Source organism: Salmo salar, chromosome ssa09 (genome assembly GCF_905237065.1).
Source record: "Salmo salar chromosome ssa09, Ssal_v3.1, whole genome shotgun sequence".
Classification (NCBI taxonomy): Eukaryota; Metazoa; Chordata; class Actinopteri; order Salmoniformes; family Salmonidae; genus Salmo; species Salmo salar.
Genome location: NC_059450.1, coordinates 77,460,656 through 77,532,744, shown reverse-complemented (window position 1 = coordinate 77,532,744; position 72,089 = coordinate 77,460,656). Strand labels below are relative to the sequence as shown.

The window sequence follows — 72,089 nt, the reverse complement described above, 5'->3', positions numbered from 1 at the left end:
ATTATTATTATTATTTTATTTTGAACTAGGCACGGGACAAAGCATCTGAAACTACGTTTATTGAGAACCCTTGGTGTGCTGAATTTCTAAATTATAACCCTGTATAACCAACGCCCAACGCATAAGACGTTGGTTGTGGTTATACATGCGGCTCAAGAAAAGTAAAGGGTTGTGGTCTGTGTATACCACAACAGGCAACACACTGGAGCCAACATAAACCTAAAAAAATTGTACGGCAAATAACACCGCCAGGGTGTCCTGTTCGATAGTGGAATACCGTGACTGACAGCTGTTGAATTTTCGAGAGAAGTAGCAAACTGGGTGATCTAGACCATCGTCTTCCTGTAATAGTACAGCACCTGTACCCACTGAACTGGCATCCACCTCCAACTTAAATGGTTTCTGGAAATCAGGGGCAGAAAGAACAGGAGAAGTACACAATAGTGCTTTTACAGAGTCAAAAGCAGATTGACACTCAGCGGTCCACTCAAAGGACACTAAAGGACTGAGTAACCTAGTCATTGTGGCTACAACAGTTGAGAAATTCCTACAAAATGTACGATAATAACCCGTCATGCCTAAGAATCTGTGTAATTCTCGTCGAGTGGCAGGGGCAGGAAAACGGGTGATAGCTTCCACCTTAGCTGTTACGGTACGCAACTGACCCCGACCCACCTCTTTAGCCAAATATGTAACAGTAGCCTTTCCAAACTCACATTTGGCTAAGTTAAGGGTCAAAGAAGCGTTGGCCAAGCGTGCAAATACAGCCCTCAATGTGCTCATGTGATCAAGCCAGGTTGTCAAATGAACAACCAGGTCATCCAGATATGCGGTACAATCAGGAACATCAGCCAATACAATATTTACCAAACGTTGAAACGTGGCCGGAGCATTCCAAAAGCCATCACTGTGTACTGGCAGAAACTGTCTGGAGTTACAAAAGCAGACACCTCAGAGGCACGAGGGGTTAAAGGCACCTGCCAATAACCTTTTAACAAGTCAAGCGTAGTAACATACGCAGCCGATCCAATGGTGTCTATACAGTCATCCATGCGAGGTAAAGGGAATGAGTCAGGTATAGTAACATTATTCACTTTCCTGTAGTCAGTGCAAAACCTTTGAGTCCCGTCAGGCTTTGGAATCAGCAGACAGGGGGAACTCCAAGGACTGCCACTGGGGATTGCCATCTTATTTTCTAGTAAATAAGTTACCTCTTTCTTCATCACTCCTCTCTTGATTGAATTCACACGATAAGGGTGCTGTTTGATTGGAGCAGCATCACCTACATTTATATCATGTTTCAACACAGTGGTACGACTGGGAACATCCTGAAAGAGACTTGGAAACTCAGTGATTAGTAACTCAATATCAGATCTCTGCTGATCATTCAAATGCAACAAATGGGTTGGGAGAGACGCCACCATCTCCGAATTACACAAACGAGCACACTGCTCAGGAGTATTCCGCATCACCAAACCGTCCTCATCATTTATGCTGACTCCTGGGGTCATAAGCAGCATTCCTCCTCCTCCAAACACGGCGAGTTGAGTTGATGCCAAAGAGCTCCATTTTGGTCTCATCTGACCACAACACTTTCACCCAGTTGTCCTCTGAATCATTCAGATGTTCATTGGCAAACTTCAGACGGGCATGTATATGTGCTTTCTTGAGCGGGGGGACCTTGCGGGCGCTACAGGATTTCAGTCCTTCACGGCGTAGTGTGTTACCAATGTGTTACCAGTTTGCTTCTGGTAGTGTGTTACCAGTTTGCTTCTGTGGACAGGTGTCTTTTATACAGGTAACAAACTGAGATTAGGAGCACTCCCTTTAAGAGTGTGCTCCTAATCTCAGCTCGTTACCTGTATAAAAGACACCTGGGAGCCAGAAATCTTTCTGATTGAGAGGGGGTCAAATACTTATTTCCCTCATTAAAATGCAAATCAATTTATAACATTTTTGACATGCGTTTTTCTGGATTTTTTTGTTGTTATTCTGTCTCTCACTGTTCAAATAAACCTACCATTAAAATTATAGACTGATCATTTCTTTGTCAGTGGGCAAACGTACAAAATCAACAGGGGATCAAATACTTTTTTCTCTCACTGTACACACACACATGCACGAGGACCAGGTGGTTTCTTACTCCTCATCCAACCCTACAGGGAAGAGAGATGACATTGCTATTCCTCAGCAGGTTATTTATCATGCTGTCACCTCCAACTGCGGCTGTTATAAATCAGGGAACATGGTCTTCGGAGGATCTCCATTGAGGTTCCTTTAATCTCACCCCCTCTTTTATCCAATTAAACTGTCCCGCACCATGGCAGTGAGGAGTCCCAGTCCCAGCGCTCGGCTACTGCTGCTTCAACTAACCACACCTGCTTTAACTTACTAGGAGTAACCTGGCAGGCCACCACAGCAGACCAGTCACCCGAGTGGTTCTCTTTAAGGAGCCAGATTTGGGAAACGAGCGCAGTGCCAAGTATCCTAGTTCAGAGTGTGACCATTACTTTTTATAGGGGGCCTTTTTCATTATATTGTGTCCAGATTGCGCCAATGTTTGTCTTGAGGTCCGGGTACGTCTTGTTGTTTTCTACAAATGAGCCTGTAAACTGAAGCACATAAAGCAGGTCGTCAGTGTCTGTTTTTTCTTCTGGTGCCAAGGCTGGATGTCTGACACCATTAAATATCAATGGAGCGCTCTGAATCAAAGTGGAGCAAAGACGTTGATGAAACAGGCACATGTGAGCTATACCATGTGTTTCTGTGTGTGTGAGATAGATGGCGAATAAGCAAAATTGTCTAAAAGGGGCATTAAACGTTTCAATATTGAGCACGCTTTTGACAGAAAAGGAAACCTATTTTGCATGTGGCTTATTACATTTAGATGAACTTCCCTTTAAAGGGGGGATTTGAGGAGATTTATTATATGTTTCAAAGCAATGTTAGCGAAAATGTGCCTTGAGTAAGACAAGAAAAAACATACATTTCAACTTTACAAAGCGCAGACTATTCATTTTCAGCATGAAACCAATGTAATTTCCTGGTTTCTCAAGCACAATCCAAACTAAATTATAGGTTGTAGTACAATAAATGATAGCCATTGGTAACAGGGGGATTATTACTTTTGGGAAGGAGTCAAATGTAATTTAATTAAGACTTGAGAAGAAATTATGCAATATTTCTATGTTGGGTTATTGAAAAACTACACAGGAGAAAGGCTTACAGCTTTAACAGTATGCAGGCATTTGTAAAATTGTTTACTTTTCCTCGCCCGCTCTATATTAATTAGGAAATGGCACACGGCTTGTAAAGAGAGAGGCGGAAGATGAAAAGCAGTGAGTGGGAGAAAGATACAGGATCACCAGGATAAGGCCAGTGATTAATACAGGATCAGCAGGATAAGGCCAGTGATTAATACAGGGTCACTTGGATAATGCCAGTTATTAATACAGGATCACCAGGATAAGGCCAGTTGTTAATACAGGATCGCCAGGATAAGGCCAGTTGTTAATACAGGATCACTTGGATAATGGCAGTTATTAATACAGGATCACCAGGATAAGGCCAGTTATTAATACTGGATCACCACGATAAGGCCAGCGATTCATACATGATCACTAGGATAATATCAGCGATTAATACATGATCACCAGGATAAGGCCAGTGATTAATACATGATCACCAGGATAATATCAGCGATTAATACAGGATCACCAGGATAAGGCCAGTGATTAGTCTTACTTTGTCTAACTTTTGGGAATTCCATCAAAAGTTTTTTAATTGCAAGCCACAATTTTCCCAACGCTTACCTCCCTCCTCTCTCCCGATGAGGAGGTCTTGCTGGAATCTGTCTGGCCTTATCATGTGTATTGGAATGGGTTAATAAGGAACTCTACCATTCAGGACGGAAAGAGTGCTCTCTAATGGGCGCAGGGGGTCGCAGAGTGGGCTACAGTCCCCAAATTCACCTCAGCATCCTCCTCGCAGATCAAATGGGATCAAAGAAAACAAAGGAGGAAACATGACCCTGGCAGATGGAGGTTTTTGATTTCAACTCACCTAAGAAGTTAAACTACTCCCAAATCCATCAGATTGAGAATGAGCCCCTTGCAGCACTTTTTCCCCAGTGGCGTCTTCTGGTGCTGGTTACAGATAAGGGTATTCTCCTGCCTTAATTGTTTGGGGATCCACACCAAAGGGAGGTCACAGGATAACATCTTGTCTTGGGATATTTGTTGAGTATTTCAATTATTTTTACATTTTAAATTGATTTAACTAGGCAAGTCAGTTAAGAACAAATTTTCAATGACGGCCTAGGAACAGTTGCTTAACTGCCTTGTTCAGGGGCAGAACGACAGATTTTTACCTTGTCAGCTCGGGGATTCAATCTTGCAACCCTTTCGGTTACTAGTCCAACGCTCTAATCATCTTTGTGGTCAAGTCAGATTGTGAATTGTGCTGACATCAATCTCACATCTATTACAACTTCAAATTTCCCTTTCACTAAATTACGTTCTACCGTACCATTCTATCACTTCAACTTTTCCAACGTCAACAAGGTGTATAGGCTAATAGGCTGACTACACCGCTTGCGTTGTGTGCGCTCGCGTTGCAAAATAAATGTAGAAATCTATATTATTAAATTATTGCACCCACACTGCTCACTCGCGCCAATGAGCGTCTGCGTTGCCAAGGGCTAAGTTCTATTTGTGATGCAGATCGCGCTGCAAGTCCTGCCTCTCCCATCTCCTTATTGGTTTATAGAAGCAGGTACCCACGTGCCATCTCCTCATTGGTTATACCCACGTGGGTGACTGAAAGACGAATGAGGTCAGTGGCGGTAATGCACCTAATTTATGAAAGTTGCCAATCGCAATATAAAGTCAAGAGAAGAAAATGCCTAGAAGGAGGAGAGATGACTAGAAACGATTCGGTTGACTGTTTTATGTGTGGATTAATTGTCAGAGTAGAGGACCTTGTGCATTTCAGGTTAAATAACTCAATGTTTATATCCCAGGACAAATTAGCTAGCAAAAGGAAGCTAGCTAAATAGGACAAATTAGCTAGCAAGTGCAAGCTAGCTAGCTAAATTGCCATAAATGTTTAATGATTTTCGACCTGCCCCCAAATTAATGTGATTGGTTCAGAGTTTGTTTTGATATTTTAACCTGCTTGTCGTGATCGCGTTTGGTGTGGGGGGACAAAATAATTTATGCACGATGGCGCATGATGGTGCACGCGCGCAGCCGGTTTGGCTTCCATGTAAACATCATGACTCCAGGCGCTTGCATAAACAGATTAGGTTGCAATGTATATAATGATGCAAGAGGTGTACCGGATGTTACACAAGGAGCAAACATTTGGTCTGTTCAGCATCAGTAATTAAAATCAGAAGAAGCATAAAAAGAAAACATCAATGATAGTTGAGATCCAACACTGACCACTAGGCGATATCATTTCCTGAATATTATTCCCTATTGTCACGTCCTGACCAGCAGAGGGCGTAATTGTGTTAGTCTTGGTCAGGATGTGGCAGGGGGTTTGTGTTTGTTAAATGTTGTGTGGGTGATTGGACTCCCAATTGAAGGCAGGTGTGTTGAGTTGCCTTTGATTGGGAGTCCTATATAGGAGTGTGTGTTTTTCTTTGGGGTTGTGGGTAGTTGTTTTTGCACTGCTTTTGTATAGCCTGTAAAACTGTTGCTGTCTTGCTTATTGTTTTTCCTGTGGATGCTTTACTCTTTTTTTGAATTAAAATATGAGTATCCACATTCCCACTGCGCCTTGGTCCATTTCTGAAGACAGTTGTGACACCTATGCGGAAATGGTCCATTAAGACAACGGTTAACTTTAACAGAAGAACCTGGAAGAAGTAGGGAGAAATGGAATGTGTAAAGCATGTCCTGAGAGGGCCTTGGAACACAGTCAGAGAGAGAATAACCCCATCATGAGAAATACAGAACTTTAGATTGTAAAAAATAAAGACAAAGAAATACTGCAGCAGCATAACTGGGAGATCCATGGCCCTGGTGATCCTAGTCTCCTAGTCTCCTAGCCTCCTAGTCCCCTAGCCTCCTAGCCTCCTAGCCTCCTAGTCTCCTAGTCTCCTAGCCTCCTAGTCTCCTAGCCAATGGCTGCCATGGGTGTGAGATCATAATCAGCCAGACACCTGGGGAGCCGTCCCAGAAGCATCTCCTCATGTGGGCCACATTAACGGGATCTAATTGTGGGCTCCCATGTGAGACGCTAGCCGAGGCTACACTGCTCCATCCTCTGGAGTACCGACCATACCTGAACCGGAAAACTGTTTTGGGGAGTTTATTTTTTAGAAATAGGATAGAATCTATTTGTTATGGCCATCGAAATGCTAGCTATTAAAATTAGATCAAATATGGCTGTATACAGAGCAGATACATAAGGATCTAGGGTTAGGGTTAGGGTTATACAATATACAGAGCAGATACATAGGGATCTAGGGTTAGCGTTAGGGTTATACAGTATACAGAGCAGATACATAAGGATCTAGGGTTAGGGTTATACAGTATACAGACCAGAGACATAAGGACCTAGGGTTAGGGTTATACAGTATACAGACATAGACATAAGGACCTAGGGTTAGGTTATACAGTATATAGAGCAGAACATAAGGACCTATTTAGACATAAGGACCTAGGATTAGGGTTATACACTATACAGAGCAGAGACATAAGGACCTTAGGGTTTATGTTGTTATTTGACCCTCTCCCTTATAGTGACCGGAGAGGTATCGATATGAGTCCATGGGGTTAAAGGGGTGAACCGTGTTTTATTCTGTTTTCCCGTCACCAGCCAGATAAAATAATTGAGTGCTGGTCTCGTGTTAAAAAACGATGGCCATCCTCATGACTGCTGAACCCCGGAGGAGGAAGAAAGTCGACCAGTGCAAACAGGAGACGGAGAGCCTGGGAGATTCCTCAGGAAGAGTTATGTTCCAGGATACTTTCTCAGAACTTTGTTACTGAGACATTAATGCGTCAATCATCAAGTCAGAAGTCATCATGAAATGTTTTCTCAGAACACCTCATAGCTCTTGTATGGTCTTCTTAACCTTCATTAGACGAGGCTGAGGGAGTGAGTAAAAACAACCACATCGTAGACTCTAGAGTTTACAGTTGAAAGTGAGAAAGGACATACTGTCTCAGGTAGTTTGCCACTTTTAGGAAAGCAGATAACATCTGGAGCCTGTCAAGGATGAGTTCATGGTCAGAGAGGAAAAGAGAGGGAGGGAGAAGGTGGAGGGAGGGAGTGGGGGGAGACCTTCTGGCAGAATTACTTTAATTCACATATAAGACTGAAATAACTAAAGACTAACAAGGGAAATATATGAACTAATAGTACCGGTAGATTGCAATAAAAACGATAATACAGAGATACAAAATAAATTAGAGGAAAAACAAAAAGAACTGGAGGAACTTATTCAAGAACGATCTAATATAATCTATTACAAAAATAAAGCAAACTGGATGGAATATCTTCCTGAATCTCCAACACAGGAACGCTACCAAAAATAATTTGCAGAAACTCGTTACTAAGGACGGAGTCATCTATGATTCTCCAAATTATATTTTTAAAGAGGAAGCTAAATATTTTAAGCAGATGTTCTCTCTTCCGTCTCATCCTCACCCTCTGAATGACGGTTACTGTAAGGAATTCTTTCCAAATATTGAAAATTAACAAATGTACAGAAAGATCAGTGTGAAGGCCAAATTACAGAGGATTAACTTTTGAAGCTATTAATTCCTTTCAGTATGGAAAAACCCCAGGGCTTCATGGCATACCGGTGTAGGTATATCAAGCCTTCTTTGATATACTCAAAGCTCCACTGTTATCTTGTTTAACTACTCATTTTACATTATATTTTAGTCATTTAGCAGACGCTCTTATCCAGAGCGATTTACAGTAGCAGATGCATACATTTCATACATTTTTTCTCCGTACTGGTCCCCCGTGGGAATCGAACCCACAACCCTGGCGTTGCATACACCATGCTCTACCAACTGAGCCACACGGGATCCTATAGAAATGGTAGTCTGTCAGGTACTCAGCAGGAAGGTCTGATTTCACTTTTATTAAAACAAGACCCAGATGACAAATATAAAGATCCAGTCTGTCTAGAAATCTGGAGGATTTACACGTCAATGTTGTGATGAAAAAATACTAATGAAATGCATAACACTGAGAATTAAAAAGGTTTTACCATCATCCTGACCAGACAAGTTTTAACATGGACGATACATTGGAGATAATATATGACAACTACTAGAAATAACAGAACATCATGAAACATCTAAGAAGCCAGGCCTGGTATTTATAGCGGATATTGAAAAGGCCTTTGATAAAGTAAGACTGGATTTTATTTCTAAATGCCTGGATTTTTTCAATTTCGGTGATTCTCTTATAAAATGGGTAAAGGTAATGTATAGCAACCCAAGTTGTGAAATAGTAAATAGCGGCTACTTCTCCGAGAGTTTTGAATTGTCAAGAGGAGTTATACAAGGGTGTCTGCTGTCACCATATCTATTCGTTATGGCCATCGAAATGCTAGCTATTAAAATCAGATCAAATAACAATATTAAGGGATTAGATTTCCAAGGCTTACAAACAAAATTGTCCATGTATGCCGATGACTCAAGTTTTATATTAAGTCAGCAAACTAGATCCTACAATGTCTCATTGAAGATCTAAATAACTTTTCTAGACTCTTTGGACAAACATCTAATTATGATAAGTGTACAATATTACATATTTGATTCTTAAAAACTACAACTTCAACATTACCCAGCAGTTTACCTATAAAATGGTCTGACAGTGAAGTAGAGATACTTGGTATTTATATCACAAAATATATAAATGAGCTCTCCACAATGAATTTCAATAGAAAACTTGTAAAAATAGACAAGATCCTGCAACTATGGAGAGATAAATACCTATCTATTATTGGAAAAAGTGCCCTGATTAACTCATATCTCAGTTTACTAACTTACTTATAGCACTGCCTACTCCTGATGATTCATTTTTCAAATCATATGAGCAAAAAATATTTCACATGATCTGGGATGCTAAACCAGACAAGATAAAGCGTGCCTATCTATATAATGAATATGAACTGGGTGGGTTGAGATGATTAAATATGAAAGCACTAAACTTCTCTCTAACAGCTTCACTTATCCAAAAGTTGTACTTGAACCCTAAATGTTTCTCAAGTAGATTACTAAGAAAAGCTCATCCATTGTTTAAAAATTGCCTTTTTGCCATGTCTCATTTCCGATTTATTGAAAATGAAACTTTTTTCAAAGTATCTCTCTTTTTTAAACAAGAATTACAATTTAAATTTCATCCCTGTGAAAAGATAGAACAAATATTACAACAAATATTATGGCTGAACTCAAATGTGCTGGTTGATAAAATGCCTGTATTTATGGAAAAGATGTTTGAAAAGGGTATTTTGTTTTTAAATTATATTGTAAATTGGAATGGTAGAGTTATGTATTTCATGGAGTTATCAGAATTGTTTTGGTATTGCCCTCAGTTAGCCTGTTTCTGGTCTCAGGTTCAGGAATGGTTGAAAATGCATAACATTGATCTAAAATTGACCCTAGAAATAGTATTGTTGGGAGATCAGGAGAGACCGGGTCAGTCAATAACTAATATACTAATACTCTTAGTAAAAGTATTTATCTTCAACTCGCAATCTGTGGATTCTATTCGTTTAGATAGATTCAAAATGTATGTTGAACATCACGGAATAGTTGAAAGAAATATGGTGTGTAGAAATACAAAGAGGGTGGCCAGCAGAGATAGGTGGGATGGGCTGAGGGAAGGTAAGGGTTGGGATGTAGAATTGGAGGCAAGTGGGAGTTGCTGGGCAGGGGATAGAATGACGGTCAAAGATAAAAGTTAAAAAATTAAGTAAAAAATAACAGCTATTGCCTGTTTGCCGTGCAGGTGTTTGTACACATGCATATACACACATTCTCATTCAAATGCACACACGTGCACATACACGAAACTCACACACATACACACATGTAGATAGTGCCATACAGTACATGCATTCAAACATATTCAGTTGACCTTGCTGTTATGATTTTTGTTGTCCTTGATGTCTTTCGTTTTTTGCATTGTTGTTTTCTGTTTTCCTTTGTCTTTCTCTTTTGTTCATTTTATTAGTTGTTGGTGCATTGGGGGACGGGGAGCTTCGGGGGGTGGAATTATTTTATCTTTCTCGGGGGGGTCTCGCATGGTTGAGGTGCAGCTCCTGGAGAACTGGATGTATTGGTACCGCTTGCCGGCGGAAGCAGAAAGGACAGTCTAACTTAGGGTGGTTGGAATCAATTTTCCGGGCCTTCCTTTCATTGTTGGACCTTATTCTTGACTGTGTGTATCTGTGTGGACTGTTTTAAATCCTTAGTGATTTGGACCCCGAGGAACTTGAAGCTCTCAACCTGCTCCACTGCAGACCCATCAATGTGGATGGGGATGTGTTTGCCCCCCCCCCCCGTTTCCTGTTGTCCACAATCAGCTCCTTGGTCTTACTGACATTGATGGAGAGGTTGTTGTCCCGGTACCACACTGCCCGTCAACTGTTGTCCCGACCTCACTGTGGGCTGTCTTATCATTGCCGGTGATCAGGACTACTACCACTGTCGTGCCGTCGTGCGTGGCCACGCAGTCGTGGGTGAAAGTTGTGCGTGGCCACGCAGTCGTGGGTGAAAAGAGACTATAGGAGGGGACTAAGCATGCACCCCACTGGGGCTCCAGTGTTGAGGGTTGGCATGGCGGAGTTGATGTTGCCTACCCTCACTACCTGGGGTCGGCCCGTAAGGAAATCCAGAATCCAGTTGCAGAGGGAGGTGTTCAGTCCCAGGATCCTAAGCTTGGTGACGAGCTTTAAGGGGTGGTGTTGAACAAGGGTGTTGAATGCTGAGCTGTAGTCAATGAATAGCATTCTCACATAGGTATTAATGTTATTTAGGTTGGTCAGGGCAGTGTGGAGTGCAATTGAGATTGGGTCGTCTATGGATCTGTTGAGGTGTTATGCGAATTGGAGTTGGTCTACTGTGTCTGGGATGATGGAGTTGATGTGTGCCATAACCAGCCTTTCAAAGCACTTCATGATTACAGATGTGAGTGCTACAGGGCAGTAGTCATTGTGACATGAAGCCTCAGAGTTCTGGGGATCAGAAATGATGGTAGTCATCTTAAAACGTGTGGGGATTACAGACGGGGAGATGGAGAGGTTGAAAATCACCATGAATATGCCTGCAGCTGATCTGCTCATTCTTTGAGAAGGCTCCCTGGAATCCGCCTGCGGCCTTGCGAGTGTTGACCTGAATAAAGACCTTACTCACGTCAGAGAGCGAGATCAGCCAGTCCTCTGGTTCGGCGGGGGCCCTTACACACATCAAGGTGTTGTTATTGTCAAAGCGTGCAAAAAATGCAATGAGTTCATCTGGTAGCGAAGCATTGTTGGGCAGATCACGGCTGGGTCTTCCTTTGTAATCTGTAATGGACTGTAGCCACTTCCATTTCATTCCTATATTATATACTATATACAGTTGAAGTCGTAAGTTTACGTATACTTAGGTTGAAGTCATTAAAACTCGTTTTTCAACCACTCCACAAATTTCTTGTTAACAAACTATAGTTTTGGCAAGTCGGTTAGGACATCTACTTTGTGCATGACACAAGTAATTTTTCCAACAATTGTTTACAGACAGATTATTCCACTTATAATTCACTGTATCACAATTCCAGTGGGTCAGAAGTTTACATACACTAAGTTGACTGTGCCTTTAAACAGCTTGGAAAATTCCAGAAAATGATGTCATGTCTTTAGAAGGTTCTGTTAGGCTAATTGACATCGTTTGAGTCAATTGGAGGTGTACCTGTGGATGTATTTCAAGGCCTACCTTCAAACTCAGTGCCTGTTTGCTTGACATCATGAAAATCAAAAGAAATCAGCCAAGACCTCAGAAAAAAATTGGAAACCTCCACAAGTCTAGTTCACCCTTGGAAGCCATTTCCAAATGCCTGAAGGTACCACGTTCATCTGTACAAACAATAGTACACAAGTATAAACACCATGGGACCTGCAGCCGTCATAGCGCTCAGGAAGGAGATGCATTCTGTCTCCTAGAGATGAACGTACTTTGGTGTGAAAAGTGCAAATCAATCCCAGAACAACAGCAAAGGACCCTGTGAAGATGCTGGAGGAAACAGGTACAAAAGTATCTATATCCACAGTAAAATGAGTCCTATATCGACATAACCTGAAAGGCCGCTCAGCAGGGAGGAAGCCACTGCTCCAAAACCGCCATAAAAAAGCCAGACTACGATTTGCAACTGCACATGGGGACAAAGATTGTACTTTTTGGAGAAATGTCCTCTGGTCTGATGAAACAAATGTAGAACTGTTGGGCCATAATGATCATCGTTATGTTTGGAGGAAAAAGGGAGATGCTTGCAAGCCGAAGAACACCATCTCAACCGTGAAGCACGGGGGTGGCAGCATCATGTTGTAGGGGTACTTTGCTGCAGGAGGGACTGGTGCACTTCACAAAATAGATGGCATCATGAGGACGGGAAATTATGTGGATATATTGAAGCAACATCTCAAGAGATTAGTCAGGAATTTAAACTTTGGTCGCAAATGGGTCTTCCAAATGGACAATGACCCCAAGCATACTTTCAAAGTTGTGGCAAAATGACTTAAGGACAACAAAGTCAAGGTATTGAAGTGGCCATCACAAAGCCCTGACCTCAATCCTATAGAACATTTGTGGGCAGAACTGAAAAAGCATGTGCGAGCAAGGATGCCTACAAACCTGACTCAGTTACACCAGCTATGTCAGGAGGAACGGGGCAAAATTCACCCAACTTATTGTGGGAAGCTTATGGAAGGCTACCCGAAACGTTTTACCTAAGTTAAACAATTTAAAGGCAATGCTACCAAATACTAACTGAGTGTATGTAAACTTCTGACCCACTGGGAATGTGATGAAAGAAATAAAAGCTAAAATAAATCATTCTCTCTACTGTTATTCTGACATTTCACATTCTTGAAATAAAGTGGTGATCCTATCTGACCTAAGACAGGGAATTTTTACTAGGATTAATTGTCAGGAATTGTGAAAAACTGAGTTTAAATGTATTTGGCGAAGGTGTATGTAAACTTCCGTCTTCAACTGTACATTCCTTTTGTTCATTTGATGACTCTTCGGAGGTCATAGCGGGAGTTCTTGTACTTGTTTGTGTCCTCAGCCATAGCCTCAGGGTTGTCTGCGATAGCCCTGTGTGGCGTAGCCCTGTCCTTTAGTTAATCCAGGGATTTTGATTGATCAAGCAGCGAACTTCACTGTGGGGACAATGTCGCCGATGCATTTCCTTATGAAGCTGGTGAGGGAGGTGTTATCGGCGGAGTGTCGGAACATATTCCAATCAACACTAGCAAATGGTAGCATACTTTCTGATTCTGATGACCAACGGAGCTAGTCACGGGTACTTCCTGTTTGAGGTTCTGCTTGTAAACAGGAAGCAGGAGTACGGAGTCATGATCTAATTTGCCGAATGGCAGACGAAGGAAGGCCTTGTATGCTTGCTTGTGGGGTAGAGTCACCGTGGTCTAGGACTCTATCGCCCCAAGTGACGAAGGAGACGTGTTGATGGAAGTTGGCATCACGTGTCTTAATGGCATGGAATTAAAATCGCCGGGGCCAATGAAGGCTTGTTTATAGTCTTATAGCAGAGCAGACCTCCCAATAGTCTGTTTTCCCTATTATATGTTAGTCTTTGAAACAACTTCAGTCAGAAGTAAATCCTCAACTAGTGACTGCCTGCCTGCCAGTTGAGTTGAAATGTTCATGTCTGGGCTAAATTGACAAAGTGGACTATTTGCTGAGATTAACCTTTCGTAATGAGACTATTGTATTGTTTAAAGTGTCTCCATTGATACTACTCTCTGTGCCTGCCTCCCAAATGGCACCCTTTTCTCTTTATAGTTCACTAGTTTTGACCATGGGCTTTGGTCAAAACAAGTGCACTATAAATGGAATAGGGTGCCAGTTTGGACACAGCCTCTGTCCCTTCTATAATGGACTATGCGATGGAGCAGGTCAAAGGATCTCTGGATCCCGCTGAAGTTTGAGAAAATCAGGCTTTGTCTAAACAGAATGGAGCTGGCGCAGCACCCCGAGGGCATAAACTTAACCACCAACCACATAATGACACAGCATGATTCACACTAAAAGCCATCACTATAAATTCACTTAAAGAGTAGCTGACATGATTTTGTCATTTTTGGATCCCTCTACAAATGTCTTTGGATCAAAACTTTATTTGTAAACAGTGTTTATTTGTCTTAGTGTGCGACCCTCCTGATGATTTATTTGACCCTATCGCATCCTGCTTCTCCAGTTTCACAAGAAGCGTGCCAACGTAAACCATGTCACCATGTTGAATTCTTCAAGGCGTTACATGTTGCAGTCTGATACACAGTGGATCCCGTCAGGATGAATACACATGATAAGTTGGTGTACATCTGTGTAGAACGGCCCTAACAGCCCCTAACTGTTCCAAAGCCCCTGGATAAGACTGTAAACTCCTTCCATTTCCAGCCCATGAAACTGAGATTACATGACCCATTGCAACCAGAGCCACTGGCCAAACCAGCTCAAAGAATGGAAATAATGTATTTTCTTCCCATTGTTTCACCATGATGAGAGGAGATGCTGTGAGAGTAAGGGTGAGTTAAACTTCCAGATCAAGCACTGTAGGCCTGGCAAGAAGAGATTAAGCATGTTTAAAGAGTTTGAGAGAGAAGTGGATAGCATAGCGAATTTCAGCTCACGATTATTGACAGGAATATTCAATTGTTCATAAACGTTTATGCTGAACATGGCTATGTCATAACTTCATCAATGACCTCTTCTCTGATAGTTTATGGTGGATATAAAGACAAGTTCCTCCTGATGTTGTCATTAGTAAATCATACTGCCACCTTGTGGAGTTAAAGTGTTAGACTACCAGTAGACATCTCAGATACCCTGTCTTTTCAGATCATTGCCCATATTTAGTAGATATGTGGTTACTGTATGTAGTAAAAGTAGTGGTTATGGATTGCCTGTCTGCCTCTAGGGCACTGGAAATTCCTCTGGGGACAGGGAGGCCCTTGGATGTCACCTCTACCCCAGACACAGTCTGCCTGTAGGGCCCTGGAAATGCCTCAGGGGACAATGAGGGACCTGGGGCCTTATTTATGACCATTGTGTAAATTTCACGCTAAATATCTGCATGCAACATTTTTGAAAATACATTTGTCTTAAAATATTGAGATTTATAAACTTGGTGCATGCCATACATACGCATGTTTACCGTTATAAATCATTCCTGTCGTAAAAATGTGCTTGCATGAACGAGCATTAAAACTCTGCTCGGAAACGCACTCCGTTCACCTTTTATGGTGCCCTTGTATATGCTGTATAATTTGCCACTGTTGGAATTAGGCCACTGCAGTTTGTAAAATAAAATAGCAATAGAATATTTGATCACATTTCTGTAGAGGTGTGGGCAGAACGTTTTGATATTTTGCAGTGAGTTTTTCAAACTAAACTTGAATGTTGCTTATAGCGAGTGCCTGCCCTGCCCGCGCATTCTGCAAGACTGGTTGTATATTGGAAACAATTTAAAAGTAGGCTACACTTCTATGCAAAGGACGAATTGTTGATCAATATTTAGTTTATTAGTGTTTATTAGTGTCTCCTGCCTTGTTATAGGGTCTGAGATTAAACAGTCTAATCTCTACATGACCAAAATCACATCACTTCACTGGTGTGACATCATACAAACATTGTCTAGGCCAGTGGTTCCCAGCTTTAAACTCTTGAAAGTTGTAATAGCACATCAGTTTTCCTCTCGTCATGTCAGTCATTGCATACCTTAGGGCAGTGGCTCTCAATCCTGGTCCTTGGGACCCAAAGGGGTGCACATTTTGTTTTGCCACAGCCCTACACACCTGATTCAAATCATCAAAGCCTTTTGATGAGTTGATCATTTGAATCAGCTGTGTAGTGCTAGGGTAAGAACAAAAATGTGCACCCTTTGGGTCCCCAGGACCAGGATTGAGAATCAGTGCCTTAGGGTATCAGGTTCAAAGGTAAGTCCCAGGTGCAGACAGTGTCGAAGTAACAAACGTTTATTAAATCGAACACGGGCAGGCAAAGGTACAGGACGGCAGGCAGGCTCAGGGTCAGGTCAGGCAGAGGTCAGTAATCCAGAGTAGTGGGGCCAAGGTACCAGACGGCAGACCGGCTCAGGGTTAGGACAGGCAGAGGTCGGTAATCCAGAGTAGTGAAACAAAGGTACCGGACGGCAGACCGGCTCAGGGCAGGCAGAAAGGTCAAAACCGGGAAAACTAGAAAACAGGAACTATAGACAAGACAGATAGGAAAACAAATAGGAAATATATTCCTATGCCTAATTATTTTAGATGAAAAAAATAAAACACTCTTCTCACTAACGGTAAACGGCTGCATCTTGCTATTATGTTTTTATGAATGTGTGTCATCATATCACCCACTTCCACAAAATACTTATAGGCCTACTTGCCTGCTTGCAATAGGCTACAATACTTAAACCACTAGAAGATGTGTGTACACATGGTCTAAAGTTTACGTGGAAGAAAGTACATTCTCACTTCAAGTTCAGTTTTTATAAACAACAAACTGGCGAACTCACAATTATTTTATTTTTTTGTACTTAGGCACGGTTTATTAATGAGGCCAATGGATGTCACCTCTCTCCCCCAGACACAGTCTGCCTGTCGGGCACACCTGGAAATATGTGACCTAGTCAGCTATGTTAATAGCTGTAGGCTGCCATCATGATACTATCTGTTTTCCTGGCACCTTCCCAGCAGGACCCTCCAAGCAGGACCCTCCCAGCAGTACCCTCCCAGCAGGACCCTCCCAGCAGGACCCTCCCAGCAGTACCCTCCCAGCAGGACCCTCCCAGCAGTACCCTCCCAGCAGGACCCTCCCAGCAGTACCCTCCCAGCAGTACCCTCCCAGCAGGACCCTCCCAGCAGTACCCTCCCAGCAGGACCCTCCCAGCAGTACCCTCCCAGCAGGACCCTCCCAGCAGGACCCTCCCAGCAGGACACTCTCAGCAAGTTTATACTCCTCCAGCTAATCTGGAGCTGTGCTCATCAATCTATCTCAAGTCTAGTCTACACTGGAATGGAGTCTGTTTTTATTGAGGCTAAAGTTGTTTTGGAACACACCACATCTCAATGGAGAGACTGGTTTTGATGTAACTCAAGCCTTATATAAAGATATAACTTAATTTTGATTATGAGTCAGTCATCCTATATTGACCTCCGAACTTGGACATCATGTGGCAGTTTCCCGGTCACATATTAAGCCCAATGCTGGACTAAAAAACATTTTCAATGGAGATTCTCTAGCCTGCATGTGTTGGAGTCCATTTGGCTCCAGTCAGTGAAGTTGAATAGGAATGTCTGAAAGTATGTTAATAACACAATCTCATATGTCTAATGGTAATATGAGCTGATGACTTGTCTGATTAAAATACACCAATACCCACATAAGTGGATTGTGCCTAAAACATTTAATTAGTGTAAATGACCTGGAGTGTGGCTGTAATTTCCTCGTAAAGTGTTTAGGGACGTCACAGAGGCTAGTGTTTCACCCATCATGGTAGTGATCTCAGTCAAATACATTCAGAGGGGATTTCTAGGCCTGCTAAGCATCAAATGGTTTTTCTGGTCATACTGAGCTGGGTTTGGGGCACTATTGGGAATCTCTCCTGGAAGTCCAACCCAAGTGGGTTTAGGAGACAATATAACATGTTTGAAAATGTTAGCTACATAATATAAAATATTCCTGCCTCCACAGTATGCAATATATACTAAGACTACTGTTTCATTTCTCTGAGATTGCTGCTTGAGGGTAGAAATGAGTAATGACTTAGATGCCTGCGGGAAAAAAATATGATTGCAGTATTATTCTAAGGGATCTTTGAACAAGAACCAGTATAACTATTGGCGGGCGATCTTATGCAATTTAAACAAACTGTAAAAAAAATATAATAATAATAATATTACATGCTTGTCAAAATATTTGCAAAATGTTTGAAATACATCAAATCATTTCCCACTTCTTTGATTTACTGCAACGGGAGTTCTGGGTGACAAATTACCATTCACGCCTTGCAACTGATTAAAAAAAAACTGGTTTTGGCTTTGCCTCAATGGTGTATCAACGCCTGTATCTTTACATATTCCCAGCAAAGATTTAAGGTGTTTTTTAACTAGTTCCAGGTTGAGTGATGTTGGCTACAGATGCATGTTATTACAGATCATTTAATGAAACTCAAATGACTTTAAGGGCCTCGTTAACTTCAACACAAGCTGAATGCTTATCATGTGTTTCACAAATTCCTTTTAGAATCAAGGGATTTGAACAGTGATTGGAGGAAATGTGAAAGCATACATTTCCCCAAGCTTTGAGTTCAAGCCAGTCTTTTTATTTAGTAATCTTTGAACATGTCACCTGGGATGTGGAAGTAGAGTAGTGGACGTAGAGTGAAGAGAAAATGAAATGTACTGTACTTAATCATGAACATTTTGATATAAGGAACCATGCCACACACAGAACATAGTTAATCAAAACTAAAAGGAGAATGTTCATATAGTTCATATACCACCTAGTATCAAACACAGAAGACATGTATCTATTTTTTCTAGATACTGCGTTCAAACAAGGGAGGGGTTCACTCAATGTCATCATCCTAGCAACTGTCAAATAAAAATGCTCATATTTACACAAATTGGTCCTGCCTTTCCTTCTTGTTTTTGGACATCAGAACATTCTGGTCAAAATAAATTCTTCCTATGAACCTGAGTGGCTTTGGATCAGTAAGCGTTCTGTTTGTTTACATCTGAGTGTCTTTTTTTGGCTGGCCAAGGTGCACTGTGGGAGGGAGAGAAGGAGAGAGAGAAGGAGGGAGCGTTGCTAGGAGATGCCGGGTAAGTGTCTGGGAAACGTCTAAGAAAGGAGTGATTTTTGGTTATACATTGTATATGTTTGACAGCGAATGAAAGTGATAGACAGGGCACTGGATCACAAATACAGTTGTGTTGATGATATGCCATAAGAGCATTACTAGGGCACCAACTCATGTCTCACCGAAGAGTTAGATACATTTATAATGTTTCACAGGTGCAGCAAACGACAGACTGTTTCCAGACAGTGTACATACTTTGACTGGAATTTCTTTGATGTTAACCGATTCATGTCCATAACGGATTATACACTGCTCAAAAAAATAAAGGGAACACTAAAATAACACATCCTAGATCTGAATGAATGAAATAATCTTATTAAATACTTTTATCTTTACATAGTTGAATGTGCTGACAACAAAATCACACAAAAATAATCAATGGAAATCCAATTTATCAACCCATGGAGGTCTGGATTTGGAGTCACACTCAAAATTAAAGTGGAAAACCACACTACAGGCTGATCCAACTTTGATGTAATGTCCTTAAAACAAGTCAAATGAGGCTCAGTAGTGTGTGTGGCCTCCACGTGCCTGTGTGACCTCCCTACAACGCCTGGGCATGCTCCTGATGAGGTGGCGGATGGTCTCCTGAGGGATTTCCTCCCAGACCTGGACTAAAGCATCCGCCAACTCCTGGACAGTCTGTGGTGCAAAGTGGCGTTGGTGGATGGAGCGAGACATGATGTCCCAGATGTGCTCAATTGGATTCAGGTCTGGGGAACGGGCGGGCCAGTCCATAGCATCAATGCCTTCCTCTTGCAGGAACTGCTGACACACTCCAGCCACATGAGGTCTAGCATTGTCTTGCATTAGGAGGAACCCAGGGCCAACCGCACCAGCATATGGTCTCACAAGGGGTCTGAGGATCTCATCTCGGTACCTAATGTCAGTCAGGCTACCTCTGGCGAGCACATGGAGGGCTGTGCAGCCCCCCAAAGAAATGCCACCCCACACCATGACTGACCCACCGCCAAACCGGTCATGCTGGAGGATGTGGCAGGCAGCAGAACGTTCTCCACGGCGTCTCCAGACTGTCACGTCTGTCACATGTGCTCAGTGTTAACCTGCTTTCATCTGTGAAGAGCACAGGGTGCCAGTGGCGAATTTGCCAATCTTGGTGTTCTCTGGCAAATGCCAAACGTCCTGCACGGTGTTGGGCTGTAAGCACAACCCCCACCTGTGGACGTCGGGCCCTCATACCACCCTCATGGAGTCTGTTTCTGACCATTTGAGCAGACACATGCACATTTGTGGCCTGCTGGAGGTCATTTTGCAGGGCTCTGGCAGTGCTCCTCCTGCTCCTCCTTGCACAAAGGCGGAGGTAGCGGTCCTGCTGCTGGGTTGTTGCCCTCCTACGGCCTCCTCCACGTCTCCTGATGTACTGGCCTGTCTCCTGGTAGCGCCTCCATACTCTGGACACTACGCTGACAGACACAGCAAACCTTCTTGCCACAGCTAGCATTGATGTGCCATCCTGGATGAGCTGCACTACCTGAGCCACTTGTGTGGGTTGTAGACTCCGTCTCATGCTACCACTAGAGTGAAAGCACCGCCAGCATTCAAAAGTGACCAAAACATCAGCCAGGAAGCATAGGAACTGAGAAGTGGTCTGTGGTTACCACCTGCAGAACCACTCCTTTATTGGGGGTGTCTTGCTAATTGCCTATAATTTCCACCTGTTGTCTATTCCATTTGCACAACAGCATGTGAAATTTATTGTCAATCAGTGTTGCTTCCTAAGTGGACAGTTTGATTTCACAGAAGTGTGATTGACTTGGAGTTACATTGTGTTGTTTAAGTGTTCCCTTTATTTTTTTGAGCAGTATATATATATATATATATATATATATTTTTTATTTTTTATTTTTTTTTTTAATCGTCCAAAGCATTTGTTTTTTCTACAATGTGAGTTTTTGATATTGTACTACATTTTGTCTTTGGACGCACATATTATGAATCAAGTAATGTGTATACATGTTCAAATGATCAGAACGTAATAATTGTTGGTGTTTATGTGTGACGCACACAAATATGTATGGTAATATTTGTTATGTTTACTTTTGTTTGTTATTTTATGGAGCCAAACCTTGTGTATTGTTTTAGGCCTCCCAGGTATTTGCATTGAAAGTAATGTATATGATTACTGACGCTAGGGGGAGCTGTGACGTCAATGGGGAGCGTTAGTGGGATTGTGAGATCTTGGAGGTTTCTTCTTCAATCTTGGTGAATGCCTACTACTGAACACTACTAACGTTTCTCCATCTCATAATTTCACCCTGTTAATTCAGGTTTATTATCTGATGACCACATCTCAGTCTGAGGCGTGTAACAGATTCTGACTGAGAGAGTGCAGCACTACGTACCTGAAGTGTTTGGAAGTGTGTATCATATCCGACAATGAAAGAAAGGAACTGGTCTGCTCTATTAAGAAGAAGTTGCCTACACTGACATCTGATGAAGTTTTCCAGTTTGCTGAAAGTCTGAGTATTTTGACCAGTTATGAGGAGCTAGGCAGAAAACTCCTTCAGTGAAAAGTAACACCCGCCACACCAGACAAATCACCTCCTGCAAAGGAATGTAGCAGCTTGTCTAAAAACTTGAGCATTGACTTGAGCATTGACCATGCATTGACCATGCCTCACAGCTGATAGCATGGTCGCCATCAGAGACACTGGAGGCTTGCAGGCGCTGCAACACTTCCTTCAGCAGAGAGACTCTACCCTTGCTCCATCCAATGATTGCATCTTACAACTTACTGAACTGGTATTATCCCATAACTACTTTGTCTTTGAGTCAGACTTTTTCCTTAAAATTCAGGGTGTAGCCATGGGCTCCCCTTTTTCCCCCAACTATGCAAACCTGTATGTGGGACAATTTGAAGAAGCATTCCTTTATAAAACAGAGACACACCCCTTAAAATACTTCTATGGAAGAGATACATAGATGATGTCTTTGTGCTCTGGGAAGGAAGTCAGCAGGAACTAAATGAATTCTAAACTCTACTAAACGAGAGCTCTGAAAACCTCAAATTCACCATGCAGACTGATGAGAGAAAAATAAACTACCTGGACTTAATGATTATCAAAGAGAACGATGCATTACACACAGACTTATACACAAAGGCCACAGATCGCAATACCTTGCTATGTGCGGATAGTATGCATCCCCTTCCCCTCAAGAATGGTCTACCATACAGCCAGTTATGCAGGGTTAAACCAATCTGTGGCCACCAGTCAGATTATGACAGCAATGCTAAACAAATGACAGGTACATTCAAAATGAGAGGCTACAAGGACAAAACTCTTGATGCTGCAATGATGAAAATATCTCAAAAACCAAGAGAGGAATTACTAAAAACTCACCCAAAGAAGAAAAACAACGCAACAGTCTTTTGCACTAAGTACACCAAGGGTTCAGAGAAAATGAAAGCAATCCTGAAAAAGCACTGGCATATTCTGCAATCAGACACCTCTTCAAGGAACCCCCACTGGTGGTCTATAAGCGTGCTCGCAATCCTGGAGATAGTTTGGTGAGATCTGACCTGCCCCTCAGCCCACTCAGACACTCTTGACACCTATCCCAAATGGGAACTACAAAGGTGGTGCATGCGCACAGTGCAACCGCACTATAAAAACATCCTTCTTCAGACACCCACATACAGGTCGGAAGATCCCTGTTAGGGGTATCATCTCATGCAAGACCAGGAGCAGGTTTTTATCAAGGATCTCTCTGTACTTTGCTCCGTTCATCTTTCCCTCGATCTTGACAAGTCCCTGCCTCTGAAAAACATCCCCACAGCATGATGCTGCCTCCACCATTCTTCACCGTAGGGATGGTGCCACGTTTCCTCCAGATGTGACACTTGGCATTCAGGCCAAAGAGTTCAATCTTGGTTTCATCAGACCAGACAATCTTGTTTCTCATGGTTTGTGAGACCTTTAGGTGCCTTTTAGAAAACTTCAGAGTCTCGGTGGTTCCAAACATCTTCCATTTAAGAATGATGGAGGCCACTGTGTTCTTGGGGACCTTCGATGATGCAGACATTTTTTGGTACCCTTCCCCACAATCCTGTCTCGGAGCTCTACGGAAGATTCCTTCAACCTCATGGCTTGGTTCTTGCTCTGACGTGCTCTGTCAACTGTGGGACCTTATATAGACAGGTGTGTGCCTTTCCAAATCATGTTCAATCAATTGAATTTACCACAGGTGAACTACAATCAAGTTGTAGAAACATCTCAAGAATGATCAGTGGAAACAATTTCGAGTCTTATAGCTAAGTGTCTGAATACATATGTAAATAAGGTATTTCTGGTTTTTATTTCTTAATAAATTAGCAAAAACGTCTAAAAATCTGTTTTCACTTTGATGTATTTTGATGAGGAAAAAATCATTTAATCCATTTTAGAATAAGGCTGTAACGTAACAAAATGTGGAAAAAGTCAAGGGGTCTGAATACTTTTTGAAAGCACTCTACTGTGCGTTATAGGGAAATAATGCACACTTTAGAATGCCCTTCAATCCAATCAGAAATGAGTATTCAACACTGTCATGTTATATTTATATATTTATACCATGGCATATTTCTATAATATCTAAAGGAATCAGTAGGAACAAATGCAGTGCACGTCATACCACAGAAACTCACATGTGGGTGTGCATGGATGTCTCATGGTTGGATGGGGTATGCAAAATTGGTCATGAAAATGAGTAACGTCATGTAGTAGGTCACAAACGACAATGAGTTGAATCATATATTTGGCATAGTTGGGCGTAGAACAGGTCAAATATCAAAACTATATGCTTTTAAGCAATTTAATTCTGAAATGTATTTCAAAATACATACGCTGAAGTCATTTTAATGATTTTTTCAAATTTTCTCAAAATCCCAAATTTGATTGACACTGGAAGTATGATAGATAATGACAGTATAACATGTCAATATGGCCTGTCTAGACACTTGTACTAACTATGATGACACATGCATTTACACCAAACAGATTTTGTTCTGTGGAACATTTTGATATTGTACTAAATATAGTACAAGGACGAGAATGGTTTAAAGTGCAATGCCCATCTCTTCAGTTACACTGCCATAGTGACACCATAGAAATCAAATCATCCTGCCCTCCTCTCTCCCTCCTTCCGTAATGTAGGGAGCTCGTCATCCCGCGGCTCAACACTTTCATTATACAAGCCTTGACTTAGTAAACAAAAATCGTTTAAAATATCCACCCCTTTCTCATGATAAAGCTCTTAAAATGCAGTGGCACAACAACAACAACAACAACAATAGCAACAGGCTAAACAGCGGGGACTTAGTGACAGGGCAGATGAATGGCCCGGGAGAGAAGAATCAGCTGTGGGAGAGGATCAAAGGGGTGTAACATGGCAACAGCCCCAAACAGAGCCCTTCACTGGAGCCTTATCACAGGGCCGAGGGGCTCTCCCTGGTCCTTATCTACTCTCAGCTGTGAATATCCCCCATCAGCAGGTAATGTACAGTGAGATAGACTAGAGACATTCAGCCATAACCTTGTTTCACAGCAGCAGCATCGTCAGATCAGGTCAGCCAGGGGAGGATGTTTTCCCTGCCCGTCACTTAGCAACTATCATCTGAAGAGGAAAGGGCCTTTTGTCTGAGGTGTCCTGTTAAGAAACTGCCGTTTCTAGAGTACAGACCTATCAACTGTGGGGATCTGATCCGACCACAAACCAAGCAAGACCTGAGAGTATGTTATCCTGCCCTGGGATCTCTGCTGTGCTGGGCCCTGTGGAGCTCTAGCCAAGGGGAACCTCCCTTACATCCTGAGAGGGAAAGGAAATGAAGAAAGCCCTGTGTACCGTGGTGATGATAGGCAGCTGTCTGATTATCCAGCCTGATAGAGGACCTGGAAATCACACAGATCAGCACATGCAGGCCCCTCAATGAGGGGTAGGGTCTCCACTGTCTTCCCACAATGTGGAGACGGTCTCCACTGTCTTGGTGAGTTTAGTTGTGTATATTGTACATAAAGCAGAGATGCCTATGGTGAGTTTAGTTGTGTATATTGTACATAAAGCAGAGATGCCTATGGTGAGTTTAGTTGTGTATATTGTACATAAAGCAGAGATGTCTATGGTGAGTTTAGTTGTGTATATTGTACATAAAGCAGAGATGCCTAAGGTGAGTTGAGTTGTGTATATTGTACATAAAGCAGAAATGTCTAAGGTGAGTTTAGCATTTAAATGCAAATTAAGAAGCAATTGGTGCAAACTCAGAGTGGAAAAAGCTTAGGTTTAGTTGCCAGAGATTTATTAGTTTGGATTTCAGGTAAGAAAGTGGATGAGGTACTCCAGGACTCTTTGCCTAAATTGCCCCATAAAGAGGCTGAAACGTAAGGGAACCAATCTCACATTAAATAAATTCAGTTATCCATGCAAAATGAAAGTGCTCTAAATCAACTGATTAGGCAATATACAATCATAAACAACGTTGAAAGTAATAGGTTTTAACTCATGCTGGATATGGGCTACAGCGTCACTTTGGAATGAATGTGGAGTTGGGCGGTGCTTATAGCCAATAAATATTACATGCTTGACACCGTTGCCATAAAGTATAGGTTATGACAAATGATTTACAGGTAGGCAAACAGAATTCAACTCCTGACATTTTCATCAGTACGGGATACTATTATGATAATGCATGATGTATGACCTCAGAAAATACTGTATAAAAACACTTTATAGACCATTTTATTAAGATGATGTCCGTCAAGGAGAGATTATGAAAAGTTTAATTGTTATTCTATGTCTTTGAATATTGTATTTTACATCTGCTAACAACATGCACTTGCCTAAAAATACAAGTTGTTGTATTGTGGTATTGCCGTAAATCTTCAATGCAACATATACACTCATTTAGCATTCTCCGATAGTCCTACATAAAGGCATTTGTATAACACTGCAAGTGAAAAAAATCTAAGTTTACTCAATTTATGGGAATCCTGATGTGGTTGTGTTGTATATTTCTTTATAAACCAGGTGGTTTGAGCCCTGAATGCTGATTGTGTCACGGATGTCGTAGGGTAAAGACCAAGACGCAGCGGGAAAATATATACTCATCTTCTTTTTATTTGGTGAAGAAGGAAAACACAATAAACATATACAAACCACAAACCACAAACAAACTGGACAGTCTTGTCAGGCACACAGCTAAACAAGAACAATCTCCCACAAAAACCCATGAAAAACAAACTCCTAATTATAGGACCCTCAATCAGAGGCATCAGTAACCAGCTGCCTCCAATTGAAGGTCCAACCCCAATTAACTACACATAGAAATACAAAAGACTAGATATAACATAGAAAATATACTAACATAGAACATAGACTAACAAACCCCGAACCACATAAACCAAACACCCCTCTACCTAAATACATAGCCCAAACCACATGAAACAAACACCCCCTGCCACGTCCTGACCAAACTATAATAACAAATAACCCCTATTACTGGTCAGGACGTGACAGATTGGCTGAAAATCATGATATATCAGACCGTATACCACAGGTATGAAATTAAGTTGCTTTTTACTGCTCTAATTAAGTTGTTAACCAGTTTATATTTACAATAAGGCACCTCTGGGATTTGTGGTATATTGGCCATAAACCACACCCCCTCATCCCTTATTGCTTAATTATACACTGGTTGGTTCGAGCCCTGAATGCTGATTGGCTGACAGCCGTGGTATATCAGACTGTATACCACGGGTATGACAAAACATTTATTTATACTGCTCTAATTATGTTGGTAACCAGTTTATGATAGCAATAAGGCACCTCGGGGGTTTGTGATATATGGCCAATATACCATGGCTAAGGCCTGTATCCAGGCACTCCGCGTTGCGTCATTCATAAGAACAGCCCTTAGCCGTAGTATATTGGCCATATACCACACGCCCTCTGGCCTTATTGCTTAAATAGTCAATGCACTGCACATACTGTAGTCTTTCAAGACAAGACTAGCGGGAAAAAGGTTTGGGATATTTGGGGGGGACACTTTATGAGTGTGAGAAACAGACAATTTGGCCAAATGTTCTGGCAGGCCCTACATCACACTGTGCTGGTCAGAGGGCACGGAGAGGAGAACGTAAGAAGACGAACATGAGCTCATGACTACGATGCTAGTGTTACAATAACATTAAGTGGCTTTTCTGGTCTGAATTACCTCAGAGGTGAGGGAGAGACAGCTTTATTTAATGGTATTGTTATGAAAGGGTCAAGAGTGTGGCTGAAAAAAGACACACAAGCACTGATGGAACTTCTTGTGCACATAACTCTCCCAGTTATGATATGGCTAAGTTATAGTATTTGATCTACGTGTCACTAACAATGTCAAGCGAACCAAACTATTGCAGGACTGAAATGAGTTCACGACACTATCGACACTCACAGAGCCGGTCAATAATTATCACTGCTCTCTCTGCGGGAGACTTCAGATCTTTGGTCAGTTTGGGTCGTCATAAGAATGTGAAAGCTTTGAATTTGTAGTTATACTAATATAGAGCATAAAATATTTTGGGGGAAAGGTTCATGTTGATTTTAAACTCAAAGCAATTAGACAAGTGTACTTCAGTATCTCAAATGTTTTGCCCATAGGGCTCTGGTCAAAAGTAATGCACTATATAGGGAAAAGGGGGCCATAGAGGACGCAGCCATATTGTAGTCTTTCTCTTGATGTCAATAACATGGTCACAGAAACAGCTAAAGACAAGGCTCTAAAAGAGAGAGAGAGAGGGAGAGGGAGAGAGAGAGAGAGAGAGAGAGAGAGAGAGAGATGGAAGGGCATGGTGTTTCAACACTGACTGACTCATACACCCACACAGCTTTGATTATGGTGTGCATGACTCCTCATGTAGATACATATCTCATGTAGTCTTTCCTGGTTGGCCAAGGTCCCCCTACAGCTAAGTTGTGTACAATTGAATCAGTTTACTGCCAGACTCATTACATTTAGATAAAGGTTTATTTCCCAAGGCCATGCTAACTTTCTCCCCTTACCTTAACGAGGCCCTGTGGTCCAGAGTTGCAGGGCCTCAGAGCACACCTCGTACCTGGCCTGGTGGGCTTTGCTCCAGATGTGGACCAACCAGTCACAGTACAGCTCAGCACAGTCAGGACCCACACTGCACTACATTGGAGGAAGCATTGCCCCACAAGCTCAGCCTGTTAGAACAGAACAGTATACTTTCTGAACAAAGTTGTCAGAGTGACTGGGGTTAAACTTTAAAGCCGCAAAATATCTCAAATGTTCAGAACTTCTTGGCTCGCAACTCTGCAGCCGCTTTCGATTATTCGTGCCCAATAATCCTGTAAGAAATGAGTGAAAGTCAAACCACAGTTGAAATTACAAAATTCTTTCAGAAATGCCCAACCTCTGCCCCCCTACGTTGTGACTATTCTGAGGTAAGCCCCATCTAGTAAAAGTTACTTGGCCACATTTCCCTCTCCCCTTCCTTCCCAACAGACCAGATCCATTTCCTCAGCCAAATGAATATACTGCGTAGCAACAACAACATAATAGCTCATTTGAACTATTTATGATAGAGAAATAAATTCATGTAAGGGCTTGGCTGGAATACTTGTATTATTGAGTCATTTTCTTTTCTCTATCTTTTGCTTTCAGACAGTCTTTCATGGAGTCATAAAGAGCCATTCTGTTTTGTTTTGTTATTCTAATTTACTTATTTTAATTTTAATACAAAGACTTGTTAACACTCCTGTCAATGGAACACTGCATGACCAACTTCTATGTCCTTTCTGGTGTGGGATAAAAGTAAACGCTACTTTATATGTACCTTGGAATCTCTTTCATACACTTAGCTAAGACAGTAAATGTGTGACTTACATAACTACAAACCGTTGGCCGGAGGCACTAAATATTTTATATGAACTTGATTCCATTTCCCTGCAAACAGACCAGAATTGCATTTTATCTTGCCAAAGCAAAAGTTACCGCAATTCACCCATAATTGTTTCAAAACTACTAATTAGTTACTTATAAAAAAGAACTATGCTAATTCAAGATGAGATTTCCGGGAGGTCATTTAAACCAATCCTGAGTGGTACCGACCCAGTAAAAATGCTTCTAATAGCGTAACACGGAACCCAAACTGGCTGTGCGCATGCGCCATCATGCGCTATTGTGCATACATTTATTTTGTCCCCCCACACCAAACACGATCACGACACGCAGGTTAAAATATCAAAACAAACTCTGAACCAATGACATTAACATGTATGGCAATTTAGCTAGTTAGCTTGCACTTGCTAGCTAATTTGTCCTATTTAGCTAGCTTGCTGTTGCTAGCTAATTGGTCCTGGGATATAAACATTGAATTGTTATTTTACCTGAAATGCACAAGGTCCTCTACTCCGACAATTAATCCACACATAAAATGGCCTGTTTCTTAATCTGGGACAGTTTTATTCACATAGATCACACAAGTAGCCCTCCTCGCTATGAATACTCTGATTATCTTTCATTTCAAGCACTACTAGAAAAGCCGAAAGGTTCTGAGCCTCCCTTGCAGACAAGCACCCAATGTGGAACATACCTTTTGTTGGGGTGTGAGGCAGAATTCAAAACAATGCAGAGATATGCTGTGATATACGGATGCCCGTCAATCAGCACGGCCACCCTCCGGCTGTATGAGCTCTGAGTTAACTTGAAGGACATTTGCGTGTGTGAGCGTGTTTGAACATATGTAGGTGATGGACTGGGCCCTGGCTGGAACACATTAGACCTTCTGGTCCCTCTGGTGCTCAGCCATACTACTTCAACAGGATCCTCAGCCTTGCACAACTTGGCATGTTCTCACACTGACTGACTGGGGCCCCAACGTAATATTCCTCCACAACGAGAAGAATATGTTCCAGTCTATTACCTTTCACAGAATATGAAAATCAATGGAGCGTTGTTAACCATATTCCTATAATCCCTTATAAACTGCCACTAGTTTATGAAAGAAACAGCGTCTAAAGTCACTCCAGTTAAATCTATGAGCCACAAATCAAGACCGATGGCTCTGTTGCAAACCTCTACTGCCCCCTTCTGGAATATTATTGAATATGCACTGAAGGTGACCGGAAAATACTCTACGATTTGGTATTATACATTTTTTGGACAAGAATTTCACCTGATATGGACCAAAGACATGGATAAATGTATATTTCCATCTTGTTGCTTATTGTATTAAAAGCTAATGAGTATGAGTATATATAACTCATAGGAATTCATGTGTGGGCCTAATTGTATTGCAATGCATTAGGGTTTATTGGGGATCTTCGCTGAGCATTGTACAGTACTGAAGTAATACTATCCTATAGGAAGAATAAAGCAGTTCCATGTACTGTTATGTATGTCAGTATTCACGTACTACATTTTAACTTACATACCCCTAAGTCCTGACTTGCGAGGAGTACAGTTTGTCAAAAAGCGTGCTGTTTTTTGCATCTAACAGATGGATGGAGTTTAGTGGTAGGGAAGGGGGGTTGATACACGAAGTACACCGTTCCCCTGTCGCTCTCTCTTGACCACATGCTGAACTCCCCTGCAATGGAACAGAGTGATGCTCCATGACGAAACACTCAGAAATGGTTGGCCTATTTGTCTTAAAATGTTCCATGAATATGAGCCATGCATGGTCAGAGACAGACATCTGTTTTCACTCCTGCAAACATTAAAGAAATTATTAGGTAGAATTTTTTTTTGTTGATATGGATAAATTATAACCATGTGTTTATTTCAAAGACCTCCACTAGGACTATTACCGGATCTGGAATGTATTATTGTGATTATATACCATAGTATATTTGACTATTGTTCAATTTTTTATTCAAGATGAAAAACCCATGTCGATTTTGAAATAACTACAGTAAAATAATCCAGCCTCGTTTGGGATGGCTACAGCTGTGGTGTCAATGGCCTGAAAGAGTGGCTACAGCTGTGGTGTCGATGGCCTGAAGAGTGGCTACAGCTGTGGTGTCGATGGCCTGAAAGAGTGGCTACAGCTGTGGTGTCGATGGCCTGAAAGAGTGGCTACAGCTGTGGTGTCGATGGCCTGAAAGAGTGGCTACAGCTGTGGTGTCAATGGCCTGCAAGAGTGGCTACAGCTGTGTTGTCAATGGCCTGAAAGAGTGGCTACAGCTGTGGTGTCGATGGCCTGAAAGAGTGGCTACAGCTGTGGTGTCGATGGCCTGAAAGAGTGGCTACAGCTGTGGTGTCGATGGCCTGAAAGAGTGGCTACAGCTGTGGTGTCGATGGCCTGAAAGAGTGGCTACAGCTGTGGTGTCGATGGCCTGAAGAGTGGCTACAGCTGTGCTGTCGATGGCCTGAAAGAGTGGCTACAGCTGTGGTGTCGATGGCCTGAAAGAGTGGCTACAGCTGTGCTGTCAATGGCCTGCAAGAGTGGCTACAGCTGTGGTGTCGATGGCCTGAAGAGTGGCTACAGCTGTGGTGTCGATGGCCTGAAAGAGTGGCTACAGCTGTGGTGTCGATGGCCTGAAAGAGTGGCTACAGCTGTGGTGTCGATGGCCTGAAAGAGTGGCTACAGCTGTGGTGTCGATGGCCTGAAAGAGTGGCTACAGCTGTGGTGTCGATGGCCTGAAAGAGTGGCTACAGCTGTGGTGTCAATGGCCTGCAAGAGTGGCTACAGCTGTGTTGTCAATGGCCTGAAAGAGTGGCTACAGCTGTGGTGTCGATGGCCTGCAAGAGTGGCTACAGCTGTGTTGTCGATGGCCTGAAAGAGTGGCTCCAGCTGTGGTGTCGATGGCCTGAAAGAGTAGCTACAGCTGTGGTGTCGATGGCCTGAAAGAGTGGTTACAGCTGTGGTGTCGATGGCCTGAAAGAGTGGCTACAGCTGTGGTGTCGATGGCCTGAAAGAGTGGTTACAGCTGTGGTGTCAATGGCCTGCAAGAGTGGCTACAGCTGTGGTGTCAATGGCCTGAAAGAGTGGCTACAGCTGTGGTGTCAATGGCCTGAAAGAGTGGCTACAGCTGTGGTGTCGATGGCCTGCAAGAGTGGCTACAGCTGTGGTTTAGAGTGGCTACAGCTGTGGTTTAGAGTGGATACCGCTGTGGTGTCAATGGCCTAAATGAGTGACTACAGCTGTGGTTTAGAGTGGCTACAGCTGTGGTTTAGAGTGACTACAGCTGTGGTTTAGAGTGACTACAACTGTGGTTTAGAGTGGATACAGCTGTGGTTTAGAGTGGCTACAGCTGTGGTTTAGAGTGACTACAGCTGCAGTTTAGAGTGACTACAGCTGTAGTTTAGAGTGGCTACAGCTGTGGTTTAGAGTGGCTACAGCTGTGGTTTAGAGTGGCTACAGGTGTGGTTTAGAATGGATACAGCTGTGGTGTCAATGGCCTAAACGAGTGGCTACAGCTGTGGTTTAGAGTGACTACAGCTGCAGTTTAGAGTGACTACAGCTGCGGTTTAGAGTGACTACAGCTGCGGTTTAGAGTGGCTACTGCCGCAGTTTAGAGTGACTACAGCTGCGGTTTAGAGTGACTACTGCTGCAGTTTAGAGTGGCTACATCTGCGGTTTAGAGTGGATACAGTTGCGGTTTAGAGTGACTACAGCTGCGGTTTAGAGTGACTACTGCTGCGGTTTAGAGTGGCTACAGCTGTGGTTTAGAGTGGCTACTGCTGCGGTTTAGAGTGGCTACAGCTGTGGTTTAGAGTGGCTACTGCTGCGGTTTAGAGTGACTACAGCTGTGGTTTAGTGGCTACTGCTGCGGTTTAGAGTGACTACAGCTGCGGTTTAGAGTGACTACTGCTGCAGTTTAGAGTGCCTACTGCTGCGGTTTAGAGTGGCTACAGCTGCAGTTTAGAGTGACTACTGCTGCGGTTTAGAGTGACTACAGCTGCGGTTTAGAGTGGCTACAGCTGCGGTTTAGAGTCACTACAGCTGCGGTTTAGAGTGACTACAGCTGCGGTTTAGAGTGACTACAGCTGTGGTTTAGAGTGGCTACTGCTGCGGTTTAGAGTGGCTACAGCTGTGGTTTAGAGTGGCTACAGTCAGTTAGAGTGGTACAGTCAGAGAATACTTCAATCAGTTATAGAACCCATTGCTCTCTATGGTTGCGTGATGACGTCATATGCCCCGCGTACCTTCAAAATTATCACCAATAAGGCCTTTATGGTAGAGTGGCCAGACGGAAGCCACTCCTCAGTAAAAGGCACATGACAGCCCGCTTGGAGTTTGCCAAAAGGCACCTAAAGACACCTAAAGTTTGCCAAAAGTCACCTAAAGGTCTGATGTAACCATGATTGGTCCTGTGTGGCTCAGTTGGTAGAGCATGGTGTTTGCAACGCCAGGGTTGTGGGTTTGATTCCCACGGAGGACCAGTACGGAGAAAAAGATGTATGAAATGTATGCATTCACTACTGTAAGTCGCTCTGGATAAGAGTGTCTGCTAAATGACTAAAAATGTAAAATGATTAAACTCTTTGGCCTGAATGACAAGTGTCACGTCGGGAGGAAACCTGGCACCATCCCTAAGGTGAAGCATGGTGGTGGCAGCATCATGCTGTGGGGATGTTTTTCAGCGGCAGGGACTGGGAGACTAGTCAGGATTGAGGAAAAGATGAATGGAGCAAAGTACAGAGAGATCCTTAATGAAAACCTGCTCCAGAGCGCTCAGGACCTCAGACTGGGGCGAGGGTTCACCTTCCAATAGGTCAACGACCCTAAGCACACAGCCAAGACAACGCAGGAGTGGCTTCAGGACAAGTCTCTGAATGTCCTTCAGTGGCCCAGCCAGAGCCCAGACTTGAACCCAATCGAACTTCTCTGGAGAGACCTGAAATCGCTGTGCAGCGACGCTCCCCATCCAACCTGACAGAGTTTGAGAGGATCTGCAGAGAAGAATGGGACAAACTCCCCAAATACAGGTGTGCCAAGCTTGTAGCGTCATGTCAAAGAAGATTCAATGCTGTAATCGCTGCCAAAGGTGCTTCAAGAAAGTACTGAGTAAAGGGTCTGAATATTTGTGTAAATGTGATATTGATTTTTTGTTTAATATATATATATATATATATAAAATCAGCAACAATTTCTGAAAACCTGTTTTTGCTTTGTCATGATGGGGTATTGTGTGTTGATTGATGCGGGGAAAAAACTATTGAATACATTTTAGAATAAGGCTGTAACGTAACAAAATGTGGAAAAAGTAATTAATCTATCTAGGACAAGGTGACATTTTGGAATCTGAGAGTAAATAGAGCTGACTATATTGATAAAAGTCACCTTGTCCGAGAGAGATTTACAGTGCCTTGCGAAAGTATTCGGCCCCCTTGAACTTTTCGACCTTTTGCCACATTTCAGGCTTCAAATATAAAGATATAAAACTGTAATTTTTTGTGAAGAATTAACAACAAGTGGGACACAATCATGAAGTGGAACGAAATTTATTGGATATTTCAAACTTTTTTAACAAATAAAAAACTGAAAAATTGGGCGTGCAAAATTATTCAGCCCCCTTAAGTTAATACTTTGTAGCGCCACCTTTTGCTGCGATTACAGCTGTAAGTCGCTTGGGGTATGTCTCTATCAGTTTTGCACATCGAGAGACTGACATTTTTGCCCATTCCTCCTTGCAAAACAGCTCGAGCTCAGTGAGGTTGGATGGAGAGCGTTTGTGAACAGCAGTTTTCAGTTCTTTCCACAGATTCTCGATTGGATTCAGGTCTGGACTTCGACTTGGCCATTCTAACACCTGGATATGTTTATTTGTGAACCATTCCATTGTAGATTTTGCTTTATGTTTTGGATCATTGTCTTGTTGGAAGACAAATCTCCGTCCCAGTCTCAGGTCTTTTGCAGACTCCATCAGGTTTTCTTCCAGAATGGTCCTGTATTTGGCTCCATCCATCTTCCCATCAATTTTAACCATCTTCCCTGCCCCAGGCCCAAACCATGATGCTGCCACCACCATGTTTGACAGTGGGGATGGTGTGTTCAGGGTGATGAGCTGTGTTGCTTTTACGCCAAACATAACGTTTTGCATTGTTGCCAAAAAGTTCGATTTTGGTTTCATCTGACCAGAGCACCTTCTTCCACATGTTTGGTGTGTCTCCCAGGTGGCTAGTGGCAAACTTTAAACGACACTTTTTATGGATATCTTTAAGAAATGGCTTTCTTCTTGCCACTCTTCCATAAAGGCCAGATTTGTGCAGTATACGACTGATTGTTGTCCTATGGACAGAGTCTCCCACCTCAGCTGTAGATCTCTGCAGTTCATCCAGAGTGATCATGGGCCTCTTGGCTGCATCTCTGATCAGTCTTCTCCTTGTATGAGCTGAAAGTTTAGAGGGACGGCCGGGTCTTCATAGATTTGCAGTGGTCTGATACTCCTTCCATTTCAATATTATCGCTTGCACAGTGCTCCTTGGGATGTTTAAAGCTTGGGAAATCTTTTTGTATCTAAATCCGGCTTTAAACTTCTCCACAACAGTATCTCGGACCTGCCTGGTGTGTTCCTTGTTCTTCATGATGCTCTCTGCGCTTTAAACGGACCTCTGAGACTATCACAGAGCAGGTGCATTTATACGGAGACTTGATTACACACAGGTGGATTCTATTTATCATCATTAGTCATTTAGGTCAACATTGGATCATTCAGAGATCCTCACTGAACTTCTGGAGAGAGTTTGCTGCACTGAAAGTAAAGGGGCTGAATAATTTTGCACTGCCAATTTTTCAGTTTTTTATTTGTTAAAAAAGTTTGAAATATCCAATAAATTTCGTTCCACTTCATAATTGTGTCCCACTTGTTGTTGATTCTTCACAAAAAATTACAGTTTTATATCTTTATGTTTGAAGCCTGAAATGTGGCAAAAGGTCGAAAAATTCAAGGGGGCCGAATACTTTCGCAAGGCACTGTACATGGTTATCAAAATGTCCCGCCAGGGTAAGCCTACACGAAACACAGACCTTATTTTAAGTGTTTCTATAATCCCCTATTGGAAAAATGAATGGTGGAAAAACGATTGGAACCATTTTCCTGTTTGACCGCTAGGTTTTATGGGTTTTATGACACCTCCAATGTGGGGCTCTATTCAAATCAAATTACATTTTATTGGTCACATACACATGGTTAGCAGACGTGTTGAGTGTTGAGAAATGCTTTTGCTTCTAGTTCCGACAGTACAGTAATATCTAACAAGTAATCTAACAATTCCACAACAACTACCTAATACACACAAATCTAAAGGGATGGAATAAGAATATCTACATATAAATATTGTCACAGGCGTCAATGAAAGGTGACCAAAACACAGTGGGTATAGTGCTCATCTTCTTTTATTATTAATAAAGTGAACATTTAAATGAAAACAACAAACCGACAATCAACAGTTCTGCAAGGTACACAGACTATACAGAAAGCAACCTGTCACGACGGTTGGAAGGAGAGGACCAAGGTGCAGCGTGGTGAGCGTACATATTCTTTTTATTTGAAAAGAAGCCGAACAAAACAATAAACACTATCCAACAAACCGTGAAGCTAAAGGCTATGTGCCCTAAACAAAGTCAACTTCCCACAACACAAGGAGGGAAAAAGGTCGACCTAAGTATGGTTCCCAATCAGAGACAACGATAGACAGCTGTCCCTGATTGAGAAACATACCCGGCCAAAACATAGAAAATAAAGAACATAGAAAAAGGAACATAGAATGCCCACCCTAGTCACACCCTGGCCTAACCAAAATAGAGAATAAAAACCTCTCTATGGCCAGGGCGTGACAGTACCCCCCCCCAAAGGTGCGGACTCCGGCCGCAAAACCTGAACCTATAGGGGAGGGTCTGGGTGGGCTTTTCTCCGTGGTGGCGGCTCCGGTGAGGGACGCAGACCCCGCACCACCTCTGGCACAGCCCACTTAGGTGGCGCCTCTGGAGCGGGGACCCTCGCCACCGACCCCGGAATGGGCACCGACTCAAGCAGCTCCGGACTGGAGGGCGACTCTGGCAGCTCCGGACTGGAGGGCAACTCTGGCCGGGGAATGCGCACTGGAGGCCTGATGCGTGGGGCTGGCTTTGGAGGCGCCAGACTAATAACCCGCACCACAGGGCTAGTACAAGGAGCAGGAACAGGATGTACTGGACTGGGTAGGCACACTGGAGGCCTGATGCGTGGGACTGGCTTTGGAGGTGCCAGACTAGGAACACGCACCACAGGGCTAGTGCGAGGAGCAGGAACAGGACGTACTGGACTGGGCAGGCGCACTGGAGGCCTGATGCGTGGGACTGGCTTTGGAGGCGCCAGACTAGGAACACGCACCACAGGGCTAGAGCGAGGAGCAGGAACAGGACGTACTGGACTGGGCAGGCGCACTGGAGGCCTGATGCGTGGGACTGGCTTTGGAGGCGCCAGACTAGGAACACGCACCACAGGGCTAGTGCGAGGAGCAGGAACAGGACTCACCAGGCTGGGGAGACATGCAGGAGGCCTGGCTTGTGGAGGAGGCACAGGATAGACCGGGCTGTGGGGAGCACTGGAGATCTGGTGCGTAGGCTTGACACCACTCTTCCAGGCTCAATGCCCACTTTCGCCCAGCACGGGCGGAGCGCAGGCCTAGGACGAACTGAGCCCTCCCAGCGCCCCGGAGACACAGTACGTAGAGCCGGCGCAAGATACCCTGGGCCGAAACTTCGCACTGGAGACCAGGCGTGCTGAGCTGGCACAATCCACCCTGGCTGGATGCCCACTCTCGCATGGCACTTGTGGGGGGCTGGTATATAGCACTCCGGGCTATGAGCACGTACTGGAGACACCGTGCGCTTCACCCCATACACGGTGCCTGACCAGTACCACGCTGCTTCCGGTAAGCACAGGGAGTTTGGCTCAGGACTATCGCCTGACTCCGCCAATCTCCCCGTGTGCCTCTCAGCCTCCTCTTGTCGTGCCAGCCGATCCTCCCAGAAACGCCGTTCCGCCTTCGCTGCCTCTATCTCCTCCGGCGGGCGGCGGTACTCTCCTGGCATTGTCCACGGTCCTGCCCCATCCAGGATTTCCTCCCAGGTCCATGACTCCTTTTTACCGCGCTGCTTGGTCCGTTGGTGGTGGGAAGTTCTGTCACGCCGATTGGAAGGAGAGGACCAAGGTGCAGCGTGGTGAGCGTACATATTCTTTTTATTTGAAAAGACGCCGAATAAAACAATAAACACTATCCAACATACCGTGAAGCTAAAGCCTATGTGCCCTAAACAAAGTCAACTTCCCACAACACAAGGAGGGAAAAAGGGCTACCTAAGTATGGTTCCCAATCAGAGACAACGATAGACAGCTGTCCCTGATTGAGAACCATACCCGGCCAAAACATAGAAAATAAAGAACATAGAAAAAGGAACATAGAATGCCCACCCTAGTCACACCCTGGCCTAACCAAAATAGAGAATAAAACCCTCTCTATGGCCAGGGCGTGACACAACCACCCACAAAAACACAGCAAAAACAGGCTGCCTAAGTATGGCTTCCAATCAGAGACAACGAAAGACACCTGCCTCTGATTGGAAGCCATACTTGGCCACACATAGAAAAAGAAAACTAGAACATATCCCCTGGAAACAAACAAACCCCAAAACACACAGAAACAACACCCCCTGCCACGCCCTGACCATACTACAATGACAAATGACCCTTTTACTGGTCAGGATGTGACAAATATATGGATGAGCGATGACCGAGTGGCATAGACAAGCTGCAATCGATTGTATAAAATGCAGTATATACAGTTGAAGTCGGAAGTTTAAATGTATTTGGCTAAGGTGTATGTAAACTCAGTTTTTCACAATTCCTGACATTTAATCCAAGTAAAAAAATCCCTGTTTTAGGTCAGTTAGGATCAACACTTTATTTTAAGAATATGAAATGTCAGAATAATAGTAGAGAGAATGATTTATTTCAGCTTTTATTTCTTTCATCACATTCCCAGTGCCTCAGAAGTTTACATACACTCAATTAGTATTTGGTAGCATTGCCTTTAAATTGTTTAACTTGAGTCAAACGTTTCAGGTAGCCTTCCACAAGCTTCCCACAATAAGTTGGGTGAATTCTGGCCATTTCCTCCTGACATAGCTGGTGTAACTGAGTCAGGTTTGTAGGCCTCCTTGCTCGCACACACTTTTTCAGTTCTGCCCACAAATGTTCTATAGGTTTGAGGTCAGGACTTGGCTACTCGAGGTCAGGACTTGGCTACTGTGATGGCTACTCCAATACCTTGACTTTGTTGTCCTTAAGCTTTGCCACAACTTTGGATGCATGCTTGGGGTCATTGTCCATTTGGAAGACCCATTTGCAACCAAGCTTTAACTTTCTGACTGATGTCTTGAGATGTTGCTTCAATATATCCACATAATTTCCCGTCCTCATGATGCCATCTATTTTGTGAAGTGCACCAGTCCCTCCTGCAGCAAAGCACCCCCACGACATGATGCTGCCAGCCCGTGCTTCACGGTTGGGATGGTGTTCTTCGGCTTGCAAGCCTCCCCCTTTTTCCTCCAAACATAACGATGGTCATTATGGCCAAACAGTTCTATTTTTGTTTCATCAGACCAAAGGACATTTCTCCAAAAAGTACAATCTTTGTCCCCATGTGCAGTTGCTAACCGTAGTCTGGCTTTTTTATGCCGATTTTGGAGCAGTGGCTTCTTCCTTGCTGAGCGGCCTTTCAGGTTATGTCAATATAGGACTCGTTTTACTGTGGATATAGATACCTTTGTACCTGTTTCCTCCAGCATCTTCACAAGGTCCTTTGCTGTTGTTCTGGGATTGATTTGCACTTTTCGCACCAAAGTACGTTCAACTCTAGGAGACAGAATGCGTCTCCTTCCTGAGCGGTATGGCGGCTGCATGGTCCCATGGTGTTTATACTTAGGTACTTTTGTTTGTACAGGTGAACATAGTACCTTCAGGCGTTTGGAAATTGCTCCCAAGGATGAACCAGACTTGTGGAGGTCTACAATTTTTTTCTGAGGTCTTGGCTGATTTCTTTTGATTTTCCCATGATGTCAAACAAAGAGGCACTGAGTTTAAAGGTAGGCCTTGAAATACATCCACAGGTACCTACGATTGTCTCAAATTACATCAATTAGCCTATCAGAAGCTTCTAAAGCCATGACATAATTTTCTGGAATTTTCCAAGCTGTTTAAAGGCACAGTCAACTTAGTGTATGTAAACTTCTGACCCACTGGAATTGTGATACAGTGAAATAATCTGTCTGTAAACAATTGTTCGAAAAATTACTTGTGTCATGCACGAAGTAGATGTCCTAGTCAACTTGCCAAAACTACAGTTTGTTAACAACAAATTTGTGGAGTGGTTGAAAAACGAGTTTTAATGACTCCAACAAAAGTGTCTGTAAACTTCTGACTTCAACTGTACATATGAGATCAGTAATGTAAGATATGTAAACATTAGGAAAGTGGCATTATTTAAAGTGACTAGTGATCCATTTATTAAAGTGGCAAATTATTCAAGTCTGTATGTAGGCAGCAGCCTCTCTGTGTTAGTGATGGCTGTTGAACAGTCTGATGGCCTTGAGATAGAAGCTGTTTTTCAGTCTCTTGGCCCCAGCTGTGATCCATCTTTACTGACCTCACCTTCTGGATGGTAACAGGGTGAACAGGCAGTGGCTCGGGTGGTTGTTGTCCTTGATGATCTTTTTGGCCTTCCTGTGACATCGGGTGCTGTAGGTGTCCTGGAGGGCAGGTAGTTTGCCCCCCGGTGATGCCTCTGGAGAGCCTTGCGGTTGAGGGCGGCGCAGTTGCCGTACCAGGCGGTGATACAGCCTGACAGGATGCTCTCAATTGTGTGCATCTGTAAAAGTTTGAGAGGGCTTTAGGTGACAAGCCAAATTTCTTCAGCCTCCTGAGATTGAAGAGGCGCTGTTGCGCCTTCTTCACCACATTGTCTTTCTCCACTGGTTTCTCCAATGCTGTTAAATTGCGACTCCACATTGTCCCTATTCATTTCGCTTGCTTGATTGCCTTGCGGAGGGAATAACTACACTGTTTATATTCGGCCATATTCCCAGTCATCTTTCCATGGTTAAATGCGGTGGTTCGTGCTTTCAGTTTAACGCAAATGCCGCCGCCTATCCATGGTTTCTGGTTAGGATAGGTTTAAATAGTCACACTGGGTACAACATCTCCAATACACGTCCTTATAAACTCACTCACCGAATCAGTTTATAAATCGATGTTATTCTCTGAGGCTGCCCGTAAAATCTCCCAGTCCGCGTGATCAAAACAATCTTGAAGTGTGGATTCCGATTGGTCAGACCAGCGTTGAATGGTTCTTGTCACGGGTACATCCTGTTTGAGTTTCTGCCCATAGGACGGTAGAAGCAAAATGGAGTTGTGGTCGGATTTGCCGAAGGGAGGGCGGGGAGGGCCTTGTATGCATCACGGAAGTTAGAGTAGCAGCGATTCAGTGTATTGCCTGCACAAGTGCTACAATCAATGTGCTGATAGAATTTAGGTAGCCTTGTTCTCAAATGTGCTTTCTTAAAATCCCCAGCTACAATAAATGCAGCCTCGGGATAAATCGTTTCCTCTTTACATGGAGTCTGGTGAACTTCCTTGAGGGCCATCGTGGTATCTGCTTGAGGGGGGATGTACACGGCTGTGACCATAACCGATGAGAATTCTCTTGGGAGATAATATGGTCGGCATTTTATTGTACGGAATTCTAGGTCAGGTGAACAATAGTACTTGAGTTCCTGTATGTTGTTATGATTAAACCATGAGTCGTTAATCAGGAACACCCCCGCCCTTCTTCCCAGAGAGATGTTTATTTCTGTTGGTGCGACGCATGAAGACACCCGGTGGATGTATCGACACCGACAACATATCCCGAGAGAGCCATGTTTCCGTGAAACAGAGAATGCTACAATCTCTGTTGTCTCTGTGGAAGGCAACCTTTGCCTTAATTTCGTCTACCTTGTTGTCTAGAGACTGGACATTGGAGAGTTATATACTCGGAAGCGGTGGGTGGTGTGCACGCCTTCGAAGTCTGACCAGGAGGCCGCTCCTTTCTACCCTCTTCTGCTGCGATGTTGTTTTGGGTCGGCCTCTGGGATTAGATCCAATGTTCTGGGTGGTGGTCCAAACAAAGAATCCGCTTCGGGAAAGTCGTATTCCTGGTTGTAATGTTGGTAAGTTGAAGTTGCTCTTATATCCAATAGTTCTTACCGCCTATATGTAATAACACTTAAGATTTTCTGAGCTGACAATGTAAGAAATAATACATTAAAAAAAATATACTGCATCGTTTCCTAAGGACTTGAAGCGAGGCGACCATCTCTGTCGGTGCCATCTTATTGTCTTCATCACTCTAAACAGGAAGTGGCGAACCTGAGTTGGGTAATTCTAAGCATATCATTTGATAATATAATTAGTATTAGAATACATTAGGAATTAGAAGAAATTTGAATATAAATGTAATAAGATCTTTATGATTGTAAGAACATTAGTAAATGCTTGTGTCACATCCTGACCAGCAGAGGGAGTAATTGTATTAGTTTTGGTCAGGACGTGGCAGAGGGTTTGTGTTTTGTATGTATTTCTACGTTCTGTCTAGTTTAGGTTTTCTATGTTTAGGTTGGGTGTTGGACTCTCAATTGGAGGCAGGTGTTTCTAGTTGCCTCTGATTGAGAGTCCTATATATAGGTGTGTGTTTGGTTTGGGTTTTTGTGGGTAGTTGTATTTGCACTGCTGTTTGTCTAGCCTGCAAATCTGTTAGCTGTCGTTCTGTTTCTTGTTTATTCCCGTTACTCACTTTAAATAATAAATTAAAGTATGCGTATTCCGGTACCCGCTGCTCCTTGGTCTCATCTCTTCGACATTTGTGACAGAACTACCCACCATACCAGGACCAAGCAGCAGAGGATATCTGGCGAGGACCGGGGAACACGGCTGGTAAAGGAGCCCGAGAGGCAGCCCCAAGACATTTTTTGGGGGGGGCACAAGGGCAGTTTGGCGGGGCGAGGATGGAGCCCCAGGCCAGCTCCCCGTACCCTTTTTAGGCAGAGACGAACTGGACAGGTCCCGTGCTTTGGGGTGATGGGTACGGTGGCGAGGCTGAGCATTTTCAGGCCAGTACGCGCAGTACCAGCGCCCCGCATGTGCCAGGGGAAAGTGGGCATTCAGCCAGTAGGGGTGATGCCAGTCCTGCGCTCAAGACCGCCAGTGCGCCTCTATGGTCCAGTGTTTCCTGCTACATGCACAAGCCTTGAGGTGCATCAGCCCAGTCTGACTCGGCCTGTTCCCGCTCCCCGCACTAGCCCTAAGGTGCGTGTGCCCAGACTGGCACATCCTGTACCAGCCCCACGCATCAGGCATCTAGTGCGTCAGCCCAGCCTCGCCAGTCTGGTGCCGCCAGAGCCGCCCGCCAGTCAGGAGCCATCAGAGCCGCCCGCCAGTCAGGAGCCGCCAGAGCCGCCCGCCAGTCAGGAGCTGCCAGAGCCGCCCGCCAGTCAGGAGCTGCCAGAGCCGCCCGCCAGTCAGGAGCCGTCAGAGCCGCCGGCCAGTCAGGAGTCGCCAGAGCCGCCCGCCAGTCAGGAGCCGCCAGAGCCGCCCGCCAGTCAGGAGCTGCCAGAGCTGCCCGCTAGTCAGGAGCAGCCAGAGCCGCCCGCTAGTCAGGAGCTGCCAGAGCCGCCCGCCTTTCAGGAGCTGCCAGAGCGGCCCGTCTGTCCGGAGCTGCCAGAGCGGCCCGTCTGCCCGGAGCTGCCAGAGTGGCCCGTCTGCCCAGAGCTGCCAGAGTGGCCCGTCTGCCCGGATCTGCCAGAGTGGCCCGCCGTGCCGGATCTGCCAGAGTGGCCCGCCGTGCCGGATCTGCCAGAGTGGCAAGAAGAGATCTGCCAGATCCGTGCCGGATCTGCCAGTGTGGCCCGCCGTGCCGGATCTGCCAGAGTGGCCCGCCAGCCGGGCGCGGCCATCGCCGTCCGCCAGCCGGGCGCAGCAAGGGTCGCTCGCCAGCCGGGCGCAGCCAGAGACACCCGCCAGCCGGTCGCGGCAAGAACCACCCGCCAGTCGGGCGAGGTCAGGGGCGCCACTTAAGTGGACTACGTCAGGGATGGAGCGGAGTCCACGTCCCGCACCTGAGCCGCCTCCCATATAGGTGGGTTGGGGAGAGGGGTGTAGCACTGTGCTGTCGTTGACGGCAGCCACCCTCCCTTCCCTCCCTTTAGTTTAGGGGGATATTTTTTGTTGTTTGGGGGTTTTTGTCTTTTCTTTTAGGTGCATTCGGGGTCTGCACCTTTAGGGGGGTACAGTCATGTCCTGGCCAGCAGAGGGAGTAATTGTATTCGTTTTGGTCAGGACGGGGCAGAGGGTTTGTGTTTTATATGTATTTCTACGTTCTGTCTAGTTTTGGTTTTCTATGTTTAGGTTTGGGTGTTGGACTCTCAATTGGAAGTAGGTGTTTCTAGTTGCCTCTGATTGAGAGTCCTATATATAGGTGTGTGTTTGGTTTGGGTTTTTGTGGGTAGTTGTATTTGCACTGCTGTTTGTCTAGCCTGCAAATCTGTTAGCTGTCGTTGTGTTTCTTGTTTTTTCCCGTTACTCACTTTAAATAATAAATTAAAGTATGAGTATTCCGGTACCCGCTGCGCCTTGGTCTCATCTCTTTGACATTTGTGACAGTTTGTGCTATCCGGGATCTTTGGGACATCCTTACAATAAACCCTAACCCTAACCTTAACCCCTACCCTAACCCTTAACCAACCCTAACCTTAACCCATACCTTAACCATTTTACATTTAAACTAATTTCTACTTTTCAGGGGAAATCAGTTTCTTCCGGATGCTTTTGGTTTTCTTCCACCCCACTCAATCGTTACAGAGGATTATACCACAGAGTTTATCAACCCAGAGGCACAGCACTTCCGTGAACGCTTGCAAAACAGACCAAGCAGACCGGGCCGGGGTTTGAGAAGTCAATGAGAGAAGTGAACAATTTTTCCTTAGTTGTTAATGTTCTCAAAATCTAAAATGCACAACCTAGACTCTAGCCAATCTCGTAAGTAGTCGAACATGTTATTACTCCAACTTTGTGAAAGAGACAAATTGACATGTTAACATTTTTTGTAAAAAACAACTTTATATTGAAGGAGTGCCTTTGATTTAATGGCCTGCACATGTGCAGTTCCGTGCGAGATGACCTTTAGACCCAATGACGTGTTGCTGCACATGTGCTTAGCTAGCCAACATAGCCATGACATCGCCTACAACTGTGATCGGGGATTTCTATTGGAGAAGCAGTCTCTGCCTTTATTCATACTGTACTGTCTGTCTTTGATTATACTTTACAAGTGGCACTCGTTCATGTAGCACTCCTCACAGAACACAGGCATAAATACACTGCGGATAATGGGAACATTGGCGACACCTGGAGGGGGGTGGAGACAAGCACAAAGACAGGTGAAACAGATCAGGGTGTAGAGAGCCTTTTTATTTCTCTATTTGGTTAGGTCAGGGTGTGATTTGGGTGGGCATTCTACCTTATGTATTTCTATGTTGGCCTGATATGGTTCCCAATCAGAGGCTGCTGTCTTTCGTTGTCTCTGACTGGGAATCATATTTAGGTGGCTTTTTCCCACTGGGGTTTTGTGGGATCTTGTTTTTGTGTAGCTGCCTGTGAGCAGCCCAGAACGTCACGTTTCCCTTCTGTATTGTTTTTTGGTTTCACTTCATTAAAGGATGTGGAATTCCATGCACGCTTATTTTTTGGCTTATTTACGATAGGGAGTTCGAAGACAGTGAACGTGACAGACACAGAATAATAGATGTTTGGCGAATCTATGAATTACACTACCGGTCAAAAGTTTTAGAACACCTACACATTCAAGGGTTTTTTCTTTATTTTTACTATTTTCTACATTGTAGAATAATAGTGAAGACATCAAAACTATGAAATAACACATATGGAATCATATAGTAACCAAAAAAGTGTTAAACAAATCAAAATATATGTTTTATTTAAGATTCTTCAAATAGCCACCCTTTGCATTGATGACAGCTTTGTAGAAAATTGTAAAAATAAAGAATCACCCTTGAATAAGAAGGTGTTCAAAAACATTTGACCAGTGTATACATTTACATTACATTTACATTTAAGTCATTTAGCAGACGCTCTTATCCAGAGCGACTTACAAATTGGTGCATTCACCTTATGATATCCAGCGGAACAACCACTTTACAATAGTGCATCTAAATCTTTTAAGGGGGGGGGTTAGAAGGATTACTTTATCCTATCCTAGGTATTCCTTAAAGAGGTGGGGTTTCAGGTGTCTCCAGAAGGTGGTGATTGACTCCGCTGTCCTGGCGTCGTGAGGGAGCTTGTTCCACCATTGGGGTGCCAGAGCATCGAACAGTTTTGACTGGACTGAGCGGGAACTGTGCTTCCTCAGAGGTAGGGGGGCCAGCAGGCCAGAGGTGGATGAACGCAGTGCCCTTGTCTGGGTGTAGGGCCTGATCAGAGCCTGAAGGTATGGAGGTGCCGTTCCCTTCACAGCTCCGTAGGCAATCACCATGGTCTTGTAGCGGATGCGAGCTTCAACTGGAAGCCAGTGGAGAGAGCGGAGGAGCGGGGTGACGTGAGAGAACTTGGGAAGGTTGAACACCAGACGGGCTGCGGCGTTCTGGATGAGTTGTAGGGGTTTAATGGCACAGGCAGGGAGCCCAGCTAACAGCGAGTTGCACTAATCCAGACGGGAGATGACAAGTGCCTGGATTAGGACCTGCGCCGCTTCCTGTGTGAGGCAGGGTCGTACTCTGCGAATGTTGTAGAGCATGAACCTACAGGATCGGGTCACCGCCTTGATGTTAGTGGAGAACGACAGGGTGTTGTCCAGGATCACGCCAAGGTTCTTAGCACTCTGGGAGGAGGACACAAGGGAGTTGACAGCCGTGATGGCGAGATCATGGAACGGGCAGTCCTTCCCCGGGAGGAAGAGCAGCTCCGTCTTGCCGAGGTTCAGCTTGAGCTGGTGATCCGTCATCCACACTGATATGTCTGACAGACATGCAGAGATGCGATTCGCCGCCTGGTTATCAGAAGGGGGAAAGGAGAAGATTAATTGTGTGTCGTCTGCATAGCAATGATAGGAGAGACCATGTGAGGATATGACAGAGCCAAGTGACTTGGTGTATAGCGAGAATAGGAGAGGGCCTAGAACAGAGCCCTGAGGGACACCAGTGGTGAGAGCGCATGGTGCGGAGACAGATTCTCGCCACGCCACCTGGTAGGAGCGACCTGTCAGGTAGGACGCAATCCAAGCGTGGGCCGCGCCGGAGATGCCCAACTCGGAGAGGGTGGAGAGGAGGATCTGATGGTTCACAGTATCAAAGGCAGCAGATAGGTCTAGAAGGATGAGAGCAGAGGAGAGAGAGTTAGCTTTAGCAGTGCGGAGAGCCTCCGTGACACAGAGAAGAGCAGTCTCAGTTGAATGCCCAGTCTTGAAACCTGACTGATTAGGATCAAGAAGGTCATTCTGAGAGAGATAGCAGGAGAGCTGGCCAAGGACGGCACATTCAAGAGTTTTGGAGAGATAAGAAAGAAGGGATACTGGTCTGTAGTTGTTGACATCGGAGGGATCGAGTGTAGGTTTTTTTCAGAAGGGGTGCAACTCTCGCTCTCTTGAAGACGGAAGGGACGTAGCCAGCGGTCAAGGATGAGTTGATGAGTGAGGTGAGGAAGGGGAGAAGGTCTCCGGAAATGGTCTGGAGAAGAGAGGAGGGGATAGGGTCAAGTGGGCAGGTTGTTGGGCGGCCGGCCGTCACAAGACGCGAGATTTCATCTGGAGAGAGAGGGGAGAAAGAGGTCAAAGCACAGGATAGGGCAGTGTGAGCAGGACCAGCGGTGTCGTTTGACTTAGCAAACGAGGATCGGATATCGTCAACCTTCTTTTCAAAATGGTTGACGAAGTCATCCGCAGAGAGGGAGGAGGGGGGAGGGGGAGGAGGATTCAGGAGGGAGGAGAAGGTAGCAAAGAGCTTCCTAGGGTTAGAGGCAGATGCTTGGAATTTAGAGTGGTAGAAAGTGGCTTTAGCAGCAGAGACAGAAGAGGAGAATGTAGAGAGGAGGGAGTGAAAGGATGCCAGGTCCGCAGGGGAGGCGAGTTTTCCTCCATTTCCGCTCGGCTGCCCGGAGCCCTGTTCTGTGAGCTCGTAGTGAGTCGTCGAGCCACGGAGCAGGAGGGGAGGACCGAGCCGGCCTGGAGGATAGGGGACAGAGAAAATCAAAGGATGCAGAAAGGGAGGAGAGGAGGGTTGAGGAGGCAGAATCAGGAGATAGGTTGGAGAAGGTTTGAGCAGAGGGAAGAGATGATAGGATGGAAGAGGAGAGAGTAGCGGGAGTGAGAGAGCGAAAGTTGGGACGGCGCAATACCATCCGAGTAGGGGCAGAGTGAGAAGTGTTGGATGAGAGCAAGAGGGAAAAGGATACAAGGTAGTGGTCGGAGATTTGGAGGGGAGTTGCAATGAGATTAGTGGAAGAACAGCATCTAGTAAAGATGAGGTCAAGCGTATTGCCTGCCTTGTGAGTAGGGGGGGATATGTATGTACGACCACCACGGTGGAAAAAGTATCCAATTGTCATACTAGAAAATGGCTCAAGTAAAAGTGACCCCAAAAACTACTAATTGAGTAAAAGTCTAAAAGTATTTGTTTTTAAATATACTTAAGTATCAAAAGTAAAAGTACCAATCATTTCAAATTGCTTATAATATCAAAATAAGACAGCACCATTTTATTTTTGTAATTTTATTTACGGATAGCCAGGGGCACACTACAACACGCAGACATCATACACAATCAAAGCATTTGTGTTGAATGACTCCTCCAGATCAGAGGCAGTAGGGATGACCAGGGATGTTATCTTAATAAGTGAGTGAATTGGACCACTTTCCTGTCCTGCTAAACATTGAAACTTTTTGGGTGTCAGGGAAAATTGATGGAGTAAAAAGTACATAATATTCTTAAGGAATGTAGTGAAGTTAAAGTAGTCAAAAATATAAATAGTGAAGTAAAGTGCAGATACCTAAAGAAAACTAATTAAGTAGTACTTTAAAGTATTTTTACTTAAGTACTTAAGTACTGATGACAGCTGGAGATTTTGCCACTCAAAATATTTTTGTATAGAATCTTTCCAAAATCATATTCTGTTGGAGGAGTGAATATGAATTTAAAATAATTTGACATGATTTATATGAATAGGGTCATGAACATTGAAATGAACAAGGGAGAGTTTAAACGTAGGCTAAGTCTGCCATACGCTTTTTCCCATACTTTACAATAACTCTTTTGCAGTGGTCTTAGGTAGTCTCCGAATGCTGTGATCGCCATTCAGCATCATAGCCCCTTGCGCCTTTGGAAAAGCACCAAAGTGTCTCAGAAGATGCCCTTCTGGAGGCATGCAGCCATAATGTCATTATACAATACGTATGTTCAACCTTTTGGCAGCTATCTGGCTCCATAGTGTATGGCCATGTTCGTGATGATCAAAACCGTAAAGGCTAAATTGTGACTGACTGATCTACAACTAATGAGTAGTTGTTTATGTCGCATGTTTTTTTGTAGATCAGTCAGTTGGAAGTCACCTGCACCTTTGGCTGTGATATCGAACCCACCCAATGGCTCCTGATGTTTTACCACGCGATGCCGCTTCCTAGTATACAGGTCGTAGGTTAGTAAAGGGGCTCCACCCTTAGGGTTCTGATCATTTTGTAATCTTGTTTTTTAGGCCAATTACATTTTTTTGTCAGGAAAAAAAGTACCACTAGATGTCCCCATAGTACAGGCTACTGCCATCAACTTACTGAAATTGGGGCACATATAGGTTAGGTCATATTACAACTTCATTTACCAGGCGTAATCAATACAATGGAAAAGTTAGTGACCCGACATCTCAAGAAAAAAATAAACACTGAGGTGATGTCAGCCTGGACTGGCGAACCTGTTCGTAGAAAAGGGACGTGATTGAGGGTTCAAAGACGTTCAACAAGAAGATAATTATGATGTGAAGAGAGGAGGATGTTTACTAGTCTGAAAGATATTTTTATCCCCCAGTCATTAGGACCCACACAACGGCCATGCAGTTTCCTGCTATCCTTGGAATCCAAGTGTCCACCCCTGTGGACCAAGAGGGGACCGAGAGACTGGGACCGAGAGACTGGGACCGAGAGACTGGGACCGAGAGACCGGGACCGAGAGACTGTTGTACAATCTTTTGTCAGCAGTAGACAACTTACTGTAATTAAATACTCAAATTAAAAATAGTTATCGTCACAGATATATATAATGTAATTAATCCAGTTCTGCAGAATTCCTTGGACCAATTCTAATGTTATAAACTCAGACTCATGTCTGAATGTTTCACATTCCTACGGAATCAACCAGATAAAATTTAGTTTCCTCAATACTTGTGTGTTCCTTTTTAGCCCCCGAAATAGTTGTGTCAGTTAGTTGAATTGTTCCTCTGTAAATATCTGACAAATTCTATTACCCTAATGATAAACATTTACTGTAAACTCCATATGATGTTATTGTCTTGTGCTGAGACATCCACACACACACAAAAAAAACAATAGGCTACAATGCATTGCACTGACGTGACGTCAGCCTTGCCTGGCGAACCTGTTCTTATAAAAGGGACATGTGATTGAGGGTTCGAAGACACACAACAGGACTTCAAGATGCACGTGTGTTTAGTGACAGTGCAGCCTCCATAGACTAACAGCTACAATTTCTTAAGGTATGTGATCTCTATTAAATATTATTATGTCATCCCCTTGGATAAGAGTTCTCTGTGTGCGCACTGACCTTGTAGTTGGAGCACCACATCTTATGCGAGGAGAGGTAGCTGTTGCTTTAAAGCCAAAGGTCTGTTTATCTTTCTGTTATCTATATTTCATGTGACTAAGTAAGTATCTGACTAGGCTATATCTTATTGCACTGTGTTGTAATATAACATCATACCATGTTTCCGATCTATCACTGATCTATATACACTTTTGTAAAAGGAAATGTGAATTTATTAGAGCCAATCTACTGCTGTAATCCTTCTACAGTCTAGTACTGTACTACGTCTAGTACAATCTGTAGAGGTAGTAGGCCTAATGTAGTACTATAATCTGCTACTGTACATTGAACTAGGCCATGACCTGCAGTAAGAAAGGAAGATAATTATGATGTGAAGAGAGGAGGATGTTTACTAGTCTGAAAGATATTTTTATCCCCCAGTCATTAGGACCCACCCACTAGCCATGCAGTTTCCTGCTATCCCTGGAATCCAAGTGTCCACCCCTGTGTATGGTAAGAGTAAGTAATTTATGTTGCATGTTGTAAAATCCTTTGTGAACAGTAGCCAATTTTGTGAAATTAAATACCCAAATGGAACATGAGTTATCATCATGAATTTATTTAAAACTACAAGTCATCATAACGATGACTCTGCAGGTAATTCATCCAGTTCTGCAGCATTCCTTGGCCCAATTCCAATGTTATCAACTCCGACATGCCTGAATGTTTCACATTCCTACGGAATAAACCAGTTAAAATGTAGTTTCCTCAATACTTGTGTGTTCCTTGTTGCCTCTGAAATATTTGTGTGTGTTAGTTGAATTGTTCCTCTAAATATCTGAGAAAATGTCATTACACTCATGATAAATATTTACTGTAAACTCCAAATGATTGTATTGTCTTGTGCTGAGACATCCACACAAAGGACATATGTCTAAATTCTTACAGACGGAAAATCATTACTATTACTTGGGCGGCAATTGCCATTGAATTCCTTTGGAGCTTTTGTTTCCTGTGAGAAAACATCAGTCGGTGTGATGCTGTGTCTCCACTTGGCGGGCCAGCCTGTCTTCTTAAATGGGGGCCAGCCAATGAGCTTTTGCCTGAGCAGGCGTCACTTCCTTTTTACAGGCTGCTGCATTCAATCAGCTGATTTAGCAATGAGAGGCTGTGTGCTGTGTCTTCTCTGGCCTCCACACTGCTATAGCCTATCACCTCCTCCCTGCCTCCACCCTTTCCCCCTAACAAACAGCCCAGCTAACCCTCCCATCCCCCCACAAGTCTCCACTCACACACCCATGCCACATGAAGCCCAGCTCTTAGTGAGTGAGTGGAAAAAGTTACACCAGTCTTTCTGTGTGTTGGCCAGGCAATCGACTGCAGCAGCAGCAGCACACGCCACTGTCCCACAAGCTGAGCTGCGTCTGATCCCAGTCCTCTACTCAAGGTATTGATGCGCTTTAATGGCTGTTTTCTGCTGTCACTCACTGAGAAACTTCTATTTTCAGCCTGAGGTGAGGTTGTTGCTCAGTACGACTATTCTTTTTAATCGGATGTTTAAACTACAAATCCATAGACCTGGGTTGTTATGGTTCTGTCTTTGTTTTAATTTACATGTTAATTATGACTCATTAGATACAGATACAACTTTGTTTTGGTAACTTTTGTTCAGTTGTAAATCACAGCCAAGCCACACTTAAAAGTACAATTAATGTTGAAGTCACTGCCGGTGACTGTCCCTCCACGTTTTTACTCACTATTCCTTTGACACAATCAGTCAAACACAGGGGCTGCCTTTTAAACAGCTAAACAGTATTACATTGATTGAAATCTGCTAACAAGTGAAATTGCTACAGCGGCAACAGCTTTTTAAGAGCAGGACCATCTCGTTTGAACACATCGTATTCCAGCTCAGAGGACAGGCAACAATGCAAAGTTGTCTCCTATAAGCCATTCAGCCCCACTATAATAACACTGCCACGGGCTGCTACTGCTGGGTGGGGTATAGACCTCAGGCTCACATGGAGCTAACGTCCTTTTCTCCAACAGACAGCCCCAGCATGGAGAGCCCCTTGAGTGCAGAATCAGCTCCCCCAACCCCAGCTCCCAGAAACGATACTCCTTCTCCAAGTCCCAGAGCTGAGGCCCAAGAGTTGAGAATGGAGGAGAAAGAGAGAACAGCGGACACAGAGGAGGACCCTACATATCTGTCTCTGTTATCAGAGGTGTCCGTGCTTGTGGAGGAGCCAGCAGAGGATGCATCAGAGAAGGCTGAGGAGAGGGCTGAGAGAGAGGCTCAGAGGCAGCTCCTGGCCACAGAGGAGCTGATCTACACAGAGAGGAACTACCTGAGACTCCTTCAGGTCTGCACCTGCACCATCAGGAGCAACCTGCAGAAACTCCAGGTACTGTGCTGCATAGGGCTAAAAGGGTTTCCTGAACATGTAACCTGACCAGTGAAAACTCTGGGCCCTACTGGGTCTACAGTCAAATTACCGCTCTCTAAGGTATGGTTATCTTGAAACACCATGCTTAATTTCCTTCCACGTCTTGGAAAGTTTTTCAATTACCATATAATCGAACGTCTTTGATTACAAGGCCATGCTTAAAACGTGAGTCTCGTAAAAACAGGATGGTATCCCATTTTATGGGGTGGAAGACAGACCTGTCTATGCATCACCCAGCTGTAATGATGAAGGGGATAATGTAATTATATGTTGGATGGAGGAAGGAGGATAGAGAGACGGAGGGGATAACGTAATTGTATATGGGAGAGAGGATGGAGAGGAGGGGATAATGTAATTGTATATGGGAGAGAGGATGAAGAGGAGGAGGGGATAATGTAATTGTATATGGGAGAGAGGATGAAGAGGAGGAGGGGATAATGTAATTGTATATGGGAGAGAGGATGAAGAGGAGGAGGGGATAATGTAGTGGTGGGTGAGCAGTAAAGTCAGTCTGTACCTTCTCCCCTACCACAGCCACAGCTGACTAACTTGGACAGCATGTTCCTGTACATAGAGGAGGTGATCGACGTGTCAGGGCGCCTCCTTAACCTCCTGGACCAGAAGCAGTTGACACCCCATGATCCTCTCTTCCTGGAGACTCTATGTAAGTAGTAAGAATATTGCATTGCTGTATCAGTACAGTTTCCTTGGCTGGACTACACCTAGTGATTCTCACTCCCGGGTAGTTACTAATATATTTGCACCAGCACTACCACACCTACTAATCCTATGGGGCTATCATGAACAGGCTCATGTCCACCCCCTCTGTTGATACCAGCTGCTTGTCATGATGTGTTCTACATGGCTGTGTGTATTAAAGTCCTATTAAGCACATTTTCCACCATGGTGTTAGACAACACTTACACATACAGTCCCCCTTGCAGTCAAGCTGCTTGGATGGGTCAGCTAGATAGCGAAAAACAAAAAGTCTCTCTCTGTGGCGACCTTGTTAGCCTCGGTTATATTTCAATGTGGAGCAAACAACAGTGCCAAGCTCCTTTTTTCCATTATTTAGTTGACCTTGCTCAGCACCTGGACTGCTAGGTGTTCAAACGTTGCAAGAATGACTACACAACACCAACATAATGAAATGCCTTTATATATTAATTTGTATCACCTTAGCAACATTCCATGGGATGGATAAAGGACAACATGGGAGGTAAACATGTACATTAATATCCCTTCATGAATACTTGATTCATATCCCCTTCAGGTGATGCCTTCCTCAGTCTATCAACAGACATGGAGTCGGCATACAAGGAGTACCTGGCCAACTACAACACCGTCACAGCGTTAGAGAACAGCTACAAGCAGAAAGATGCCCTGTGGACTGAGATAGTGAAAGTCATCAAGTCCTCAGCGTATGTTCATATCTTCCTCTGCATTCCTGTTCCTACCATTCTTTGTCTCTAAAGTCCCACTACTGAAATCCACTACTGAAACTGGCCTTGATATCACACCCCATCTCTATTGTGTTATGAACCTCGATGTTTTCTCACTATAAGTCCAGGAAGTATGACAAAGTGAGACTGTTGTGTACAGGCCAGATGTGAATGCCACCTCTCTGAGCTTCTTCCTGGTGATGCCAGTCCAGAGGATCGCCCGCTACCCTCTTCTCCTCCAGACCGTCATGAAACACACAGAGCCTGGGCACCCAGCCTATTCTCTTCTGGAGCAGACTGCCCGCACCGCCATAGCCCTCAACTGCAGGATCAATGAGTACAAACGCTTCAGGGAAGTAGGTGAGAACATGAGCTAGCTATCACCATCTAGTAGTTATTCCCTGTGATTGGTTCTACTATTCAGACAGGGATGAGGAATTGATAGATTGTGGCCCTTGCCTTCACTTATACCTGAACAACCATATTAGAATTTGTTGTCTTGTCATCACAGCCGACAAATACAAGAAGACGGAAATCCTGACGATAAGGGATAAGATGAATCGTCTGAACAGCCACAGCATCGCAAAGAAGACGGCCAGACTGAGTCAGTTCATCAAACATGAGACGGGGATTGCACCAAAGGTAAGGTACTGTTTGTGCCGGTCCTTGTTAAGATCACTCAGCCATAAAATGAAGCTACACTTTCTACAAGTAAGGGAAACCGTGGTGAGAGAACAAATGATATGACTAGTGTTTACCTGCTGTATTCAAACCTTGATGCCATTGAGGAGCATTTGTTACATAAAGTATGTAGAGAGTCGTTGAACCGATGACTCATGCGATGCTGGAGGATTCTCACATGGTTATGAGTATTCCTTTGCGGACATTTTTAGACATATTATTCATCAAGTCACAAACTGAAGCTCTGGGACTCTTTTTAGCTATGGATGGTAGAACTACCAGAACGTTCTTCTTTTAATATATGTTAAGATTTATAGAGTTTACTGTTAAAGGGGTACTTTGGCAATGAGGACCTTGATCTACTTCCTCAGAGTCAGATGCACATGTAAATACTATTTATGTCTCAGTGTCCAGTATGAAGGAAGTTAGAGGTAGTTTCTAGAGCCAATGCTAACTAGCATGCTAGCAGATACCAATAGACTTTGAGTCATTGCGCTAACGCTAGTTAACATTGGTTCCCAAAACTACCTCAAACTTCCTTCCTACTGGACACAGAGATGTAAAAATGGTATCCATGAGTTCATCTGACTCTGTGGAAGTAAATAAAAAACCTAATTTACTAAAATCCCAAAGTGTTCCTTTAATAACTTCCCTCTGTTCAATTCCAGCTGGTAGATGAGGAGTTTGATGCCTTGGAGGGATTTTTCTATCTCCTTGAAAATGGTATCACCGTGCTACATGAAAATGTGGAGACATATCTAGACCATCTACAGGTGAGCTTTTGTTGACCCTAGCCCTTTGTCATGGAGACCAGAGTAAGATCACCATGACAACACTGGAATCACTTTGTTTATGTGTGGCTTTCCATTCAACGTATAATTAGTGCACAATCCCTTAGCATTCACTTCTGGTTTGGCATCCTCTTCCACTAAAGAATGGCTACAGCTCTGATCTGAATGACTTTTCTTCTTCAGCGGTGAGCAGTTGACAATTTAGAGGCAATGTAGCTGTAAGAAAATCAGTTTAAAGTATTCAGCCTGCTACTCACTGCCCCACCTAATATGTGAATGCAGTCCCTCCCTACTGCCAACAACCACAGCCACCACTGCCGCTCATAAACCATGCATTACTGACCACTGCCACACAGACTTGTGTTTACGTTTCCCCCCATGTCTAATTCTAGATCATGTTGTAACTTTCCTTCCATCATTATATTCCAGAGGTTTCTTAGCTGTCGACCGGAGGAGTTTGATCTTGGCATGGATGGTGAGAAGCCTGCTATATACTACAAAGAAATCATAACAGCACTGAGACAATGGATACTTCCTACATGTGTAAGTTAAGCTACAGTACCATGTTGTATGTTACAAAAATAGGCATCAGAAAAGACTTATGGATGTGTTTCACTTTCCTTCTGGTCAGCCCTGTCCTTCAGGCTTCAGATTACACTGTCTGGACCTCACACTTCTATCTCCCCTCCCCCACTCATCCCTCTATCCCCATCCCCCTCTCTCTCCAGGAGAAGAGGATGAGGACTTTGGTCCACAAGCCCCTCTGTGCCCTGAGAGAGCTCCTGGCGGGGCCTCGTAACCTGATCAGTAAGCGTCTGGACAAGCTGCTGGACTACGAGCTGATCGAAGAGAAGCCCAGTCTGAGCTACGATGAGCAGGCGGTGGCTAACACCTATAAGACCATCAACACCCTGCTCCTCAACGAGCTTCCCCAGTTCAACGGCCTGGCCCTCACCCTGCTCTGGGGCATGCTGGGGGCTTTCAGCTGCCTGCACAAGGACCTGGCTGCAGACATGGAGCAGCTCTTCCAGGGCTTCACCCAACAGGTACACAATAATACAGTACTGGAGTAGAGGGGATGACTAGCATGTTTCTTGTGGGGGTACAGACAAATGCCTATTTTCTCTATGATCCTAAAGGTTTCGTAAGTTAAGTAGCAGTTTGCTCATGCATTTGTTACTACTTTTAGAATCAGATTTTAGTGGGAGCTATACCAAAAGCAGAGATGTTGCTGAAGTTAAACTTGACTATTTGTCTCATCTTATTTTGTTTAACATGTCTCTTTGCAGCTCCCTCACGGTTCCCTGGAGCCGAATGCATTCTGGGAGTGGGCGGAGTGTTCGGTGCTGGAGGGTGCGAGGAGGCTGGAGAGCCTGTGTTGGAATGTGAAGGACCAACTCAATGCTCCCATTGTCCGGGTCAGTCTCAACAGAAGCTCCACTATAATCTGTTTGGTGGCAATGGGACTTGTTGTCGGCTAACATTGCCAGGGACAGTGTGTGTACACATCCACAGCCCCACAGGACTTGTCAAATAGCAGCAGGATGATTCATACTACACCTACTGTATTCACTGTCAATGTTCTGATGCCGCATTATGTGTTTGGAATAACCTGAATTGGATCATGATTGCTATTTCTACTAGCCTTGGGGTTGTGGTGTTAACTGTTGAGGGTTCTGAGGAAGGTGAGTCACCTGAAGGGACAATACTGTAACTAAACACAAGCCCATCTGTCAAAACCAACACACTAGAACACATCATGTCACAACTCACAACATTAACCTGTATTTCCTGTAATAAACCCCTCATCAAAAATGGCATACTGGAAATTCCATTACATTTTTCCCCAGTCGGAAACAGAAACCACCATTCATTTTGCTTGGTCATAATACAGCAATAACTTTACTCTGGCTAGCTCATGGCTCCTATCATCACCACACCACTGCTCATTACTTTAACTGATGAGAATGTGAAGCTGCCGAGTGGGGAGGGAGGAGGAGGGGAGAGAGAAATGGTGTAGTTTAATCTTCCAGACTAATCTAGACATCTCACGGCCCATGTTATAAGCTGTACGTTGTCTGTCTGCGGTGTTAAGGAGCAGCTCTCCTGGCTGTAGGCCCCTCAGAACCACAGCAACCTATTCCCTATATAGTTTACCAGCCCTGCTCAAAAGTAGTGCACTATGTAGAGAATAGGGTGCGATTTGGGACATAGCCAGAGAAGGTAGCTAGCTATATGATAGTAATGAGACTCAGCCTGTCAGGTCTACAGGAATACATGACAGCACTAGGGAGAATGGGCTGCTCGTCTGTGGCTAGAGATGACTCCTACTTACAGGTACCAGTTCGTCAGTACTAGAAAGAAACAGGATCGCTTCATTAGCTACTCTTAGATGACATAGTGAAGCCATTTAAACTCTAGAAGTCACCCTGGGTGGAAGCTGAGCAGGTGAACACCAGTGATAATGAACATGGTGAATGACTAGCTGTCAAAGCCATTGCTTTACTATGTTCCTGATGGTTCCTTATCAGTTCAGATAGCTCTACCAGAGTCGTGTTCATTAGGGCACACCTTAGCAAAACGTTTAACACATTTTTGCAATGGAAATAAAGAATTGACATTTCTTATTCAACGAATTCAGGTCCTCCCTCTCTATTTGTCTTCTCTTCCATTTGGTGTGCAATGACCACAACGCTGTCCCCCTCAGCCTCTCAGCCCTGGCTCTCAGAGGCGTCTGAAGGTCCTGACAGACAAGCACGGCTCAGGGAAGATCTACCAGCTGACGGGTCATGTGGTGGGGACCAGAGACCTGGACCTGAGCCTGAACAGAGGAGAGCTGGTGGCCATCATCAGTGAGATGGACACACGGGGGGACAAACGACGCTGGCTGGTCGACGCTGGGGGTAAGACCACCAAGACATTTAGCCTTTTCACTAGAGAGGCTGATCTTTAAAATAACAAACCGCTTTACTTTCTAAAAGGAAAGTCAGTTCTTAATTCTGTCAATGTAGCAGTGAATACCAAACCATAACGCGTATAATGCTGCTTCATTCACCACCAGTTATTAGGTAGAGACATCTAATGGTTGTTTACAGTTACTGCTGCATGGGTACCATTTTGATCTATGCCAGTGAGATCTATCAAGCCAAATAGATTTGATTAATTATAGGACAACGTGGTTTATATACCGTACATCTCATCAGATTATAATTACTTATGAATTCATGTCTTCCAATCATCTACACCAATCTCCCTGTGTCCAGGTCCAAGAGGATACGTCCCCTCCTCCAAGCTGGTACGTTACCACCAGGTAACCATGGACCCTCCCCCATCCCCTCATCTGATCACTACCATGGATCAAGCTGGGGGAGTCAGACGACACTCCTGCACGCCTGACCTCATGCGACCCTCCTACACCCCTGATACACCCCAGCCCCGGCTCGTGAGGACTATGTCGATGACAGTTCCCTGTCTCCAGGTCAGTGACACTCTGAGCTGCTTGCCCTTGTAAGCCGGGTTCAAATGCAGAGTGCCCCAAACCTTCTCCTGAGTGCTTTATTCATTTATTTGTTTTAGTTCTTCAAACATCATCATACATTGTTGGAGTGTCTCTCTCTCTCCACACACACACACACACACGTAGAAGAAGTGTCGAGGCACATAATTGTATCTGGGTTCGGTCTGTCTGTGTGGCTGAGCTGTTGAAATGCAGCTCTCCTGGTTGTTAAAGTGAGTGATTCTCCTCGTGACCTTTGGAAGGCATCTATCATACTCTTATAGCCAGCCCTCTTCATGCACCGCTGACAGTATGATCACTAATCATAGGCAGGTGACATGTGATTCTGCTTAGGCTTTGATTCTTTAACTTGGGTGGTCCGTTTTAGTCTGTTCTTTCTGTCTAACATCCTTGCCATGGCTAAGTATGCATCTGTCAGAGCAGAGGAGACTGTGGTTGGGCTCAATTCAGAATTCCAATTGATTGCTTACATTCTTACTGAATTTGAATTTAAGTAGTAAACAGGATACAGAATTACAATTTGAAGTAAAGGAAATAGAATTGAATTCAGTAAAATTCTATGAAATTCAAATGCCTCTTCTATTCTATAACAGGTGTAGTCTATACAAATATACACTGAGTGTACAAAACATTAGGAAACCTGCTCTTCCATGTGTCGTGTCTTTGGCTATGCCGGATTAAGTGATATGACATGCTATTCTATAAAATCCTTTCTCTGTAATTAATATTACCTGATTGAGCTAATCATGTAAATGTAATTAACTAGAAAGTCGGGGCACCACGAAAGAGTGTTTATAGAGCTGTTATCTTCCAAAATAAACTTCTAAAGACCTAGTAATATTTTACATCAATAGCAGTCAATATTAATCGTCACCTTATTTCAGTCTCATCTGAACATCGTAAATTCTTGGTTAACTTCACGAACCCTGGCTAACAAGTTGAATCAGCAATACAAACTTTGGTTTAATTATTTATTTACTAAATACCTAACTAATCACACAGAATTACATATACACAGAATGGATCATACATTGATTACTAATTATGTCGTACAATAAAACGTCCCTGGGGGACGAAACTTGTATGACGGCTGGTTACACAAAGAGAGGGGGTTGGGCTTGAATGAAAGCGCGGGAGAACAAAGGGAGAAGATATGCTATCGTAAATACAGAATCTTATGCATTCCAAATAACCGCCCATTTGAAAAAGGAAAATGCAATAAATATTTACTCTGAGCTGCGCTTCGGTAGGTTGGTCGTAGATGCTGGCCGTGGTGCCCAACAGAGATATTCCTTGTCCTTTTAAGAGTGTCTCTGGTGGTAAACAGAATACTTGGCAGTGTCGTGTTGTTTGTTAGAAGAGATCCTTTGTCCGTCCTTTCCTAGCCCACGTTTAGAGCGGCCGCTGCTAACTCAACGGCTAGGAGGTATCACTTCTTTAGTGAATAAGAGTTCAAAGTTCATACCATTCACAACCAAAGCTCACACTGAGGTTGGCTTAGTTCTGTAGTTGACATATTAGTCCTTTTAACGTGGAACCGTCGTCCTCCTGTCCTCTGAACAGCTTATTATCTGAATCCTTCTGACATCGGACCGTCGCCCTAATGTACCCGGAACAGCAAGTTATTCACCCTTTTAACGCAGAGGCTGCAGGCCTCGCGTACTCGGAACAGGAAGTTACATTTTCGTAAAGGGCTTTATATAGGAAGGGAGAGAAGTGAATGTTTCATAGTTTATAACCAATGTCTCTTCACATGGGCGGGGCCACTGAGTTAGTTCACTTATGAAAACCCAATTCTCTCATTTGGAAGCTAAAATTACATTTCATCTTTTCAGAATTAGTTTAATATTTAAACATTTAAATTGCACAACAATTCCATGTGAATCTGATAACTATAATGTGTAGACTTTCCACGATACAGTTTGTCATCCTATCATTAATAAGAATGTCTCAGATGACATCATATTCCTTACCCACAGGCCAATGTCATGACACATGACAGACTGACCAGGTGAATCCAGTTGAAGCTATGATCCCTTATTGATGTCACTTGATAAATCCACTTCAATCACTATAGATTTTGTTTATTTTTTTATTTAATCTTTATTTAACTAGGCAAGTCAGTTAAGAACAAATTCTTATTTACAATGACGGCCTAGCTGAAGGGGAGGAAACGAAGGATTTTTAAGCCTTGAGACAATTGAGACATGGATTGGGTATGTGTGGCATTCAGAGGGTGAATAGGCAAGACAAACGATTTAAGTACCTTTGAACAGGGTATGGTAGTAGATGCCAGGTGCACCGGTTTGTGTGTCAAGAACTGCAACGCTGCTGGGTTTTTCATGCTCAACAGTTTCCCATGTGTATCAAGAATGGTCCAACAACCAAAGGACATCCAGCCAACTTGACACAACTGTGGGAAGCATTGGAGTCCACATGGGCCAGCATCCCTGTGGAATGCTTTCGACACCTTGTAAAGTCCATGCCCCGACAAATGGAGGCTGTTATGAAGGCAAAAGGGGGTGCAATTCGATATTAGTAAGTTGTTCCTAATGTTTGGTATAGCCAGTGTATAAGATAGGGTCTAATATTGTTTGTTGAGAAATATAATTAGCAATTCTAAGTTGTTCCTAATGTTTGGTATAGCCAGTGTGTAAGGTAGGGTCTAATATAACTGCATTGTTTGTTGAGAAATATAATTAGCAATTCTAAGCACTAAGGTTAAAAGAGTAAGGGGGGAATTCTGACCTGAGTTAAGCGTGCGTAAATGGAATGCAATTACCTTTTTTTTATGCCCTTTTCTACTCATATTCTGACGTTGAACCTAAGCATGACAATAGCATGATATTCACCGCTATTCATTTGGGGTGGAGGTCTAAGAAATGAAGGTGTGGCAGAGGAGTGTCTATAGATATGCTGTATTCTGACCTTGACTAAATGCCGTAATAATTCCACCACCTTCATGTGTGAGGAATCCATGAATAAGGTTGAGCAAACCTACAGGTTCTAAGTGGAAAAAGCCTTTAGTTTATTTTTTCAGATAAAAAAGTTATATATTCTTTGATATCTGGTAGTGTGACATGTCGGATTCAACGACACTCATGTTCTATGAATTGAGCGGAATTTCTTTGAATTGCAATGAATTAAATTATATTTCCTGTCACTGAAACTCAAATCAAAGATTGTCTGTTATATTGACAAAATAGTCAAGTGACCACTAACAATGGAAATACACGTCTTCAAAGATGAAAGGCAGGCGGGAAGAAGCAAGACCATTCTAGCCAATAAAGGGGAGATGGGCGCGTGAACAACAGGCCATAGAGATGGATGACTCACCTTTGTATGGTGTCATTTTGCTGTCTGTGACAGCATGGGCAATTTTAAAGTAGTACATTTTATTCTTCATTGGCTGATTTGCTCCCAACAATATGACTCCTCACCCAGTTGACTTCTTTAAAATGGTGGAAGCCCTCGACGGCAATGTCCATGCTAAAACACGTTATAGCCGTGATGAGTCCTCTCTCTGTGACAACAGGCACAACTCCGATATAGTCTTTTTGTTGTTGTTGTCAAAATGCCATGTGCGTCCACTTATATCAGTGCGTTCGTAACAACCTTACTATCATGAAACATATTTTTGATCAAGTAAGTCTTCCATGTAGCAAATTAGCAATAACATTCGACACCTCCATACAGAAAATCCTCAGGTGCTTATTTCTGCTTATTTTCGTGAAACCTCTCACTTCGCCTCTTCCTCTCTGTTTAAATAAACATTCCACACCCTGTGTCGTGTGACTAATTCTGAATTGAGCCCAACCATGGAGGAGACTGATGGTGATTAGTAGTCCAATACCATCACAGGCCACATGGCGGAGCCATTAACCTGCACGTACATGCCCTGCTGATGTTTCTCTAGTTATGTTGTCCAGAGGTGAGCTGTGTTTTCTAATGGCCACCAGGCTAAATACAATCAATCTCTAGGGCATCATGCTCATTAATAAAGCCTTGTTTGCTCTGTCTGTTCTGACCTCTGCGGTGTCTTTGCAGGTGCTCGCAGGCTATGACTTCATGGCGAGGAGCAGTCACGAGGTCTCTCTGAGGGTGGGGGAACCAATCAGAGTCCTGGAACCCCATGACAAGAAGGGTAGCTGTGACTGGAGCCTGGTGGAGGTGCGGGGGCAGAGGGGGTACGTGCCCTCCAACTACCTGACAGTGCTGCCCACATCCACGACGCCCACCGCCCCCTACCACTAGGGGTGCCCGGGTAACCAGCCACCAGCCGGTCTGAGCTAGACACTGCCACTCAACTCTTCACTGCCACACAGCTCATCTTAGCAGGGGAAGCCTACATCCACAGGAGAGAGAGAGAGAGAGAGAGAAGGAGAGTTTGTGTGCTGTTGATTGATTGGATCACAGATTTGTGTGTGAAGTGGCGAGGCTGGCATTTGCAGGTAAAGTGCTCCAAGCCCTCAACTGCAGCTCTTATTAGAAGCATGTAAGTGGGAGGCCGCTTCCATCACCAGGAACCAGGGGTGCAATGCTGCTTTTTCCCTGGAGAGACTGACTGACAGGCAGGTAGGAATGCCTCAGCACAGCATGATGATAGAGGAGAGCAGGCAGTCCATCAAGCTTATCTGTCTGTCTGGAGTTCTCACTCTCACTCACTCACTCTTACACACACACACACACGCTACGTAGTCTGGGCGCTGGCAGTTAAACAGATGGAAATATGTACAAACTCCATTTTGATGTACCACTAGCACTGTCAGGTGACTTGGCCACTGACATTGTGAGTAATGCAGTTTTTGCTCAGGCAAAATCGTTTTCTGATTTCTAGGAAGAATAAGGTCGGCAAACCTTAATGCTAGATTGTATGATCAAATAAGGAGAGAAAGTGGATAAGAGAACTTGTTCAAATGGATGAAGCGGAGCTAGTTTGATTCCAGACATGAAATGGCAGCAAAGGTGTGTTACTAAAGCAATGACATCATTAGGTTGATATGGCTTTAATAAGACAGTTGTTGTACTGCAGCTAGCGGGGCCTTCTCATTTGTCCAAATAGGAGGGCAGAGTGAGAAGACCAGACATTACCTTGTGCTGCATCTGGGCTGACTGGTCTAGACAGACATAACTGTCTTCTCTCAGCAAGCCACAAGGGGGCGCACCACACCAGTGCTCACCCAACAGATGTCTGTAGGCTTTACCTTTAGCCTCTTCATTATTAGCTCAGTCGACAGTGACATTAATCTTCTGGTGGATGTCACACAACCTAAACATGTTTATATCTTACCGGTGTGGTCATATCATTCCTTTCACTGTCAATATCTGCTGCATAATATGATCTAAAGTGAATGTTCTCTCTGTAAGCCCACTGTCAAGGTATAGATGTCATGTTTTTAATTTAATTTTGATTTATTTCATTGATTTAACACAGCAGGACCGTGCGTCAGGCTTTTTATAGTATCTTCTGATGATATGAAGGAAGAAATCGCTCAGTTTGCAAGGGAGCACGGCTCTTTCAGTGCAGCAGTGTCATTGTTATGCAGATTGGTGCAGAGTAGTCACTGTGCCCTGGGTAATACAGCACTCAAGCTGGGTATGCAGCTCTTCAGATAGTCACCTCTATTTTACCATGTTGACTTAGAACAGGATTTGTATTAGGGTCTAAGATGGTGCAGTTTCTGAATTTTAGATATCATTTAAGGAAAGGCCACGTAGATAGTGGTGGTCTATATGAGAGTTATGATAACAGAGCTTTCACTATGTTAGCAACCGAATGGAGAGTAATCACGTGTAATGGATGTCAGGGCTTTTAATGTTGTACTTAACCAAACGATGCTACTGAGTGACATGTGTCGTCCTCCATATGACATTTAAACGTGTGGCGTATTCTGTGTTTGTGGTCGTCACTACCTCAGCTAAGGACGGGTTGTCCAGGGATGTGATGCAGTGACTCCCTGCAGCTACCGCTAACTCTAGCATGACAGAACCCTACGCAGCTCTAAAAATAAACGTTCTCTCATTCAATAGTTCTATAAATAGCCCACTGTCTGTACAGGATCTTCTGTTGGACCCTTGGCCTCCCCCCACTGGTCACTGTTGGAACAGCAGTTTAACTCCAGCTACCTCTTTTGGGTGGTACATCGCATATCAGCTACTGCAATACTACCTCTACAGTGTTTCTGGGCTGCTGCTGGCATAATGCCATAAGGGAGTATACAGAAAGCAATTAGATTGGTTTTACTCTCTGTCTTAGATAATTTGGCTCCTGATTATGAGGGTATTCCAGTGCTTTAAGCAGGCAGGGCTGAATCAAGGCGTCCATGTTGTTTCTGTCAAGGCGTCCATGTTGTTTCTGTCAGAATGTAGAACAGCGGCTGCACAATAACAATGTCTATCTGGCTGCAGCCTCATATTTATGTGCTGGGCAGAATTTATTGTACAATCAAGGGGGGCTATATTACGGCAGTCAAGGGAGAGAGCATCTGTGTGCCGGGGGGCATTTTTCCTGGAAGAGTCCACCTCCCAATTTGGGAGGAAGAGTTGAATCCCATTGAATGTGATGGGGGCTGATGCATCCAAGCCGCACTGGGCTGGCCACAGAAATGGCAGCAGTTAAAGCAGGGCTGTATTTGGTAACAATTTGGCAACGCTCCTGATGCCGATGCTTCTTTAAGGCCCTGTCAGCTGATCTCTCTGGCACAACCAATTTAGTTTTAACAATAGCTCATCCCCTGTACTGCTGGACTAGAAGGGGAAAGTCTCCCCTGGCTTGTAGCAAATGTCTGGGGTTTAGAAGGTAGTGGTGAGACAGGGTAGGGAGGCACGTGACACTCTGCCCCAATGCAGCCAGGAAGCCCCTTTCTCCTGATGTTCCCCTCGGGGACCTCGGGAGAGAGCCACTGACATGGTGCAATCACCTCACCGTCCACTGGCTAACTGTGTGTCAGTCAGTCGAGGGACAGAGCGGGTGTGAGCCACGGCAGTCAAGCTGAGCAGATCTCCTAGTCAGGGGGATAGACTAGGCAAATCAAATCACAAAAATCCACAACATCAGTACATTGCTTTCTCCTTCCAGACCCTCTGAATAAGACATGCATAGAGATGGAATACTGACACATACACTGCCATTCTGTAAGAGATGCAGTTCACCAGGTTCCCTTAAACTTGATATAATTTAATCCATAATTTTGCTACACATTGACTTGAAACTTAATTCGTTATGCCTTTTGCATTTGAAGGAAGTTATTTGGCCTGCAATAGACTAGCGTCTTGTCCAGAGAGTGTACTTCTACATCAAGCTGCTGCACGCTACAGAAAGAGGAGACACAACGGTCCATAGGGCAGGAGCCTGTCTTCAACAGGGCCACTTAAGTGACATTTCTAAAGGAATTGCTTTGATGTTCTATAACTCCATGCTTTCAATTGGCCAAACATTTTGTAACCATAGAGTAGTCAAGGATTGTTTACATGTTGATCTGCCCTGTGCAGTATAGGGCAGTTCCCTTTCCCTTAGTGGAAATCACACTGACCCCTGTGTGTGGTGACAGTTGGACAGAATGGTCTGGGGTCCAATCAGACTGAAGGAGGGGCCCAGGCAAGAGTGGAGATTTGAGTGCCAGCTGGATATGGGGGTAAAGAGGGAGGCTTCCTTTGGGCCTCAGTGAGGAGTCTAATTGTAGGGTGACTGTGTTGATCATAGACTCTGTGTTCTAACCCAGAGTTCAGACAATCTGCTGTAACCTACAGTCTCAGGGGCCACACCCCCTCCCTCCTGACTTTTCCTAAAATGATGGCTAACTCTGACTCCATGGCCTCCTCTCTTTCTCTCTCACTATCTGCGAAATGTGGCACTGAGATGCCACTTTTTTTTTATTTAAACCCTAAGATATGCAGGAATGGACTGTCATGGCTACTGGCCAGCATTTGACCCGCATGGTGGACAGGCAGCCGCTCAAGGTCTGTCTTGTTTTTCAACAGGGAGGACACGGCACTACCTCTCCAATTATGTGAAGAGCCTGACTGTGTTTTGAAACAGCCAGGCAGGCGGTCCATACGTAAGCTCTAGAGCCCGCTCCCTACTCTCTCTCCCCCCTCTCCCTACTCCCTAGAGCTCCCTCGCTCTCTCCCTTCTCTCTAATCCTCTCCCTACTCGCTAGCGCTCTCTAGAGCTCTCTAATCCTCTCCCTACTCTCTAATCCTCTCCCTACTCTCTAATCCTCTCCCTACTCTCTAGAGCTCTCTAATCCTCTCCATACTCTCTAGAGCTCTCTCCTCCTCTCCCTGCTCTCTAGCGCTCTCTCCTCCTCTCCCTGCTCTCTAGAGCGCTCTCCTCCTCTCCCTGCTCTCTAGCGCTCTCTCCTCCTCTCCCTGCTCTCTAGAGCGCTCTCTCCTCCTCTCCCTGCTCTCTAGAGCTCTCTCCTCCTCTCCCTGCTCTCTAGAGCTCTCTCCTCCTCTCCCTGCTCTCTAATCCTCTCCCCTCCTCTCCCTGCTCTCTAATCCTCTCCCTGCTCTCTAATCCTCTCCCTGCTCTCTAGAGCTCTCTCCTCCTCTCCCTGCTCTCTAGAGCGCTCTCCTCCTCTCCCTGCTCTCTAATCCTCTCCCTGCTCTCTCCTCCTCTTCCCATCTCTAGAGCTCTCTCCCTCTACCTGTTCCCCTCTCTAGAGCTCTCTCTCCCTCTACCTGTTCCCCTCTCTAGAGCCCTCTCTCCCTACTCTCTCCTGTAAACAGTACTGGCCTAGAATGTCAGGGATGTAAACAGTCATCACAAGGGTGCAGGACTTAGCGCTTGCGATAGTTTGGCACTCAGAGACACGCAGAGGGGGAAGGAGGGCGGGGATTGGGGTGTTTATGTTTGATGTTAGAAAGGAGCCCATCCCAGTCATCCAACCTGGCACAACTATATGGCATGTCCCCCTCTGGCAACCTGATCAGGCACTTTATAACACTTACATGACACTAAGCTCAATAGGGTTTCACAAACTCTTGGAGTTCAAATTCATAATCGCTGCAGTGAAAGTTTAGCCGATGCCGTGGGCGAGCTATCGAATATTTGTTTTGATTAGATTTGGTACTATTTTAATCTCGCTCTTTAAACTGTCAATCATCTCATGTTCTCTTGTTTCTGTATTGTACAGTATGGACTAGAGCTTACAGCCAAATGAAATGCTATATTGCTATAGTAGGAAATAACTGTTTATTTTTGCAGTTGTACATATTTTTCCAACATGTTTACATTAAACATATATACAATACCACTGGGAGATGTGTGTGCTTATGTCCTGTTTCTCATATTATTCTTCCCATATACTGTTTAATTTTTCATGAAGTTGGAATGATCAATGATGAGAAACCTGGGCATTGAAGGGAACATAAGACACGGGGATCTTCTTGTATGACACATTGGATCCTTCGAGACGCAGTCAAGCTTCGTCTCAGCCAATAGCGCATTTGTATTCAGGACACATCCTATCAGGACACATCCTATCAGGATACATCCTGTGCCTTAGAACTACACTCTGGGCCTGGAAGCCTTACAACTACACTCTGGACTTCGAAGCCAGTTCCACTGATATTATTCATTGTTCCCTATAAGCAGGGCCTGATTTAGACCTCGGACACCAGGTGGGTGCAATTAATTGAGGTAGGACAGAACCAGTATGCTCCTTACCTCGTAGGGTCAGAGTTGAATACCCCTGCTCTATAGCATGTCCACATCCCTCTGTATTTGGCACTTGTGATCGATGCCACGTGAAGCTGGCTCATCATTCACGCGATGGCTAAATCTTTTGACCATCCTCTGCTCGATTCACCCCAATCCACCAATTCCTTAAAGCTGCCATCTTTTATGGATCCTCTCCCCAACTCTGTGGCCGTAAAATGAATAATTGGTCATTTGTCGTTGGGGAGAGGGTATAGTTATGAAGACCATACCTCTCTGGAATGAAGTTATTTGGTATTTTATTAGGATCCACATTAGCTGTTGCAAAAACAGCAGCTACTCTTCCTGGGGTCCACACAAAACATGAAACATAATACAGAATGACATAATACAGAACATCAATAGATAAGAACAGCTCAAGGACAGAACTATATACCTTTTTTAAAGTCACACCTAGCCTACATATGAGGTGTTGAGGTGAGGTGTTGCTTTATCTGTGGTTTGAAACCAGGTTTGCTGTTTATTGGAGCAATATGAGATGGAAGGTAGTTCCATGCAATAATGGCTCTATATAATACTGTACGCTTTTTTGAATTTGTTCTGGATTTGGGGACTGTGAAAAGACCCCTGGTGGCATGTCTGGTGGGATAAGTGTGTGTGTCAGTTGTGTTTAAGTTAACTATGCAAACAATTTGGGATTTTCAACACAGTGTTTCTTATAAAAAGAAGTGATGCAGTCAGTCTCTCCTCAACTCTTAGCCAAGAGATACTGGCATGCATAGTATTTATATAAGCCCTCTGATTACAATGAAGAGCAAGACATGCCGCTCTGTTCTGGGCCAGCTGCAGCTTAACTAGGTCTTTCCTTGCAGCACTGGACCACACGACTGGATAATAATCAAGATTCTCTCTCCAGAATTATGGAGACCAGCACCCTCTGGAATGGAATTGCTTCAGGCCTGACCAAGGAGAAGCTGCTAAAATCCCCTGTCTTCACCTCGCAACGTAATGTCTTCCCCCCCCCACACGGACACAGAGACCCTTTCCTCATATACCCACCCACCGTGCATAGATCCTTCCCTACGATTGAGTGAACACCTCATCCACCTTCACACATCTACCCCCCCCCCTCTCTCTCTCCAGAATCTGTTATATGACCCTCCAGGGAGCTCTGAAAGTCTGCTGGCTTACATGAATAAGCATGGTTTAATCATGGAAGGGTAAGTATGTGTGGTTAGCTATGGGAGCGGGAACAGAGTGATTTGGCTGCTTGGTGTTGATGGACTCCCTGTCTTGTTTGTGAAACTGCCTGTGAGGAAGCCCAGAGCAGAGACTGGAGTGGATTGGAGACCGTGGGTTGAGATTAACAGAGAGCAGAGCAGACAATACACACAACAGAACCATGGAGACCGAAGTCTGCCTTGCTGCCTCAGTCTGCCTTGCTGCCTCAGCCTGCTATGGCGACGGCTATTAGGAAAACAGACGATACAAACAACATGCTGTAGATCATTTGAGAGCTGTAGCTGCCCCTCTCTGCCTCCCAGCCCCAGCCACTCAGTCAAGGCTGCCTTGGAGCACAAGGTTGTCCATTATAGCACTGACATCCAGGGAATACTACCACAGAACAATAAAACATATTTGATACTACTGTGATAAAACCATCATAAGTCAGAGCAGCTAGGACAGGACCCAGAGCACTCAGGAGTCAAGGGAGGGGGTCACACCAGAGGTCAAGAGGGTCAGGAATGCACAAGGCCCTGACTGACTTTTTAGGATTTCCTTTCTTGCAGCCACCCACGTCCCTGTCCCAGCCAGCACCCATTCGTCCTAGCTCTAGCCCAGCTATCACTACAGGTGACACGTTGGAGAGTTCAGTACGTTCATCTCAAACCGATTGAGGTCTTTGGGGAATCTGTGTTCTCTTTTGAATGTATGTTTATTGACTTGCAGAATATGTCACAAACACCTGTTCCACTTGCACTGTAATCCCTTTGCAGATGAAGGAATTTCAGGCCCTAATCCTGGCTTTGCATGTAAACACCACCCTCAGTGCACCATGCTGCCTGCCTGGTGTAAACAGTGTTGTCACTGTAAACAGTCAACATGTTGGATCATGAGCACCCAAAACAACACAGTTCTGATAGTCAACATGGTGGCTCATGAGCACCCAAAACAACACAGTTCTGATTGTCAATCCTGATAACAGATGCCTTGTGAATCTTTTATATAAAGTAAGGATTTTTATAATGACCATGACTGCATTTACACAAGTATTAGCTGTTTGCTGTAAACCCTACACTCATCATGTTTTAACAATCACCGTTTTGAAAGAGCATGTAAACAAAACCTTTTTAACAACCACCGTTGTGCAACAGCATGTAAACAAGACCTTTTTAACAATCACCGTTGTGAAACAGCATGTAAAACAAGACCTTTTTAACAAAGGCACTACTGCTCAGCACACAGCATTCAAGACATATTTGGAAATCCTGACTTGCTGACCAAGCAAGTCCAAATACCTCTTCATGATTTGGTGGAACCGAAAAACATTTCCTTGCTTGGCTTGTGAGCTCAGCCTTAGTTGGAA

The 72,089-nt window shown here is 44.2% G+C and overlaps 1 protein-coding gene across 2 annotated transcripts; it reads left to right on the top strand.

The window, feature by feature from the left end:
- Positions 1 to 50,779: 50,779 nt before the first annotated feature.
- Positions 50,780 to 68,092, top strand: arhgef37 (Rho guanine nucleotide exchange factor (GEF) 37). Of its 2 annotated transcripts, none has more exons than XM_014212583.2 (15): positions 50,780 to 50,916; positions 51,405 to 51,476; positions 52,333 to 52,410; positions 53,013 to 53,368; positions 53,945 to 54,074; positions 54,684 to 54,831; positions 55,013 to 55,212; positions 55,364 to 55,494; positions 56,202 to 56,306; positions 56,754 to 56,867; positions 57,053 to 57,370; positions 57,614 to 57,742; positions 59,032 to 59,227; positions 59,588 to 59,802; positions 63,889 to 68,092. In XM_014212583.2, exons 4-15 carry the CDS (start codon positions 53,024 to 53,026, stop codon positions 64,093 to 64,095), a joined length of 2,238 nt encoding a protein of 745 aa, XP_014068058.2. In that variant the 5' UTR covers positions 50,780 to 50,916; positions 51,405 to 51,476; positions 52,333 to 52,410; positions 53,013 to 53,023; the 3' UTR covers positions 64,096 to 68,092. The 2 variants fall into 2 exon arrangements, with proteins under 2 accessions (XP_014068058.2, XP_014068060.2); XM_014212585.2 differs by having other exon boundaries at positions 51,405 to 51,482.
- The last annotated feature ends 3,997 nt before the right edge of the window (positions 68,093 to 72,089 follow it).

Excerpts from the sequence above, each read along its gene's own strand:
- arhgef37 (XM_014212583.2), top strand. The coding sequence starts at position 53,024 with ATGGAGAGCCCCTTGAGTGCAGAATCAGCTCCCCCAACCCCAGCTCCC. Across the intron at positions 55,213-55,363 it reads CAAACGCTTCAGGGAAGTAG|CCGACAAATACAAGAAGACG; the intron begins GTGAGAACATGA and ends TTGTCATCACAG. Across the intron at positions 57,371-57,613 it reads TCCAGGGCTTCACCCAACAG|CTCCCTCACGGTTCCCTGGA; the intron begins GTACACAATAAT and ends GTCTCTTTGCAG.